Source organism: Gossypium raimondii, chromosome 13, assembly GCF_025698545.1.
Source record: "Gossypium raimondii isolate GPD5lz chromosome 13, ASM2569854v1, whole genome shotgun sequence".
In the NCBI taxonomy this organism is placed as follows: domain Eukaryota; kingdom Viridiplantae; phylum Streptophyta; class Magnoliopsida; order Malvales; family Malvaceae; genus Gossypium; species Gossypium raimondii.
Window position 1 is genome coordinate 7,346,350 of NC_068577.1, and position 72,089 is coordinate 7,418,438.

General features: G+C 33.3%; 1 protein-coding gene and 1 non-coding gene across 2 annotated transcripts; one reads left to right on the top strand and one right to left on the bottom strand.

Annotated features, from left to right (window-relative positions):
- The first annotated feature begins 18,306 nt into the window (after positions 1-18,306).
- LOC128036337 (small nucleolar RNA R71) lies at positions 18,307-18,413 on the top strand. Its single transcript, XR_008193135.1, has one exon. It is a non-coding gene; the product is annotated as a small nucleolar RNA R71 (small nucleolar RNA).
- A 7,034-nt stretch (positions 18,414-25,447) lies between these two features.
- LOC105781234 (NAC domain-containing protein 41) lies at positions 25,448-27,360 on the bottom strand. The gene is made up of 3 exons (XM_012605779.2): positions 26,729-27,360; positions 25,744-26,498; positions 25,448-25,587 (listed from the first exon to the last, which is right to left on the bottom strand). The coding sequence occupies exons 1-3, from the start codon at positions 26,976-26,978 to the stop codon at positions 25,585-25,587; spliced, it is 1,008 nt and encodes a 335-aa protein (XP_012461233.1). The 5' UTR covers positions 26,979-27,360; the 3' UTR covers positions 25,448-25,584.
- Positions 27,361-72,089: the final 44,729 nt, after the last annotated feature.

Consider the following 72,089-nt stretch of genomic DNA (forward strand, 5'->3'; position numbering starts at 1 on the left):
AATAATGAAAACATATTTGATACTTTTTTCTAATTGGAATATGAGAAATAAAATAAATTTTTTATATTAATATGGATCTAAACCAAGATAATAGATTTATATTTAAGAGCTATTTAAAAAAAAAGGTAATATCGAGAATTTCACATTTATCATTTGGGGTGAGTGTTTGGTACATTGGTAGTATATTTTTTTTATTTCACAAATAGTCTGAAAAAATTGACATATGTCGTTTTTTTATATTTATGTATTAATATTTTATTATACACACTTGTCAATCCCCTAACCCTACTTGTAGAGTTGCAAAACTCCATTGGTAATGCACCAAATAATTTCCCTTATCATTTGTGGGTTTTTTACACTTTAGCCTTTAATGCTTTTTTTTTTCTCATCCCACCTACAATGTTGCAAAAAGTTTTCAAATAAGGCCAACGTTAATGGAAGCTTTCAATAAACTAATAGTCAACATTATTGTCCAACATGGTACCACACACCATCTCAGTTGATGAATCTGCTAATGTGCCATGACACGTCAATAATGACATGACATTTTCAGTTAAATTTATAAAAAATAATTCAAAATAATCAAAATTATAAAAAAAATTGAACGTTTATTAAAAATTCAAAAATTTGATTTTTTAAATATTTTAAAAATTATTAAAAATTTAAAATTTTTTACTATAAACCTAGTTAGGCTTTCTTATGTTCTCTTCAACCTTTCATCTCCTTTTGTTAGGGATTGACCCATATAAACAATGAAATATAAAAGGTAGAGAAGAGCGAATACAATTTTTACGTGGAAAACTCCTTTAAAGAGGATAAAAACCACGGGAAAAGTAGGCTTCGCTAAATGAGCAAATAATTTGAAAGAGTACAAGATAGAGATAACCAAAACATAAACCCTAAACCCCCAAAAAAAGCTCTTTGGCTAAAACATGAAAATCCGTTAAAGCTCTCTCTTAATCTTCTTTCTAAAGTTAATGTGATGAAGATATATCGAAGAGTCAATTCTAGGGTTACTCGGGCGCGTTTTATAAGTTGAAATTTGTGACTAAAATATCCCTAGACTAATCAGAGTTCGACATCGAAAATATAACAAAGTTTAGCAAGGAGAAAAAAAGTCAGTTTTTATGGGAAACACACTGCCACATCATAACGTCCCTATTCGTGTTGTCATGACATCATCCTTCATCGCAACGTCGGGAAGCTTTTTATCGTGACATCGCCAAATGACTTTGTTGTTGTGATACTAAAGTCCTTGTGTCGTGATACATGCTGCGATTATGGCTTAAAAGTGTCTGAAAATGCGAGGCACACTCCATAAATCTCCACTTTGAGTCGTATTTTCTCAAGTCTTCTTTGTTGAGCCCTATCAAGGGCCTAAATTGTTTTTTCAGGATACTTAACCAAGTCTAAGCAGTGTTTGAACTTGGAAACTAAACAAATTTTATTCAAAAACTGTCATACCTTTCTTGCTCATATGACCAAGTCGCATATGCCATAACTGAGTTGTCTCCAACTTCATAAAATATGAGGAAATTATTGTTGCACCAGTCACTACTGAACCTACTATCGGTCTCCTGACCTTTTATCAAAATAAGAACTCTATGAGGCAACTTAATGCGCTTGACTTAATGATAATTCTATAATCGTTCGAGTCTAACTTACTCAGGGAGATGAGGTTTTTCTTTAAATTAGGCACATGCTTGAGACTTGGCAGTGTCCTGATAATCCCGTCTTGCATCCTGATCTGAACGGTACCAATATCTATTATCTTATAGGGTTAACTATTCTTCATGAGCACAACTCCACCTTCAGCTGGACTATATATGTAGGATAAGTCATTGTTTGGACACATATGAAAAGAGCATCTTTAATCCAGAATCCACTTGGACGTAAGTTTACAACTTTCAGTCGTAGACACCAGCAACCAATCATCACCATTGTCCTCGGCTACCTCAACCTTATTTTCTTTGTCACTCTAGTAGCCCTCATGTTTTTATTTTTCAGCCTATAACATTCTTCCTTTATGTGACCAAACTTCTTGTAGTAGTTACATGTCTTGTCACGATTCCTCGAATTCGATCTTAACCTAGATTTGTTCTGACCTGAATCTTTAGACTGTTGCCTACCTCTACCAACCAAAATCGAGTCTTGGCTACCAGAGTAGCTACCCAAACCAAACTCATTATCGCGTTTTTCCTTGCTCAACAAGTTACACTTCACATCTTCAAATGAGAGTTTATCTCTACCATAAATCAAGGTCTCCTTGAAAGTTTTATACAAAGGGGGAAAAAGAGAATAATAATAGTGTCACATCCCGAATTTCTAATTGATAAAATTGTAAAATTATAGCAAGAATGAGTAATTGGCTAATGGTTAAGAGGTAAGGAAGTTGACCTTGAGACCCGAGTTTGATTCCCCTCGCTCCCAAATTCTTTTTCTTTTAAGCATGTGTTATCCATCCCTAGCAAGTTGTCAGATTTCAGTCTGACTCAAACACTGAAAAATCTGATTAACTTGAATATTCAAAGATTTTATCTAAATTATTTAAAGGCTATTAATTTTTTTTTTAAAATAAACTAACTTTTGTTTATTTTTTCTTTTCTTTTCTCTCTCTTCTTTCCCCAATTGTCATCCCTTTTTCTAGCTTCCTTCTCTTCTTTGTTTTTTCCCCCTCATTTTCTTCTATTCTCCTATTTTCTTCCACCATTTTCGCCACCCCTAGTGGCCCTCCTCCACTCTTTTTATTTCTTTTGATTAGTATTTCCATCACCCAGGCTGAATCATTAATATTCACCTTTTGATCTTCATTGTTGTCATATTTGTTTCCTCATTTTTCCTCCTCTACCGCCATCATGGTGATCAACCACCACTTTTGCCACCTCTGCCAATTGTTTTCTTATTTTCCTTTCTTTTGTCTCATTTTCTTGCTTCCAAAATCACCATATAAGCCATTGGTGAAACCTCTTTTTGGCATTTGTTAGTAAGCACTCATATTTTTTGTGTTAACAATTATCGCAGATCCATAATGGGTAGAGTAAGTAAAGTTCTTGTGTTATTAGATCAGATTTAATTTTCCTCGATTTCATGTTCTATGATGGTTTAACTCACAGATTTCATTCTTTTTTATTTATTCTAAATCCATATCCGACCTAAATGGATCAGCTATAGTATCAGTAAAGTTGTTCGCGAATCTGTTGAGAGCCGAATAGAGTAAGTGTTAGTTTCAACTTTGGATCTGGATTTCTAGTTAAAGTAACTGCTTTGGACAAACCCTGTAAAGGTGTTAAAGGCTGGTTGTTAATTATGTTACATGTGCGTTTTGTATAGATCTGATTGAGATTTGTCTAAATCTAAGGCGTAAGAGTTGCGGTATAGTTAATGATCGATTTTCGTGTTAATCAGGTGATTTGTACGTGGCCGAAAGGTCATGAGTGGCTTAAAAGTGTTGATTAAGGTAAGTACTAAAAAAGGGTAGTGGTCGAATGCTTAAAGGCCTTAATTAAGATTAAATGATTGTGTGGGTATTGACTGTAATTACTGTTAATGTGTTTTTTGATTTATATGACATGATACTGTTTATGAATGCATGATTAAGCATGCTATTAAGATTGTTAAACCGAAAGCATGAGAAGCATGCCACTATAATTGTTAAGCCGAAAGCATGATAATCATGCCATTGATACTGTTAATATTACTGATTAACATTATATGCTACATGATTTATATTTCATATTGCATTACATGGGTTTGGGTATTGATTGGGTGACAGAGGAGTTCCATGGAGTACCAGCGGTTTATTTGCAACATTGGATGGTCAGTATACTGCAACCCAGAGTATTGTGGAGTACTAATGACTTATTGCATCCTATTGGTAGCTTGTTTGCATTTTACTGGCAGTTTTATCTGTATATCGATACTGGTGGTTTAACCAAATTGAGCTTCAGCTCTTATTGTTTTGGTGTTCAAATGATGGGTTTTGGGAACTTATGGTGTGTTGCGGTTGGACGGGTAGGACTATTGCACTAAATCATTGAGCATGTCATATACTTTAGTTTGATATACGATGATAAAATTGTATGACTTGTTATAATGATTGTATGTCTCTTGACTAATTGAATGCTTATATTGCTTAGACTCACACTGGGCTCTTTAAGCTCACCCCATGGTTTACTCTCTACAGATAACCCTCAGGACTAAGGTTGGACTCGACATTCGAAGGCCTTATCATGGATTTTCTTGCAATAAAGTATTTTGAATTTTACTTAAATTTTTTTGGCAAAAATACCTAAAAAAGTAAAAAAATCAATTAATAGCATCAACCATTACAAGGCCATGGATTTCTTTAGGATAATCCGTACCAAAATTCCAATTACAATTATTTTTAATAGCTAAATGACAAAATTAGCCACCTTGTTGCAGTTGCGGTTAGCCCAAATCACATCAATCGGATTAAACTTACCCATTTGCTTACAGGCCTCATCAATGCAATGGCCCAAAAGAGTAATGTCTTTACCCCGCTGTTTCACCCTATTGACCAAGTTGGCACAGTCAGATGCAAAAATAGCTTTCGAGATGTTGATAGCACACGCCACCTTCAAACTTTCTTTAAAAGCGAACAACTCTGCCCACTCAATAGACAGTACATTATCTTTAAAACCTCCACTCCCCCAAGCACAAAACCATCAGAATCCCTTACAATCACACCAAAACCCACTTTATTTTTTTGATATAGTAGCATCAAAATTAATTTTTGCATAACTGCAAGGAGGCTTCTCCCATTTTTTACAAGCAGCGAAAATAGGCAACATCGGATTGTTGACAAGGTTGTGAATCCGGAAGTCTTGATAGAAGGTTTTGGCTCTCTCATAAAAAATTCCTGCATCATCCTCCTTACCCCGTAAAACAAAGTTATTACGATTATTCTAACTATTTCATAGACTCGTGAAAAAATCGGCAACAAATTACACATCCAAGACAAGTGTAACGTCCTTAATCCAATCAATGCAACAATAATAGTCACCAACGTGTAGCCTGTTTTCAAGACCACAAAATGTCAAAATGGTCCAAGCCGTAAGGCAATCCTTGAGAGCATGGATAATGGTTTCTTCCTTCGTACCACACCAAGGGTAATCCTTTTTAAAGTTTTGGCGGACAGAAGAAATCTTGCCATACTTAGGGAGAATATCTTAACCCATACGCCAACTAAAACATGAATTTTTGCAAGGTTTTCCGCTTCTATATTTTTTTCCAATAGAATCTGTGAGGGCCAAAGCCCACATGCTTGAGAAGAAGTCATGAGTAAGTAGATTTAGAAGTGTAAAAACCATAAGGGTTATGAAACCAAACCCTCCTGTCGTTGGGGCCATTAGCAAAAATTGGCAAATTACAAATCTGGTCCCCCATAGTGCAACCATAAATCTCATTCACCCTTTCCTTATTCTAACCCGTATGATTATGATTCCATAAATCTCTCACATTTCTTGCGTTGTTAGTCAGCATAGTAGGGTACATCAAGTCACCATTTAAGCCTTCAAAACCCCAATTATCTTTTCGGATATCTATGCTAGTACCATCACCTACAAGCCATCTGAAACCATTCTCAAGGGTTTTAGCAGCAGTGGCAATACTGGTCCAGGTATAAGATAGCTTGTCGACAGCTTTAGGGTGGAAAATATCACCACTTGGGAAGTACTTTGAGCTCAACACCTGATAGCACAGTGTATTTTTGAAATGAATGAGCCTCTAAACTTGTTTTCTGAGGAGAGCCAAGTTGAAAAGGCGAAGATCACGAAAACCAAGCCCTTTATGCCCTTCGAAAAGCAAACTTTTTCCCAAGCCAACATTGACCAGCCTCTACTTTTTCATGTACCAGCCCACCATATTCGACTTATCTTGGATTACATGTATTCGTGAATGCCACTAGGTACAAGGAAAATAAAAAATGCGTAAGTAGGGAGAGATTGGAGAATAGACTTTATGAAAATTTCTTTACCACCGTAGGATAAGAGCCCTTTCGACCAACTATTAATCCTATAAGAGAAACGATTAATAATTCTATGAAAAGCCATAGTTTTCTTCTTCCCAACAAGGAGGGGTAAGCCAAGATAATTGTCCAATTTGTTGACCACTCTCACCCTAAGTAAATCATTATATTTTTGTTGTTGAGTAAAAGTAGTATTCAGGTTGAAAAACACCATAGATTTGTCAAGGTTAATATTCTAGCCCGAGGCTTTGGCAAACTCCTTAAGGATATTCAAGACAACCTCGACATCACTCTTTTTGTTCCTAACAAAAAGAAAGGCATCATTGGTGAAAAATAAGTGGTTAATATGATGGTCATTTTGATTAGCTTGAATGCCCTTAATAATGCTAGCACTTTGAGCATGTAACAACATTCTAGATAAAGCTTTCATGCAAAAAAAAAAAAAGATAAATGGAGAGAGGGTCCTCTTATTGAAAACCCCACTGTGAAATAATAATCTCAGAAAGAACCGTGTTACAATTTACCACATATCTAACTGACCGAACGCAACGCATGATCTTTTCAACCCAAGCATTCGCAAAGCCCAACCATTTCATGACATCTTCGAGAAAATTCCACTCGATGCAGTCATAAGCTTTGTTCATACCGAGCTTTATGACAAAACCTTTGTTTAGACCATTCTTTGAGCTCTGAAGATAATGCATCAGCTCATGGGCAATAAAGATGTTGTCATGGAACATACAGCCCGAGATGAAAGCACTTTGGTTTTGACTAATACACAACGGAAGGGTAGCCTTGAGACGGTTTACGAGGACTTTGGAAATAATTTTATAAATCACCCTACACAAGCTAATAGGATGAAAGTTAGTCATGTCCTGAGGATCCTTAGTTTAGGGATAAGGATAATCATTGTATCGTTAAGGTAAACAATGTCTTTGTTTTCATTTAACACTTCATGACAAAGCTTAATAACCTTTTTACCCACCACCTCCCAATTCTCTTTAAAGAAACAACTCGAAAAGCCATCAATCCTAGGAGCTTTACGGTGATCCATTTGATTGAAGGCATCAAGGATCTCATCATCCGTAAAGTCCCTGGCCAACATAATGTTAAAATCCTCGGTGACACTCTTATCCATGAAACTCAAGTTTGGCTCGCTATAAGAGAGAACATTTGACTTAAAGAGACTATAGAAGTACTCCCAAGCAACTTTACAAATATCATTTTTATCATGCTTCCAAATCCCATTTAAGTCCTTCAATCTTTCAATATTGTTCTTCTTCATCCTTCTAGTGGCTCGGACATAAAAAAATGCATATTCCTATTCCTTTCTTTGAGACACCTTATGTGTGACCTTTGAGCCCAATAACACTCCTTCTTGGCATAGAGGTGACCAAGCTTTATCCGCACTATTTTCAGCATGTTAGCATTATTCTCTCTATTGGACCCATCAATGAGATTATCAATCTTCGCTGCCAACTTTCTAATTTGATTTTCATTCTTCTATACCGATTATGTTGCCACGGACCAAGCTCTACCCCCACTTTCTTGAGGTTCTCAAGAGTGTTCATATTATTCGCACTCGAAGCTGTCTTGATGATATTTTTAGCTTCATTCTCCTTTGCCCATCACACATCATATTTAAAAAAGACTCTTGGGTCTCTGAAATTTTCACAAGGCTTACGACCCAACGTATCCAACACAATGGCATTTTTGTCCGATTTTGATTGTCTCACCATATTAGTATCAAGAAATGGGAACTTGACTATAGCATTCACAGAGATAAGAAACCTATCCAATCTCTCTTTGACCATAGTATCCCTCTTCCAATTGTTTACCTAGATAAACCAACCCTTATCTGTTTTGATATCAACAATAGAAAGCTCCTCCATAAGTCACGAAACTCCTCCATAGGTACCCTAGATTTCCTACGGTCCCCTTCTTTTTCAGCATCATTGACAATGGTATTAAAATCCCCACCTACGATCCAATCCTCCCTAACTGATCTCCCAACCCTTTTAAGGATGTCCCAAGACCAATTCCTTAGGTTTGGGTCAGGATGTCCATAAAAGCCAGTGAACCTGATGATGTTGTGATTCTTCAAACGAACCAATGAGTCTATGTGGTGACTAGAGTAGTTTTGTATGGCCACATCGACCCCTTCTTTCCAAAGCAACACTAAGCTCCCACTTTAACTATCCGAGCTCACGACCAAACACCCATCCATCTTGCAAATGTTACGAACGCAAGAAATATTATTAGATTGCATTTTTGTTTTACATAAGAAGATAACATGGATATTAGTAGCAAAAAGAAGTTGCTTAAGTTCCCAAATTGTCGTAGGGTTCCCAAGCCCACGACAGTTCCAACAAAGAAGCTTCATTGCTCTTGGAGGGGCTAGTCACCAGCCACCGCCTTGCAGGGAGAAAGACTATCAGCTAGTTTTCTTTGAACCAATATGGTAGGACTCTGCTCGTTGTTCTTTTTATTTCCTCCTTTTAATCTTTTTCTTTTACATCTCATTTTCCCTCCTACATCACAAACTAGTTTTGTTGGTCGTTTTTCCATCGAGGAGCAAGACTCTGATTCCTCTTCCCCAGCTCTAGTCTTTTCTTTTTCTTTAAGTATTGTAAGATTGTTATCGTCTCCAGTCCTCTCCTTAACGCCATTTATCTCTTCACTGTGATTTCTCTTTTTTTTTTCTAATATTTCAATCCCATTCCTACAGTTTCCTCTAGTTTGGGTTATTCCTCCTGGCTAAACTCTGAGCCAAATTCCATATTGGAAACTAATGTTACCTGTTTCAAGATGCTATACTTTTCTGTTGCATTTTTGTGTCGTATGTTGTAACGCTCGGGTTTGTGCAAGTGTACACAGTCGTTATCAAGTAATAAGTAAGTATCGAGTTATTGTCTCCACAGTGATTGTATTTGTGCTAAGTCACTTAATTTGTAAAATTATATTAACAATTTGAGAAATAAAAAAAATATAGTTGAGAAGTGGTATAAACTAGATGAAATGATCTCTCATGTAAATTATCCTAATACGTAGACTATATGAATGAAATAGATTTTAGCAAAATTTAACACAATTTTCAACAATTATAACATAAATAAACTAGGACAATTACTTTAATTAAACTTAATTTATTATCATCATGCTTAATAATATTTGGAAAAACATTCCATGGCAACTCAATCTTTCATGAGTTTGGAAACCAAATTAGGTCTTTTCAAAATCCTTTACTTAATAAATACACATTTTACTAATCCTTGTTTACTAAGGGTTTCCTAGCATTCGTGTGAGGTAATAGGGACGTGTTAGGTTTGAAACAATTTAATCACACAAATCTAAAAACTATGCAGATAACAGAGCCTGGTTAGGGTTGTTATGCAGCCTGTAATTTAATCGGGTTAGGATCTAAATTGAGCATGCACATTTAAATTATGTGTCCATTAGATGTCATCTGGTTAGGATCGCTCAGCTAATTCAGGTGCATTTCAATCACGTATGAACGAAATACAGACTTGATTTTAACTGAAAACATGATCAATTGAGGCACAAACATTATAAGCATGAATCACATAAATATTATTTAATCAAAATAATCATTCTAGTTTAAATAAAATTTAAGCTATCATCGTTGTAAACAAGAACATAGAACTCATAGCAAACATTTTTAAATTAAATTAAAGAAAAGAAATATTAAACCCAATTCAGAGCGGCCGTCACCCAAGACTCTGATTGACGAGTCTCCTTCGCTTCTTTGTGTTACTCCTTTGCTGATGGTTTTCCAAGGTGGCCGACCAAGGGATCTTTAAGAGGCTAATTTGCTAAAATCCTTATGTAAGGTTGATGATAGGTGTAGGAGCCAAGAGAGTTGAGAGAGAGGATGAGAGATGAGAGATGAGAGGGATGAGGGATGAGGGATGAAGTGAGAAATGACCTCTTATTTATAGGTGAGGCAAGGGAGCTAGTTTGCTAAAATTAGGAGTGTCCATCCTTTGAAACCTCCTCCAAGAGTGGCCGGCCATGAATTGAGGAAATGTAGCTGATTTTTCTTTAATTTTTGGTCAATTTGAATGCCACAACAACTCAGGAGTAAGACTCGGTCTCCAGCAAATCTTCAGGTAAAACTCTGATTTCTTTAACTCTTCAAGGGCCTTATGTAACTAAACTAAAAATTGGTTTGTAATAAGCCATGTGTAGCCAAAAATTGGGTTGACTTGGTCCCCACTTTGGACGGTTTTGCAATTAGAAGAAAACTCTCAGACCTGTTAAAAATATCAGATAGTTTAGAGGACCAAATGAATTAATTTAACCACTTTAATTAATCAATTTACTTAATTAATTAAACCCAATTTTATTAATGAAATATTTAAAATGAATTATTAAAATATAAAATTATATTTTATTATTTAATTTAATCATGTATGGCCCACTTCATAGCTTAAAAATATGCTTAAATTAATATAAAATAAGCTATTTATGCATGAAAACTATATAATAAAATATAAAATCACATTTTAATAATTTCTGTGTCCTAATTTCATATTTTCACATATTTCATTAATTTATTAAACAATTACTTGGTTTTAAACACAATTTTAAGTAAAAAGGTGATAAATTATATAGTAAAAATCCTATATATTTTTCCATTTACACACCCCCAAACTTAAATCATTGTTCGTCCCGAGTAATGTTCATGCACAACACAAGGTCTTGCTAAGGTAAATTTTGCTAAGAGTGTAAGTAGCATCAACCTTCGTCTCATAATCATACATCAACAAATTCATGCTCATAGATCTTCTTTATTAACAAGTAACTCATATACAAACATTTTGAAAATTTTATTCTAAGTTTCAAGATATGCCAACATGAATCATAGTTTGCATGTATGTCACATCCATAGATAATATTCTTCATTCAATACAATTTCTCATCAATCAAGCAAACAATCATAAGGCTTATTTATGATCTTCATATGTTGAACTTAATACTTCCTCTCCACTAATGTAAGTGACATAATCGTCAAATCAATAGGTCTTTTATAAGGTTGTAATGGGGCTTGGTTAAAGGTAGGGATCTTAAGAAACAGGACATTTTGGTTTCAAAAATATTAACCTTTAACTTGTCCTAGATTTCTCAAAATTCAACCTTTTTCTTCAAATGAACCTTTGGAACACCCTCAAACTTATTTTGAACTCAAGCTCATACATTTTTCCTTTTTGAAGACTAGGCGAACTTTTCTTCGCTCTTTCTTTGTCTTTGTGATTGTTTTTTTTAACATAAGCACATACATCTTTATGAAAATTTCCTCAAATGGTGATTCCCAAGACGCTTAAGTTAAAATAGGTGCACAAAATTAGGATAATTTTAAAAAAAATGGTAACCGGCTTATAATGTAGGTTCATTTCAAAAATAGGACTTAAAGCTCAAAATTGTAGGTTCAAGGGTCTAATATCATAAGGTAGGCTTGAAAAGGCTCAAACAGTCCAAAGAAAAATGCTGCCTATATCATTTTAGATTTTTATGTCCCCTAGGATTTCGCCTCAAGAAAGTTACTAAGTCAAATGTAAAGATATAAACCTTCATGGATGTCTGATCTCAAGAGAAACTAAGTTTTCATGGCAAACATTACCTAAGGCTAAGATCATAAAAACATTCCATTCTTCACGATAACATACAATCACTCAGATAAAATCATCATTCATACTTGCATACAAGCTATCTTATTAAAAAGAATTTCTCTAAACATTCATTTATTAAAACATACTTATGAAAGAAATGATTGAAACATACTTGAAAATTTTAAAATTTGAGAAATTTATTTGCCTTACCCCCTTTTAAAAAGAAGTAATGTCCTCATTGCAAGAACATAGTAATGAATGAAAACTGAACACCAGGTAGGGTTGTAAAAAAAGAGAGGTGAGTCATTAAGACTGCTTAAATACCAATTCTTTCCTAATAACCCAATCCTAGACATGTTCATTCCCATTGCCACATCACTTAGTCTTTTTCTTTCTAAAGAAGCATTTATTAATGCTTGCTATGTTTTATTTTGCAAATATTAAATCCTAATTACTAAAGAAATAAATTCCTAAAGACCTAAAAAACAATTAAATAAATAACAAGACAAGAATCCCCCTTTTTATTTTTCTGACTCATTCCTCTTGTCTTCTTTAGTTTCATCTCCGTTTGCATCGTCAGTACCTTCCGTCCATGTCTCAAAGATAGCATCTGGGAACTTAGGAACAAAAGTGTTAGAGATATTCTTAAAAGTATTTCGAATTGAATCATCCCTAATTTTTGCATATTTCCAGTAAGTTTGTTGTTGATTGTGCATGAACTTGCACATATCCATCAAAATTGACAACTCCAATTTCTTTAAAGTACTTGCAGGAGTCGGCAATGGAGTTGTAAATTCTAGTTCAACACTTAGCTTGACTGGTTTTTCTTCTAGCTCAACCCTTGGTTTAGAGTCTTCAGTTCCTTCAGCTGGTTGAGGACTATTTGGTTCCTTATCAGATTCTTCTTCTTCAGTATCTGTAATTGAATCAACTTTAGTTTTAGTTTTATTTGTTGACTCTTTAGTTTTTGGCTCAGTTGGTTTCTCTTGCTCACCTTGGTTCAGCTCATGCACTCTCTACTAACCTTTCAAGATCATGACTTGTGATGCACCCTTGGACATACTGCCCATTCAGATTTGCTTGTATTTTAACACGGGCCCTTAAGCAAAGTGAAGTGATTAATGATTGGAAATAAGCACTTCCTGCCTTCTTTTTAGCACAATCGTGAATTTCCTTGAGGATAATTTTCCCAACATTAATGGACTTTTCTGTCAAAATTACATATAACAAGAGCATTCGTTCCATCGAGATGGTGGAACTATGTGAGATAGGCATAAAAATGTAGCGAACAAAATTACAACCATACATTTGCTACTCGTTTTAAATATTCTCTTCGACAAGAATGACTTCCATACTTTCTTATAATCCATTGGGATCCTGGATTTGTCACAACATCAAGCACTTGTTGAAGAAAATCTCAATTGATATTGTTCATCATAGGGTAGTAATCATCTTCCTCAACATCAGGTAAATTAAAGAAATCATTGATGGACTTAGAAATAAAAGATACCTTTTTCTTTCGAACGATGACTTCAGTAGCATCTTGTGTAGTCAAACTAGCATAGAATTCTCAAACTAGTTCATCATCAGGAAGTGAACGAGCATCACAGAATTGTTCCCACTTGAGAGCATTGATTAGCTTTCTAATCGGCACAGGGACAACCATCACATCATTGCTCTTCAGGTTAAAACCCTTTCTCGGTATCATAGGTTGATGCTTTAAAATTGAATCAAATCGCTCTTTCACTTCTTCATCGATCAAAATCGAGTTTTTGGAGTAGTTTTTGATGATCTAGTTCTTTTGCGAGACTTGGTATTTTCCTGAAAATTCGGCAAAGTTTCTGCTCGCAGAGGCAAAAAAGAAATCGGTAAAAGAGGGTGGATCTTGCTTCGACAAACCTTGCGACAGCGAAGGAGTTGAGGCGGCGATGACAACATGTGGCAGTAATAGTGGTATACGGCGGCGATAATGGCTGCGTGCGACAGTGACGCCGATGCTTCGATAATTCTCTTGTGGCTGCACTAGGTAGTTTCGACCAAAGAAAAGAAAAGGGCTAGAGATTCCTTTCGGGATTTGAGGCTAGCGGCACAAAAAGAGAGATTTTAAGGAATTTTAGGGTTTAAGCAAATTACTTTGAGGGATATGAAAATTTAGTAGAATGGAGATGGGTTTATATAGGGAAAAATTAGGGCAACATGTTGCAAAAATTTAGCTAAATTAAAGTTACTTGGGCGGCAAGTAATGGGTGTGACGACAATGGTTAAAATTTTCCGTCCTTTTTGCTGACTTGGGCCTTAAACTTAGACTGTATCTTAAAAGAAAAATGATTAGCACTTGGGCCAAACTTGACCCCCTTTATTAACAATAAAATTTAAAATTAAACAAAATAAATTAAACTAAAAAAAACATTTTAAAACCTAATTAGAAGATTTCTTCTTAACAAATTACATTAAATTAATTCCCAGGAAAGGTTGGAGGGGTCACAGCGGTTCCGCTTAAGTTCTAATCTCCTTAGATAGAATTAATTAAATGTACTTAATTTAAGAAAATAAATTCTAATTATTTATTTATTTACGAGACGAGTTTATGAAAAATCAAGGGTCTGTTAATTTGAAGAAAGATTCAACTCGCTCAACTTCACCATCCCAGTAGTGTTTGAGACGTTGACCATTAAATTCTAATTGTAATTGTCGTACAATTCAATAGCTCCATAAGGATAAACTCGGTGGATGGTATAAGGTCCTTTCCATCAGGATTTCAGCTTCCCAAGAAATAACTTCAGCCTTGAATTAAACAACAACACCTTTTAACCTTCTTTAAATTCGCACGGTTGTATATGACTATCATGCCATCTCTTTGATCTTTCTTTACACATTTTGGCATTCTCATAGGAAAACAACCTTAGCTCTCATTCCTCCTTGATATATTTCTGGTTCTTTGGCACTTATCACAGTTCTTCACATAAGCGTAAGCATCTTTAAATAGTGTAGGCCAAAAGAAACCTGCTTGCAAAATCTTTGTTGTAGTACGTGAACCACCAAAGTGTACCCTACTTGGAGATGAATGGCAATGATATAAGATCTTAGCAATCTCACTTTCAGCTACACACTTTCGGATTATATTATCTGCACACTATTTAAACAAAAACAAATCCTCCCAAAAATAATACCGACTATTATGAAGGAATTTCTTCCTTTGTTGGTATGTCATTTCTTGAGGAATTATTCCACATGCAAGATAATTGACAAAATCAACAAACCAGGGTATTTCATGAATTTGACTTACCTCAAATAAGTGCTCATCTGGGAAATTCTCGTTGATAGGCACACTAGACTGGGTTACCTTATCTTGGAGTAAAAGTATCTAACGGATTAGCCTCAGTTTCGCATATTTCTTCATGAGCAAGTATTTAATGGCCGCATGGTCAGTAAATATTGTAACTTTTGTACCTATAAGATATGAACGCAATTTGTCAAAAGTAAAAACTATAGCAAATAATTCCTTTTCAATTACCGTATAATTGGGTTGGGCTCCCGTCAAGGTTCTACTTGCATAGTAGATAGGGTGGAATACTTTATTTCTTCTTTGACCCATCACAGCTCCAACAGCATAATCACTTGCATCGCACATCAACTCAAAATGTGAGTTCCAATCAGGTGTAACAATTCTTAGGGTTGTAATTAACCGATTCTTTAGATCTTCAAAAACTTCCAAACATGCTTTGTTGAAATTGAACATTGTATCTTTCTCTAACAACAAACACAGCAGCTTAGAAATTTTCGAGAAATCCTTGATAAACCTTCGGTAAAAACCGGCATGGCCTAAGAAACTTCTGATTCCTTTCATATTAATTGGGGTCGGTAATCTTTCAATTACGTCCACCTTTACTTTGTCAACTTCAATTCCTTTCTTTGAGATCTTGTGACCTAAGACAATTCCTTCATTAACCATAAAATGACATTTTTCCCAATTAAGGACAAGATTCGTCTCTTCGCATCTCTTCAGTACCTCAGCAAAATTACTCAAACAGATATCATAAGTGTTACCAAAAAATAGAAAAATCATCCATGAAAACCTCGACGAAATTTTTGACCATATCAGTAAATATTGCCATCATGCATTGTTGAAAAGTTGCAGGTGCATTGCATAAACCAAAAGGCATTCGCCTAAAAGCAAACGTACCATACGGAAAAGTAAATGTTGTTTTATATTGGTCCTTCGGGGCTACAACTATTTGGTTATATCCCGAATAGCCATCTAAAAAATAATAGAATTCATTACCTGCCAGTTGATCTAACATCTGATCCATAAAAGGCAACAGAAAATGGTCCTTCCGAGTGGCTTTGTTCAACTTTCTGTAATCAATACAGATTCTCCAACCAATAACAGTTCTCGTTGGAATTAACTCGTTATGCTCATTTTCAACAATCGTGATTCCACCTTTTTTCGGCACACACTGCACCGGACTTACCCACGAACTATCTGAAATAGGATAGATGATTCCTGCATCTAACCATTTAATCACTTCCTTTCTCACAACTTCTTTCATAATAGGATTGAGCCTCCTTTACCCATCAATTTGAGCTCTTTCACCTTCTTCTAAAATGATTTTATGCATGCAAAATGAATGGCTTATACCTTGAATATTAGCTATGCTCCAACCAATTGCTTTCTTAAATTTTTTTAAAATTGCAATTAGCTCTTGATCTTTTGTCAGTTCTGCTGAAATAATCACAGGCAAAACAATCACCTAAATACAAGTATTTCAAATGGGAAGGAAGTACCTTTAGTTCGAGTTTAGGTGGTTCTTCGATAGACAACTTGGGTTGCACAAGTTCTCTGACTTCCAACTCTAACGGTTCAAACTGTGTGGACTGAATATAATTTCTCGGATTGACTTTCATCAAAGCCATGTTTTCTTCACCTTCTTCAACCTCCAAAGGGTCAAGATCTAAAATTTTCTCCAATGGATCTTCTTCAAAATTGTTTTCCAAAGAAACCAAGGTTTCTATCTCTTCCATAACTGAACACTCCTCTGTCAGATCGGGAAATTTCATCGCTTTAAGAATGTTAAAGGTTACTTGATCGTCTTGAACTCGCATGGTGAGTTCACATTTCTGTACATCAATTAACATTCTTCCCATGGCTAGGAAAGGTCTCCCAATGATAATTAGTTCTTCCTTATCTGTTTCAAAATCTAAAATAATGAAATCAGTAGGAAAAATAAATTTATCGACTCTTACCAAAACATCTTTGATCTTTCTTTCGGGATATCCTAAAGATCAATCCTCTAACATCTTACTTCACCTATCCCTAACATCTTAAAAATAGAATTAGGCATTAAGTTGATACTCGCTCCTAAGTCACACAAAGCTTTACCACAGTAAGATTCACCAATGTTACAGGGTATAGTAAAGCTTCCTGGGTCTTTCAATTTTGGTGGTAGTTTGTTTTGCAGGAACACATTTCACTCCTTTGTCAAAGCAACAGTCTCATACTCACTCAGGTATTTTTTCTTGGATAGTATATCCTTCATAAACTTCACATAATTTGGCATTTGTTCTAAAGCCTCCACCAACGGAATATTGATGTGTAACTGCTTTAGAACATCCAAAAACTTCTTGAATTGCACCTCCTATTTCTGCTTGTGTTGCTGCAATCTTTACAGATATGGAGGTGATGGAACTTTCGGTTGAACTGGACAACTTTTTTGAGTGGGTAAATCTGCATCCAAAGAAGATGTTAAACTATCTAAATTCATTAAGTCAGGGTTTACCATGTCAGACGTTGTAGATTCTAATTCTTTTGGTGTAGGAACTTCAACATTTGGTTGACTTTTCTCCTTTTCAACATGCTCATCTTCGAAATTAATCAATCGGGGTTCCAAAGTCTTACCATTTCGCAATGCCACTACCTTGATATGTTCTTTACCCAAATTTATTGAATTCTCAGTATTGCTCGGCAAGGTTCCTTGTGGTCTATTATGAAGCTCCGTAGCTAACTGACTCATTTGGTTTTCCAAATTTTTCAGTGTCGTTACTTGGCTTTGGATCAAAGCATCATTCTTTGCCATGTACGCTTTCAACAAGTTCTCCAAATTGTTTAATGCCTCAACTTGAGGTGATTTTGGAGCTTGCTGATTAAACCCTTGAGATTGGTTGGGTCTTTGATGTAATAAGTTATTGTTCAGTCCATTACCTTAGTTGCTCCAAGAAAAGTTAGGATGATTACGCCATGAAGGATTGTAGAAGTTGGACTGGGGTCATTATCCACTCCTATTTTGATATTGGTTCCCCACATAGTACACTGACTCGGGATTTGATGGATAATTCTCAAAAGAATGACCTTCTCCACAGTACACACAAGAAACTACTTCAAACGAACTTGGTGGCTGAGCTACAAAATTATTAGTATTATTAGCAGTTAACTATTTTAACATAGAGGAAATAGACGATACCTGAGCCGACAACGAAGTGAGAGAGTCAACTTCATGAACTGTGGCTACTTGTCTTCTTGAAGCTGTTCAATTTTTTGGCCATTGATAGTTGTTACTCGTGATCCTGTCGATGATCTCATAAGCCTCATTATAAGACTTAGACAAAATTGCACCATTCGCTGAAGCATCTACCATCAATCTTGTATGTGCATTGAGACCATTATAGAATGTCTCCAACTGGATACAATGAGGAATCCCGTGATGAGGACACTTACAAAGTAACTCCTTGAATCTCTCCTAAGCCTAATACAAAGACTCGTCATCCAATTGCTAGAAAGTTGTGATCTCATTCCTCAACTTAGCATTTTTGTTAGGTGGGAAACACTTAACCAAAAATCTCTCTGCTAATTCTTTGCTATGTAGATATGGAACTTGGTGGCAATGAATTGAGCCATGCTCGTGCTCGATCTCGCAACGAGTACGATAAAAACTTCAACCTTAGTGCGTCTTCAGTCACACCGACTATCTTGAATGAATCACTCACCTCTATAAACAATCGAAGGTTGAGATGTGGATCTTCCGTGGGCATACCACTAAATTGGCCCACCGTTTGTAGCATTTGAAATATCACTAGTTTCAATTCAAACTGGGTTGCCTCAATATCTGACCTTCTAATTCCTGGGTTTAACTGGCTAAAAAGTGGCACAACATATTGTCTGATGCATCGATCCCTATCATCGGCAATGAGGATGGGATTTCATACATAATTGGCTTCATTACCTTGGTCTTGATTCTGATTTCCAAGGTCCATCTTGACTTGTCTTTGAGCTATTCGTTCACGTCTTTTTTTTTCTGAAAGTTCGCTCAATTTCAGGGTCTACAGGGAGTAAATCAATAATTTGATCTATGCTCATAAACACCTAAGAAGAAAATCACAAAAATTAAAAAGAATAAGTTAGTAATGTTAGAAATAAATCAAATTGAAAATAAATAATTTCATGAAAAAAAATGACTATGGCAACAGTTGACAATCCTCGGCAACGGCGCCAAAAACTTGTAGCACTCAGGTTTGTGCAAGTGTACACAGTCGTTATCAAGTAATGAGTAAGTATCGAGTTATCGTCTCCATAGGCATTGTATTTGTGCTAAGTCACTTAATTTGTAAAATTATATTAACAATTTGAAAAATAAAAACAAAATATAGTTGAGAAGTGGTATAAACTAGATGCAATGATCCCTAATGTAAATTATCCTAATATGTAGACTATATGATTGAGGCAGATACCCCATGTAGTCTCACTATTTCTGATATGTAAAGCTTAGCTAATTTCTGAAAAGAAAAGTCTGTCCTTACCTGGATGAAGTGAGCAGACTTGGTCAATCAATCCACGATGACCTAGACAAAATCCTTCTTAGTGGGTGTTAGAGGTAAACAACTAACGAAGTACATCGTTACTCGCTCCTATTTCCATAACGGTATCTTAACTGGCTGCAGTAAACCCGAAGGTAATTGATGCTCAACCTTAACCTGCTGACCAGTCAAACAGCGAGCAACGAAGTCGGTAACTTCACGCTTCAACCTTGGCCACCAGTACAATTCCCGAAGATCTCAGTACGTCTTGTTTTCGCCCGGATGTATAGTATAGGGACTACTAAACGCCTCTCTTAGGATCGACTGCCTTAAATCTTCATCATTCGATACACAAATCCGACCGCGAAACAAAGTACCCCATCATTGTTTATCCCAAAATCAGTCATGCCACTATTATCAACTTGACAAAAACGCAACCTGTGAGACTTATCCCCCAATTTTTTACCTCAAATCTATTCAATCCATGTCGGTTTCACCTGAAGTTCTGCCAACAGACTTCCATCGTCGAATAGGCTAAGTCGAGCGAACATCGCTCTCAGATCGGTCATAGCCCTGCGACTCAACGCATCAGCCACCACATTGGCCTTGTCGGAATGGTACTCAATGGTACAATCATAATCCTTAAGCAGGTCAACCCATCTACGCTACCTAAGATTTAACTCCTTCTGAGTGAGAAGATACTTGAGGCTCTTATGATCAGTGTAGATAATACACTTTTCACCGTACAGATAATGCCTCCAGATTTTTAATGCAAATACTACTGTGGCTAACTCCAAATCGTGCGTCGGATAGTTCGCCTCGTGTGTCTTAAGCTGACGAGACGCATATGCAACCACCTTACCATCCTGCATCAATATACATCCCAAACCAACATGTGATGCATCATTATAAACCGTGAACTCCTTTCCAGGTTCAGGTTGTACCAAAACAGGAGCCTCAGTCAGTACAGTCTTAAGCTTCTCAAAGCTCTCTTGCTACACATTAGTCCAGTTAAATGATACATCTTTACGTAATAGCTTAGTCAAGGGTGCTGCGATCAGTGAAAATCTTTCCACAAACCGTCAGTAATAACCTGCCAGTCCCAAAAAATTACGGATTTCAAACACATTCTTAGGCTGTTTCTAGTCCAATACATCATCAATTTTTCGAAGATAGACTCGAATCCCCTCAGCAGACACCACATGACCCAGAAATGTTATTTCACGTAACCAGAACTCGTACTTGCTGAACTTAGCATAGAGCTATTTTTCCCTCGAAATCTGAAGAACAATCCTAAGGTACTCGTCACGCTCATCCTCAGTCCTCGAATAAACCAATATGTCATCGATGAACACCACTACAAACCGATCCAGGTAGGGCTGAAACACTCGGTTCATCAGATCCATGAAAGCTGTCGGTGCATTAGTCAGTCCAAATGGCATCACTAGGAACCCATAGTGACCATAACGAGTCCTAATGTCGTCTTATGCACATCAGCCTCCTTAACCCTCAACTGATGATACCTAGAACGCACGTCAATTTTGGAGAACACAGACTCCTCTCGGAACTGGTCAAACAAATCACCAATCTTCGAAAGTGAATACTTGTTCTTAATAGTCAACTTATTTAATTGTCGGTAGTCGATACACATCCTTATGGATCCATCCTTTTTCTTAACAAACAGTACAGGTGCTCCCCACGGGGACACACTAGGGCGGATGAACCCACGATCCAATAACTCCTGAATTTGAGCATTGAGCTCCATAAGCTCCTTCGCTGCCATTTGATAGGGAGCGATAGAAATTCAATGCCAATCTTTTCAAAAATTAAATTATGTGATATTAGATACTTAGATGAATTTTCTAAAAAAATTCTTCATGAATATCATAAACTAAAAAAATGAAAATATAGAATTTTGGAAAAACCAATATTTTCATAAATTACCATCACCGTGGGATGAGATATGTATAAAAAACATGTTTCTTATTTAGAAAAACATAGTAAAATGGTTGGTGTACCATCGTAAAATATAGACTCTATAGGAAATAGAATAAATTTTGCAAAAGAAAGAATAACTTTACATTGTTTACAAAGTAAAACTTCTAAATAAGTTAAGCATAAATTAAGTACTAAATATTGTACAAAAATTTTAGAAAATGAATGGGATTTTGGATGTAAACCAATACATCCTAACACTTATAAAAGATATAAAAGAAAAATAGAAGATATAAATTAGTTAGATGGAAACCATGAAATAAAAAATATCTGGTTATAATAAGAAGAAAAGATTTGTTAGGAGAAAACCTTCTAAAAATCTAAAAACAAATATGTAAATGTTTTATATGTGATGAAGAAGGTCACATAGCACCAAATTGTCCTAATAAAGGAAAAAGTGTAAAGAAAATGATTAAAACACTTAAGAACAAGACTTAGAAATATGTTCGGTGTTTTAATCATTTTCTAATCTATTCTAAGTCTTGTTCTTAAGTGTTTTAATCATATTTCTAAGTATTGTTCGAAGAAATATTATATGAACTAATATTAGAAAGCAGAATCGATATAGATGAAGAAGAATATATATTTATGTTTAATATAGGAAGTAGTTCTAATAATCAATTAGAAGAAATTTCTAAAATTAAACAACAAGATATAAAATTAGGAAATTTAATTGGAGAAGAAAAGACTTTTCGATGAAATGATAGAAAAATAAACAAAATCATATTTCTAAAGAAAAATATATAAAATATCTAAATTCAAAATATGGAGTCAAAATATATAGAAAAAATATGTGGAAATATAGTAGCAAAGGATACTAGAGGAGGATTAATGAAATCTCATTATTTATTAAAGATAAAATTAAGAGGATTAAAAGAAATATCCTCAAGTTAGATATATACATTTAGGAATAATAATGATAACTATTAGTGCTTTATTTAGAAAAGGTCATGATATACCTATAATAGCAATTTTGCTAGATAAGAGATTTGAAAATCTAATAAAAGCACTTCTGGAGGAATTCAATCAAACTTACATAAGGTGTAATAGGATTTAAAGTTAAATCAAATTACTTTATATCTATTATAGATCCTTTAATAGAAGAGTGTTTATGTTTAAGAATTGGACAAAAAATTGAAATTAATGATTTAGACGAAGATCTAGCAATAAGTTGGACTTTTATTAATGAATATACAAATACAATGAAGTAGAAATAAAAGAGATTAATAATAAAATTATTGAGCTTTTGAACCTAATAAATTTACTACCAAAATACAACCAAAACTACTATATTTAAGAGATCTATCAATACCAAAAGATGGATGATAGAAAAATAAGTAGTACAAGTACTTCTAAAACTGTAAGTACTATAGAATACATGTCGTCTGAAATAAATTATATTTCAAAAATACTGCTATAACAAATATAAATGAGAATTTAATTTTACCCTCAAATAATCCAATAGAGGAAGAAGACTTTCTAAGATTTCATGCTCTAAAATCTTTTAATTTTGATTTTGTTTTTTAGTTTAATAAAAAATGTCTTCGTCTGTTTTACAGTTAAAGAGACTAGTCTGGTCGAAGACTAATCTTGTTCAGACTGAAGTGATATATAGGTAAAAGTAAAACCCTCGGTGATGATTCTAGAATTCGGACCCCGTTGAACTTTTTCCAACCGGTGATTTTTCTAGAGAAACAAACAGAAAAAACTTACACGGCGATGGAGCAGAGGAGTGTCGACGACGATGAGGCAGAGGAGTATCGACATCGATGCAACAGAGGTGACAGTCGACAGCGATGCAGTACATGGTCGGGGAAAGATTTGGGGATTTTGATTTGGGGAATAAATTTAAGGATTTGGGAAAAATTTTTAGGGGAAAACATAAAGGATTTCGGGGATGAGTTGGGGATAAAACTGAGTAGAGCAAAACAGCGCTATTTTGTTTAAAAATAAAATGATATTTTGTGGCATTTTTCTCATAGTGCCGTTAATGCTTGACCTTTTCTGCATTTTTCTCATAGTGCCGCTAATGCTTGACCTTTTGTGGCATTTTTCTCATAAACGTCGCTACTGCTTGACCTTTTGCGGCGTTTTTCCATTAGCGCCACTAAGAACGCCGCTAAAATCTTAAATTCCTATAGTGGTCAATGGAGGCATGAGTTTTCGTGATTTGACTAAATTCAATATAAGGTTATTAGCTTGTCAGTGTTGGTGTATGGAGTTCATGTAGACTTTTGGAGATGGGCCACAGTTGGAGGTTCGGATCGAGGACATCGATTTCAATCTAGAATAACTGTTGGCTTTCTGGGCCAAGTGATTGCAAGGCCCGAAATTATTAATTCATAGTTCTTATGGGTTATTGATTTAATTTCTCCAGAGTCTAATCAATGGAAATGGATTTGGTTCGTACTTTGTTTTCAAGAGATGAGATCGATAGAATCCTGGGTATCCCTTTTACCGTCCATAGCTCGGCCGAACAAATTGGTGTGGAAAAGAGATAGTATAGTGACTTAAATAGTTAGGAGTGGTTACATGTTCCTCCTTATTTAGCAGATACAAGGGGTTTGATGTTACTATCATTCTTGTTACCATTTGGGCTCTTTGGCATGCTTGAAATCAATATTATCATGAGGGTGTGGTCAGACCTCAAAGGACATTGTTACCTTTTTTCGGGTTTACTGTAAGGAGGTACATGAGATGTGTGCTACATTTGCTATAGTTCATGCACCTGCCTACTTTCCGTTCAAAAAGAAATAAGCAATTATCATATCCAAAAATCATAATTCAAATGTATTCCATAAATGGTTGAAAAAACTTTTTTTTCCCTTTTTTTATAAAAATGAGAGAATTTATAATTTAATCCTTATACTTTTAAATCTTTTATTTGGTCTCAAATGTGATTCTCGTAATATCAATACATTTTCCAACTCATCCTTATGCCTATTAATTAGTACTAAGTTACTCATATTTTTATCAAATTGTACTTTTAGTCCTCAAACTTTACAAATTTTTTGTTTGGTCCTTTAATCACACTTTCAAGTCTAAAATTCTTTTCATTTATTTTCATATCCAAAATCACTTTATTTTCATAAGAATTATTTGATTCAAATTTTTTCTCGAAAATTCAATGTATCCACTATCGAAATAGTGTCACGTGTTTAATAAAAATTTTGGAGTTTTACAAATATATTATATACTATTGGTAAAATTAATAAAAATATTGCTAAGATAAAATAAACTTAGTACAACTAATAATTTACATAAAATATTTTTAGATACAATTTTAGTTTTGAAATGGGAGCTCTACATTGAACCAGGTGATTTCTGGGGATAATTTGACGATAGGTCCTTTAGTCTCATTATTCGATTTAATTTGACCTCTAATTCACAGTTTTGATTTATTTCCTATTTTTAATTGAAGTTATTTTTGCTATTAGTTTTAGATTAATTCGATTATATTTTACATGATTAATTTTAATTTTGTTTTTGGGTTGAATATTAAATGATATGATTGTGTGCCCATATTATTAGTTTATTTTCTTTAATATTTACTTCAAGCGGATAAGTAGTTGAATGTTTAATTCTTGATTTTTAATGTTTATCGGAATTTTAACTGATTATGGTATAATATGTTTTATTTTAATATTGGTTGTAATTATTTTATTTCAAAAAAAAAGTTGCATCATTTATCAATGTTTTAAAATTTATTTTAGTAAGTGTCATTATAATTAGTGATTGACGTCATAATTGGGGTTATTTTGATTAAGTTAATATATTATTATGTCATATTTTTAGGTATTTATTTTTAGAAATAACAATTTAGTAATACACAAACCAAAATAATAATATAATATTGATAATTAAAATTTTCAACGGTGGTAATTAAAATCAGGGTTTTTTAAGTTTAGAAAAATCATGTTTGATTATAAAATATTTAAATCAATTTTAGTTTTAAAATATATCTTATTAATATATTAAAGTAAATAAAGGCATGTAAAGAGACCAAATTTACGTGGACAACCCTTCCAATTTGGAAGGGAAGAAAACCACGGGAAAAAAGCCATCACTAATATTCATATGTAGAGTTACATGAAGGCATTTACATCAACTCTGATCGGAGTTCAAATTGTTGTCCAGTTCTTGGAACGTGAAGAAAAGATTGGCGTCCCCAGCCTCATTAGCTTCTTACTAAATATACAAATCAATACCAATGGTCAGTTTTGAGAATCAAATATTTATATATATATATATATACAAATTGAGTCACAATAGCATGCATGAACAAGGGTTAAAATGAATATATAAACGTACAAAATGAAAATAGAGCAAGGGTTAGGCAGGTACCAGATGGTGAGAATTATAATCAGGCACTCCAAGATTGCCACCAACACCTGCCGACGTCCAAGGGTTTGGTTGTTGGTCTAAACATGCAGAGAAGGGTGAGAAGCCTCCTACTTCTGGAGCCATATAATCAAATGTCTGATTCCCCACGGGCATGGTAGCAAAATCATTTGTTGAATCCGACGGCACCTCCATCAACTTACGTTTCTTGTTCTTCTTGATTTCTCCTTCACTTTCTTCGTAACCCGAGCTCACAACAGCGGCATCCTTATTCTTAATCTCACAGATAACCAAATCACTCAAACCAACAGCTTCTTGGTCTTTCAAAGAGAACTCATGCATAATCCATTGACCATTTGATTTCTTGTTTTTCTTGCTGGTGTATGTGAAGTATTTATCATACCCTGTGACTTCGCCGTCGTCCTTGTTCTTCACTTCTTTGGCAAACTGTTGGAGCCAACATCCATCTCCGGCGGTTCTTTCGATTCTTGATTTGCTCTTTTTCTTCAACTTTGTGAGAACCCAGAAAGACTCTGGCCAATCTTGGTCGAAGATATTCCAAGGCTCGCGATTTGCACCATAAATATGGTGCGCCTTCAGCACACCAGAAGGTATGGGATCGCCATTGATGATTGGTTTAAGGTAATCACAAAAGATTTCTTCTTTGGTGGGAAGAAATCGAAACCCTAAAGGAATCTGAAGCTGTGACATGATCGGGGTTTCGTCGACGAAGAGAAAGATGAGACTAATTTGGTGGCCTTCAAAGGAATTTCAAAAAGTGTTGTAGAAAGATGTCAGGTTATAACCTCACATCGCATATATATAGCTTTTGTATCAAATAATTCGTTTATTATTTTAAAATAAAATAATAATAATTCAAATTCATAATATGAAATTCACAATTTTAACCTCATAAGTCATTTTTCTTCTTAATATTCAAAAGAAAACATATCAGAAAATTGTGTTCTGAAATATCAGCTTAACATACCTCCTTTGCCGTATTTAAAGCCAGATATTGGTGGTTGAAAGTCGTTAAAAACATCAGAATACCTCATTTTGATGCTACTTTCAAGGAACCTCTTTAAACAATCATGCTCTGGTATGTCATTAGAAATACTGACGGTCTGGTCCTGGCTTCTAGTGTGCAACCTAATAGGTAGATACCCAACGCGTTTTTGGCGGAGGCTGTGGCAGCGATCCAGGCGACGACTTTTGCAGCAGATTTGGGGTTCATGCATGTTGTTTCTGAAGGCGACTCATTGACGGTTATAAAGAAACTCACATCACCAAATGAAGACAGACGGAAAATTAGTGGTGGTGGTAAGGATTTATTAAAGAAATTAAATCTTTTGTTGAGCAATGTTACTTACATCCATTGAATTGCCAACATTGTGGCTCGTCCCGGATGTTACTTACATCCAGGAGATGGGCCTTTCATCCCGGATGTGGCTACTGTTTACGTTGACGGAGATCGGCGAGGGGTGGTTCGGTCGATTTAACTTCTGTGACCTTGTTCTGTCTTGGTGAGGAAATGGAGCTCTTTTTGCAGTATTAGTTTTGGCTTCTTGTTAGGGTTGAGAGCTCAACTATTTGTTTTGGGTGTTTTGATGTTTGTTTGGTTTCTGGGGACTGATGTAGTTTTGTTGCCCCTGGTTTTCTTGACCAGGCCTTTTCTTCTCTCTTGTTAAAATAAGATAAACCACTCCACCACGCTAAGCATTCCTATATAGTGCTACTCATATGATTTTTGTATTACCCCTTCTTCTTATTACACGTGGACTAATCTTTTATTCATTAATATATCTCCTAATTCACATTCATATATTTTCTTGATTAAGTACCATTTATCAACATTTCAATTCTAATTAAAAATAAAACTTACCAATTTTATTGCTACAAGCCACAACACTTGAAAAATAAGAGGAATGGTTCTTTTCTTTCTTTTTGTTTCGGTTTGCAAAAGATGGAGAAGTTGATGTTTTCATCTTTTCTTTTAACTCATTTCTATTCATTTTGTTCACCAACAACTTAGTCTCTATACAATACTTAGGAAATAATTCACCTAGATTTTATCTGTCATTATCAATCTAAATTACACAATTTCTTTATTTAGCATCTTGATCCATAGAAATCCCTAAATTATACTAATATATCTTTTCGAGCGTGAGAGCAACTAACTCTAAGTTGATTAATTGAAATTTCTTTCTAATTAAAATTCATATTATCGCATTAACTTGTGTTATGGTTCCCCTATTAAATTTGACTCTAATCCGGTAGATTTATGCCATCCTATTTCTATGATTGCATGCAACTCCACTCAATTTACTCTTAAACAGGGTCTATTCCCCCTCTAATTTAAACACACATCAAACATGGATCAATAATCTAGAAATATCAAACCAAGAATTAAGCACACATAATTGTGAACAAAATCTAAATATTTATTGCGTAAAATAAAAATAAATGACAGAATCCATCATAAGGTTCATCTCCCTAAGTATTTAGAAAATTAGTTCATGCTTGCATATAAAAACACCCCAAAAACAGTATTGTCGAAATCATTTTTATTTTAAAAAACGGGGTCGACTTTTAAAACGAAAATAGAGTCGCCACCATTCTTTTTTCGAGGTGTGATCGGGTCACCTTGGGATTAATCATTTTAATAAAACATTTTGATTTATTAAAATAATGATTTTGGTCTACAAAATTCAAGAAAACGGACTCGGGAGTTGGTTACGCACGAGGAAGGATTAGCACCTTCGTAATGCCCAAAACTTGGTACCTAATTGATTAATTAACGTCCTAATGTTGAAAATTTGAAAATATTTTAAAATACAATCCTCTTTAAAAACCTGAATAAATCGAATTTAATGTTAAGACCTCATTGTCCCGAAGTAATAAGATGTCACATCCAGTAAGTTAGGATACGACATTTTAACCCTCGAAACTAAGCTTGTCTCATGCATTAAAGTTTAAAAAGGATATTCGGTTATTTGGATCAAAAAAATCAAAACCCAGTAAGTTAGGGCACGATTTTCTCAAAGCTCCAAAGTACCGAATATTGCCTTATTTTTAAAAGTTCTCTTTTTTAAAATTGGAGAAAATTGACGCGATATTAAAACAATGCGTACAAACTTTGATAAAAAAAGGGCAATATGAAAATACAAATAAACAATTTATAAAACACATAATGGTAATTATTTAAATAGTAGCATCAATAATCAAAGACCAATGAATTTAAAAAAAAAGTATAAAAAATATATAAGGCAAAATAAAACGTAAACAAATTTAAAAAATGAATTTGAAAATGAATAATAAGGAAAAAAGTTTGAAATCAACAATATACAAATCAATAAATAAATTATATATAAAAAAAGTAGGTAATATATGTATAAGTTTGGAATAAATAATATATAAAAAATGAAAATAGGTAATATATAAAGTAAGAATATATAAATGAGTTTAAAATAAATATTGTGTAATAAGGAATTTAGAACAAGTTATACACAAAACATCTTAAAAATAAATGGTATATAAAATAGATAGTATAAAAAATTTTGCAATTGATAATATATGGAAAAAATTAAAGCAAATAATCAAACAATTTAAAATGGATGATTTATAACACGAGTTTTTAAAAATAAACAACATGTGTGACATAATATTAAAAACAAATAAAGTATATAATTAATGGAAGAAAATAAAAGAATGATAAGAATGGTTAAATGAATTAAAAATATGTAAATAAGAAAGTTGATGGATAAATAAACTAATAAAAGTAAAAGAATAATTAATGATTAAACAATTAAATGGATAAAAAAAGGTTAAAAAAACGCTTAAGTCGGCCTAACTCTCACAATATGAAGATTTAACGAAATTCCTCCACCAAAATCCAACTCAAATGAAAGCAACTTAAAAAGAAACGAAGATGAACGATGAACAAAATAAGAACAAGCCATAGAAAATAAGAACGCAAGAGAGAGAGAAATTTGAGTGAATGCTCTTAAGAATTATTATTGCTCCAAACTTAAGTCTTACAATGAAGGGAGAGGCCTCTATTTATTGTTGAGGCTCCCCAAATCCAACGATACAGATCAATTACATCAACGGCTAGGATTAAAGGGTATCTACAAATTAAATCTCTAAGATTACAAAATCATATCTTCTAAGATTGTATATCATATCTAAGATTGCATATCCTTGAAGATTATATTTCCATATGCGTCAAGCTTGTAGATGGACCTTCAACCTTTTCAAGTAATGGGCCATTCCGATAGGGGCCAAATGATATAATTTTGGACTGGACTTGGACTTTGTTTTATTATTTTGGGTTTATTATTTTTTTGTGAGCCCGGGCCAAATTGGCCTACTACAGCTGCCCCTCTTTGCTCATTGTCGTGTAACGAGAATGGAGCAAAGATTATAAAAGGGCCAATTTTGCTCAGTCTTGTCGGGTTCTGACTTCTTTGAGTGCTCGTCTTCTTCAAGTAGCCTTAGTCCATCCCATTGCATCTTCAGGGGCATAGGAATTAGTGCTTCTATCTGCTCCAATGTGATTTCAAGGAGAAGAGTTTTCTAGCTTCGATCTTCTCCTCTGGAACTTAAAGGAAGTAAAAATTGGTAATTTCAACCTACTCCACTGTAACTTCAGGGAGATAAGGCTGGTGGCTTAAATCTGCTTCCCTACTACCTCGGGAAGATAAGACTCACCGTCTTTGATCTGCTGCACTTCTGCTTAGGGAGACAAGATATACAATCTTCAACCTACTCCACTACTGCTCGGGAGATAGGACTGGTGGCTTAAATATGCTTCCTACTATCTCGGGAATATAAGATTCGCCGTCTTCGATCTGCTCCACTACTGCTTAGGGAGACAGGATCTACAATCTTCAACCTACTCCACTACTGCTCAGGGAGATAAGACTAGTGGCTTAAATCTGCTTCCCTACTACCTTGGGAAGATAAGATTCGCCGTCTTTGATCTATTCCACTGCAATCTTCAGGGAAACAAGATTTGCTATCTTCAGTCTATTGCACTGCAACTGTAGGGAGATAAGACTTCACTTAAATCCGCTCTACTGCAACTTCGGGGAGATAGGATTATTGGCTTTAATCTGCTCCATTGCAACTTCAGGGAGATAAGATTTGCCATGATCTACTCTACTGCAACTTTAGAGAGATAAGATCTGTGATTTATAGTTTTAATCTGTTCCACTGCAGCCTCAGGAAAATGAGATTCGCTATCTTCAGTCTGCTCCACTGCAACTTCAGGGAGATAAGACTGGTCTCTTCAATCCGCTCTACTATAACTTCAGGGAGATAGGATTATTGGCTTTAATCTGCTCCACTACAACTTTAGAGGGATAAGATTTGCCATCTTCAGTCTACCCCACTGCAACTTTAGGGGGATAAGACTTGCTTTCTTCAATAAGACTTGTTACTTTAATCCCCTCCACTGCAACTTTAGGGAGATAGGATTATTGGCTTTAATCAACTTCACTGCAACTTTAGTGAGATAAGATTTGCCATCTTTATTCTGCCCTACTGCAACTTCAGGGGGATAAGACTTGCTTTTTTCAGTCTGCTCCACTACAACTTCAGGGAGATAAGATTTGTAACTTTAATCCGCTCCACTTCAACTTTAGGGAGATAGGATTATTGGCTTTAATCAACTCCACTGCAACTTCAGGGAGATAGGATTATTGGCTTTAATCTACTCCACTACAACTTTAGGGAGATAAGATTCGCCATCTTCTTCAATCCATTCCACTGCAACTTCAGTGGTATAGGATTTGTGGTTTCGCCGCTCTATTCTATAAGGAACATGACCTGTAGAATCCATTTTATGAACCTAATTATGCCTAGTGATTAGGATGTCATGATCAGAATGAATCAAATGCTTCTAACTAGATGTGTATGAATTATATTTGCATGAATACAGAATGTCATTTTTCGAGAATAATCCTTCTTTAACACTTAGGTTGTCATTACTCGTTGTTCATTAAGGCTTTATCGCCGACGTATCATGATGCCATCTCGTTCGACTAGTATCGTCAACAAAAGACCCAAAGAAACACTAAATCAGTTTGCCCCCACTATAATCTTCAAGGTTCAATCCAATGGGACATAAAATTTGTACCATCTTCCTCCCACTGTAATCCAAGGGTAGAAAATCTGGCTTTTTCTCAATCCTCTCCTACTGCAATTCAAAGGTACAGGATGTGAAGCTCTTTGGTCTCGTACACCATTCCCAGGGTGTCAGACCAAATGTTTATGCACAATTTTAGAATTTCCTTCTCCAAGAAAAACCTCTTCCTATTACTCAGTGATCATTGCTTGCTTGTTCATTGAAGCTTTATCACCAACACGATATCTTGTCGTTTTGTTCAATCAATACTTTTGACAACAAAATCCAAAGAGATAGTCTTAATTTAGACTTTTTCTTCTCAGATATTTCAACCTTTAAACTTGGTGAATTCTAAACAATAGTCCTGTTTTAGGTTCCTGTATTATTTGGAAACTTCTAGAGTAATATACAAAACTTCCCTTGTGAAAGTATTATTAGTCCATTAATCATTATTCCAATGCAACTTGCTTGCAAAAAAATCATAACAATGGATAAAATAGAATTCATTTGGGAGCATGGCTCGAAATGAATAAATTATTAATGATAGTAAGAATAAAAAAGGAATTGATTGGGAACACGTATCTTGAAAAAGAATGAACTATTCCAAGAACAAAAAATTCAATATAAATAGTATGAAGACTAGGTGCCCCAGATATCGCAACTTGAACTTCTCTGTACAAACTTTCTGAAGATCTTTCTAAGTTTGACATGTGTTTAGGAGATCTACAGTACTCTGTCGATGCCCCAAGATGTCGCCTACCCTTTCCTATTGATTCAGGTATAGCAAGATCACTGTATGCCTTATTTTGATCAATATTTGAGCCGCCCTTTTTGGGTTTTCAACTCAAATCCCTTTTGGTCTCAAGGCGTCTTTGGCAGGTTTTCGCCTAGGCCTCTCTTCTTTTTCTTTCTTCTCTTTTTTTTGATTTTTTTGAATTTTTTTGTCTCAAGGCGCCCTTTGCGGGTTTTCACCTTGGCCTCTCCCCTTTCAAGTAAAATAATTCTTGACTGAATCTGAATTCACCAGATTGGGCAAGTCTTTGGCATCTATCTTGGTCAATATCAATGCTCCTCCAGAACAGGCCTTCTTTACAACATAAGGTCCTTCCCAATTTGGCATCCATTTTTCTTTAAAATCCTTTTGTATAAGAAAGATCTTTTTCAACATCAGATCCTCCTCTTGGAATTCTCTAGGATGAACCTCTTTGTCATAAGCTCGTATCATCAAACCGTGACGGATAGCTTTTAACCATTTTTTCTTTGATTGGGTTCAACATTCCATAAACCAATGGGCCAGGTGTTACCCCGGCAAAGGTCTTGGGTGACGTTTGATGAGCATAAAGGGTAAATGGTAAATTCTTTATGCCAATCTTTACAAGTCTCAGTCATCTTTCCCACGATCCTTGTTTTATTTTTTTATTTTTTGGCTGCCTATGGCGTCTGATCTTTGAACAGACTACAAACTTTTGACATTGTCCTTTTTGACATTCTTTATCGGCGCTTGATCTCTTTTTTTTGAAATTGGAATTTAATGACTTCGACCTTGTAACATTGGCATATGAAGCTATTTCCACCCTCTTAGTGCAGTAATCGAAAACCATAAAGATGAATCGATATTGGCTAAAAACTTTTGACGAGATTGGCTCCATCACATCCATGCCTCACATATGGAAAATTTATGAAGAAATGAAGGAGGCACATAGGGTTTATCTTCCTCAAATTGGTATTTATGGCATAACTGATGTAATCCCCTTCCACGGTGGACCAACAATACTGAAACCTCGTGATTAACTTGGCTATCGTAAAACTATTAGTATGTGTCCTTCTGACACACTTATGGACCTTTTAGCCTTAACAGCATCCACAGGTCTTAGTAAGCCAAACATATCTTGATATGATCGTGCGAAAACATCTTTGAATTCTTGGAATAATTTAATGATGTTTCGCTTTGTTTCGATGGTAAGACAAACTCCAATCTCTTTCTCTTCTCCTAGGCTCACTGTCCACTGACTTTTGTAGGGTAGGATCTGTTTTTTCATCTTGTTCTACCATTCTTAACAAATCAATAGATAGGTTACAATCTCAGTCATATTCAAAGTCCTGAGATTCCCCTAGACACATGTCTTACTCAAAAGGAGATTATGAGTCAGTAGCAACATCACTCATGTCGTTGATATCTGAAGACCTATTGTAGGTACAAAGGCGGATTCCAAAGAATAAATAAATCTAAGGACAATTATTTGTATGAATGAAGAATAAAATAATATTTAAAAGAGAGTCCAAAGAACAAAAGATTCTATAAATGAAAAGAATGAAAGAATGTTTGCTCAAAAAAATGTATTTTATTGAAATAAAGATTTTGGACACAAGCTTATTTCACAAAAAAGATTCTTATTACCTCTAGGCTTTAAAGCAACAAGTGTGTTTTGAATATTACACTAGATTATCTCTAAAAATACAGGGATCTCTTCCACAGTCCCATTGTTCAAAACACTCCCAAGTATGTAAGGGTTTGGAAACTTTATTCCCCGGTTCCCTCTTCGAATACATCATTAATGTTTAGATTCTCTGATATTCCCTCTGGGCTTTTGACTTATTCAAGGAGTCGCAACTTTCTTGCCTCCTCCTTCAATTATCGCATTTACTACCTCGTCAAAGTGATTAGGTTCTAATGAAATGTCAAACTTCGTAATTCCCATTTTAAACATAGTGCAGTTTTTGATTAAGTGACCCGTTATTCCCACGTGGTACTCGCATTGGGCATTCTCATTATACCATTTTGGGAACGGAGGTTGCACGGGTTCTGAGTAGGACGGAGACACCACATGCACATCAAAAAAATTCTGATACAGCTCCTTATATGCCATCCGGATGGGTGTGAACTGGAGCCTTTCTGTATTTGGCCTCGAGTTAGATTCCTACCTTGAAGAGCCTTGATAGCTAGTGGTTACAGTCATTGGCTGACCTACAGTGACTGATTTGGAATGCCTGGTGCTCAGGTTATTCACTTCATTTTCCCTGTTTCTCGGGTTTTATCTTTTGGTGCTTTGTCCTGCGTCTATCTTTCCACTCCTTATCATGTTTTCGATTATCTCGCTGGACATTACCATATCTGAAAAGCTCATGGTACCGCTTCCCAACATGTGGTTGATGAACGGGGGTTTCAGAGTATTGATGAAAAGCATCGTCATTTCTTTCTCCAAAAGTAGTGGTTGGACTTGTGTTGCTACCTCTCTCCATCTTTGGGCATATTGCCTGAAACTCTCACTTTGCTTCTTTTCCATATTCTGTAAAGTAATTTTGTCAGGCGTAATGTTTGTTACATGATTATACTGCTTCATAAAAGCTTGTGCTAAGTCTTTCCATGAATTAATTTTAGCACGGTCAATAGGTTGTACCATTTTGCTGCTGACTCGATCAGACTGTTTTGGAAGCAATGTATTAATAACTGGTCATTATTAACATATCCTATCATCCATCGACAGAACATCGTGATGTGAACTTTAGGACAACTAGTCCCGTTGTACTTTTCAAACTCTAGAGTTTTGAACTTTGGCGGGAGTACTAGATTTGGGACCAGGCTCAATTCCTTAGCGTCAACCCCGCAATGGTAGTCAGCATTTTCCATTGCTTTAAATTTCTCTTCCAGCCATCTGCATCAGTTCTTAAGTTGTTTCGACAGATCTACCCTAACCTTTTCCATTTTTGCCACCTCATCGAAATTAGGGACAACGGGATTAGTTGGATTATTCCCCGAATTAGAAACTGAATGTATCGGGTAGTTTATTGGTACAGAGGTACCGACCTGACATTGTTGAGGCCTGATCGTAACAGTTGGTCCTCGTGGGTACACCTCGGGTTGTGTCTGAGCATTTATCGGGGTGAAACTCAGAGGTTCGTCATTATCATCTCCAGAATTGACCATCGGGCTTTTCCCTTTTTCTAGCCCCCGGGTTAACAACTGGGTCAATTGATCCATCATATTCTTTTGGGACTCTAACATCTGGTCCCTCATATTTTGTTGAATTTTGATCAATTTCTCTTGCATTTTCATTTGAAACCGGTCTTGCATTTCTCTTTGAATATGTTCTAACCTTTCCAATCTTCTGTCTATTACTTTTGTTTTTCTGCTAGTACCGTAACGATGCTTAGTCGATAGACTTTTTTTCGGTTCCCAGGTTTACTGAAATAATTTTACCTAATTAGGGTCATTTTGTGAAAATCCAATGCATATGATGCAATGTAATGCAGATGCATGGAATGAATGCAAAAAGAAAGAGAGGCATTGATTCTGAATTCAATTCCATTAGAAAAACTTTTCTAGAAAACAACTTTCTTTACATAAAACGGATTACATATGCGGCTTTGCCCTCATATTCCAAGCGAAGATATCGATCTTTTTCTTTATATCCGGATGCTAGGATCAAATCTTACGAATTTTCCAAAATCTGTCTCTACTATCTCCTTTTTGTTTTATCCGAGCCACGACCTATTGCTCATCCCGCGGTGCTCTTTAGTTTCTTTGAGACGTGACAGCTCTCGAATAATCTTTGTCAGTTTGAATCCTCAGGCAGCGAAGCATAGTTGTATATTCCTCCATGAACTTCCAGCCTTCTCTCGTTGTGTTTAATCAGACCATATTCGGGCAATCGCATTATATTCCACTTTATCAAGAAATTCGTTTTCCATGACAAGCTTTTCTATTTAGCAATAAAATTTGAATCAACACCTCTTTTCTATGATGAAAATGTAAAGCAATCATAAACAAAACAAAACAAAATACGTCAGTACAGAAGAAATAAACAACAGAATAGAACACCTATTTCGGTGACCATTAGGGTTTGGCACGGATTTACCGAGGGTAGGTTCTTAGGGCTCTCTATATACGGTTCGGTTCTAAGGAAAGGGTACCTGAACTAGCAGATTCCTCAATCCTCACCCATTATATGCTCATATGGAATGATTTCAATTCAGGGGAATACATTTTCCTATGGCTACACGGAGATGAAAATCTCATGAAGACATAGGTACGGATGCATCCTGGAAGCGATCCACTATCCTGCATGGAGGTGAAAACCTCACGAAGGAGTAGCTTCTCACTCTCAATTAAAAGGATGTGACCAACGGTCATGCAATGCAATGTGTGGATATATAAAAATTTAAAATACAAAACATGATGAAAACTATAACTCAAAACAGATGAAATGCAATGAGAGGGTCATATGTTAAAAACCAAAATTTCAATTTTCGACAAAAAAGACAAAAATTAATCAATTTACGGCTTGACTCTCTTATGGTCCCCAGCAGAGTCGCCAAGCTGTCGAAACCAATTTTATTTTGAAAAACGGGGTCGACCTTTAAAACGAAAATGGAGTCACCACCAATCTTTTTTCGAGGTGTGATCGAGTCACCTTGAGATTAATCATTTTAATAAAATATTTTGATTTATTAAAATAATGATTTTGGTCTACAAAATTTGAAAAAACGGGCTCGGGAGTTGGTTACGCACGAGGAAGGATTAGCACCCTCGTAACGCCCAAAAATTGGTATCTAATTGATTAATTAACGTCCTAATGTCGAAAATTTAAAAAGATTTTAAAATACAATCCTCTTTAAAAACCTAAATAAATCGAATTTGATGTTAAGACCTCCTTGTCCCGAAGTAATAAGATGTCACATCCAGTAAGTTAGGATACGACATTTTAACCCTCGAAACTAAGCTTGTTTCATGCATTAAAGTTTAAAAAGGGTATTCGGTTATTTGAATCAAAACAATCGAAACCCAGTAAGTTAGGGCACGATTTTCTCAAAGCTCCAAAGTACCGAATATTGTCTTATTTTTAAAAGTTTTTTTTAATTGGGGAAAATTGACGCAATATTAAAACGATGCGTACAAACTTTGATAAAAAAAAAGGGCAATATGAAAATACAAATAAACAATTTATAAAACACATAAGGGTAATTATTTAAATACTAGCATCAATAATCAAAGACCAATGAATTTAAAACAAATAGTATAAAAAAATATATAAGGCAAAATAAAATGTAAACAAATTTAAAAAAATGAATTTGAAAATGAATAATAAGGGAAAAAGTTTGAAATCAACAATATACAAATCAATAAATAAATTATATATAAAAAAAGTAGGTAATATATGTATAAGTTTGGAATAAATAATATATAAAAATGAAAATAGGTAATATATAAAGTAAGAATATATAAATGAGTTTAAAAATAAATATTGTGTAATAAGGAATTTAGAACAAGTTATACACAAAACATCTTAAAATAAATGGTATATAAAATAGATAGTATAAAAAATTTTGCAATTGATAATATATGGAAAAAATTAAAGCAAATAATCAAACAATTTAAAATGGATGATTTATAACACGAGTTTTAAAAATAAACAACATGTGTGACATAATATTAAAAACAAATAAAGTATATAATTAATGGAAGAAAATAAAAGAATGATAAGCATGGTTAAATAAATGAACAATATGTAAATAAGAAAGTTGATGGATAAATAAACGAATAAAACTAAAAGAATAATTAGTGATTAAACAATTAAATGGATAAATAAAAAAGGTTTAAAAAACGCTTAAGTCAGCCTAACTGTCACAATATGAAGATTCAACGAAATTCCTCCACCAAAATCCAACTCAAATGAAAGTAACTTAAAAAAAACGAAGATGAATGAAGAACAAAATAAGAACAAGCAATAGAAAATAAGAACGCAAGAGAGGGAGAAACTTGAGTGAATGCTCTTAAGAATTATTATTGCTCCAAACTCAAGTCTTACAATGAAGGGAGAGGCCTCTATTTATAGTTGAGTCTCCCCAAATCAAACGGTACAGATCAATTACATCAACGGCTAGGATTAAAGGGTATCTACAAATTAAATTTATAAGATTACAAAATCATATCTTCTAAGATTGCATATCATATCTAAGATTTCATATCCTTGAAGATTATATTTTCATATGCCTCAAGCTTGTAGATGGACCTTCAACCTTTTCAAGTAATGGGTCATTCCGATCTGGCCAAACGATATAATTTTGGACTAGACTTGGACTTTGTTTTATTATTTTGGGTTTATTATTTTTTCTGTGAGCCCAGGCTAAATTGGCCTATTACAAGTATATCCAAAAGAAATAAAGGAAACTCATTATAATCTCTTGAGAAATCAACTAGGAGTCTTCAATCTTGACGGGAATCTGCTTCAAAATTGGCTTCAATGGTGTTTTTTGAGTTGTTTTCTTGAGTATTCTATGATGGCTCCCTCTTATCTTTTTATTTTTGTCATATATACGCCTTAGAATGCTTGAAAAACCTAAAAATCATGTTTTCCCCCAGTTTAGAGTGCTGATTCGTGAAACCAACACGGCCTACCACATGGCTTTATGGCAATCTGTGTGACTCCTGTAACTTGTTCCGATTTTTCAGTTTTCACTTGTTTTTCATTCATTTTGCTCCAAAATGCTCTCCTAAGTATAAAAATATTAGTTTAAAGGATTAGGAGCATAAAATTTACCATTAACATCGAATAATCACCGAAGAACGTATTAATAATGAGATTAAAACCTGTTACCTTTAGCGCTTATCAACTATAGGTCCAATTTGTTTCAGAACTTCATATGGTCTAATGTATCTTAGGCTCAACTTGGCCTTTCAACCAAAATAAAGCACCTTTTCCACGGGGAAACTTTTAGAAACATTTTGTCTCCTACTAAAAACTCAATTTCTTTCTATTTCAAATCTACGTAAGATTTTTGCTTGTATTATGTTGCTTTTAGTCTATCTTTAATTAATCTGACTTTATTTTCAATTTTCTTAATCAACTCTGGCCCAATTATTTTTCTTTCACCTAGATCGATCCAACATTCTAGCCCTACAATACTTCATATGGGGTCATTTGAATACTTGATTGGAAATTGTTATTGTAAGCAAACTCCGACAACGGCAAATAATGTTCCCAGTTGCCTTCAAAATCAATGGTACAAGATATCTTCGAGAATCTGAATAACTCTCTCTGATTGACCGTCCTTTTGAAGATGAAATTTTGTACTGAAATTCAGTTTCATTCCAAGTGACTTGTGCAACTATTTCCAAAATCTTAAAGTGAAACTAGGGTCCCGATCTTATTCTATAATACAATCTCTTTTTACTCATAAACCCTGTAATTCATTTGAAACTCACCTTCATATACTGTTGCTTATATTTTCCTTTAAAGCTTCTATCTACCAAAACAATATATGAACTCACATTTATTCATACAATGACTTTTCATTTCTTTTAACCATGTGTAATGTTCCCTTTTACTTGTATAAAATGATTCAACTAAATAACATCATGGCTTAATTCGTTATTTGGCCTTCAAATTACATTTATTTTTTATTTTGATATTTAAATTATTATTTTCTCAATTTAATATCTAAATTATACTAGATTAGGCTTTTCACCTTTTTAACCGATGTTAAGAAAAAAAACATTTGTTAGATTGAGCCAAAGAAAGAGTGGCATTTGACATGTAAAAACTATGTATAAACCAAAAAGAATTGTAAAAGATAGAAATAAAATATAAAAAATCCATAAATATATATAATGTAAAATTATATATGTCAATTATAAAATGATAAATATATGTGAAATAATTAAATATATAAAAAATTTAGAAAAATAGATAAAATATAAATATATATAAATTATTAAAATGGAAAGAAAGTATAAAAAATTCATATATAAACTATAATATTTATACAAAGTAATGTTAACATTAAATAAATATAATTATATTAAGGGTAAACTACACCAACAAATCACTCAACTTTGATAAAATAACAAAATAGTCACTAAACTTTAGAAAAATAACAAACCAGTCAAGTTAAATTTTTGTTTGTATAAACCATACAAAAATTGTAAAAAAAGGAATAAAATATAAAAAATTCATAAATATATATTATCTAAAAATTATATATGTCAATTATAAAAATGAAAAAAAATTAGAAAAGTAACAAACCGGACACTAACGTTATCAAAAGGTGACAAATCAGTCACCCGCTAACATTTTCTATTACAGGCCTAACGGAACAGGTGACGTGGCCAGTTAATTAGCTAACGTAGTAAGTTAACTTGCCACATTGGACATGAGTTGGACATGATGAGCCAAAAGGTCTTCTTCTTCTTCACCTAACCATCAAAAGTAAAAAAATTATCAAACAAAAGGTATGGCATTTTTAAAGTCGCTAACCCCTGCCACTATCGTTGATGCTACGTCTTCCTCTGCTTTTCCAACCCTTTTTTTTCTTTTCTTCTTCTTATTCCTCATTTTCTCGCAATTCTTCTCATTTCCCCAACACAAAAAGCCTCCCTTTCCTCTCTTCACTGCTCTTAACATGGATTCACCTTCATCTCATCACAGCCCATGTCACGTTTCTTATCAAATTGTAACACCCCTAACTCACTTATGACACCGGATTGGATTACCGAGTATTTCGAAGAATTTAACAACATTTAACCTTACATAAATTCTATATTTCTAAGTAAATATTAATAACAAATCACATTTAATTTAAGCCAAACATACTTTTATGGGCCTTAACTCAAACATTTAACCTTACATAAATTATATATTTCTAACTCTAATCATAATTTGCAAACCTTCTGAGGTCAATTTGAAACAAACCTAAAAAGTTGGGTAAAAGTTAAAAATTTTAGAAAATAGGAGTCACACGACCGTGTAACACAGGCTAGCCCATGTGGCCAAAACATGGTCATGTGTCTATCCCACACGCCCGTGTGGTAAATCCATATGCTCATGTCCCCAAACTGTGTAACTCACTGACTAGGACCACACGACCGTGTCCCAGCCCGTGTGTGTGCTCGAAAAAGAGTCGCACGATTGTGTCGCAAGCCGTGCCTCAGACTATGTAACTCACTGTTTTGGGTGTGAAACCTGCACCTGAAACTTAAAAGACACACGATTCTTTGAATGAGCAGTAGTGTGATGACTGTGTCTCGCATCGTGTGTACCAAATATACCTTAAAAGTCAAGTTTACTAATTATATTTTCTTGTGCCACAAGCATACCATTAGCCAACCTATAAACCTATCCAATACTTACTTAAACAAAACCAAAACATATCAAAATCACACTTACACAACCTATTCTCATCAACCAACCTATATACCCATATTGGTACCACATGTAATTACACAATCAACCCAAACATCAACAAATTCAATATATCAACTATTTCAAATTATATATGCTTAACATGTCATATTTACATGCATAAACACCAAAACATCAAACATACCATACCAATATCAAAATGACCATTTCCAACTAACTAGTTTAACTACATTATATCATCGTACTACAAGACCCTTTTTAATTACATGCCACTTTTAACAAACGTTAAAACAAAACACAAAATGACTACTAAGGGATGGATGATAGTGTGTGAGCTCCCAAGTTGATCCAATTGATGCTATGATTCCAAGAGTCCTACAAAATCAAACTAAACGAGTAAGCTCAAAGAAGCTTAGTAAGTTCGATAAGTCAATTCATTGTCTGCATATTACCAAATTTCCAACGAACGTGAACATTTAATACACTGAATTAAAGCATGTTAGGCACTAAGCCTGAATAACATCGGCACTAAGCTTGAATAACACCAGCACTAAGCCTACTAGGCACTAAGACTGAATAACACCGACACTAAGCATGCTAAGAACTAAGCCTGAATAACACTATATGAATTTTAAGTGCAACTAATAATGATAATTAAATGTAAATATAAATCGTATAGTACGAACTTACCTAAATCACCACAGTTGTTAAAGCTAGCTGAAAGCTAATCCGAGACTTTTGCCTTACCCCGATTCAAGTTTGATAGATTCTTTTCTTGATCTAAATAATAATTTAACTCAATTATTATAATTCCAACATTCTAACAAGTATTTTTATACAATTAAACCCTTCCATCACAAATTTATAAATTTACCCCCTATACTTTAACTTTCTTAAAATTTAGTCCTTAAATTCTTAACTTGAAATTTCACCATTTTTCTAACTAAAACATGCGATTTCACTAGGGTCCTTTACAACCCATATCTTTCATTATTTCACATTAGCCTCAAGGAATTTTACATTTTTAACAATTTAATCTTTAACCCTAAATTCATAAAAGTCACTTAATAAAACATGTTCATTTAACAACTAACTTTAATTATCTATCAATTAAATTCACAAATTCATCAATTTCATTCATTGGATATCCCTCAACCCTTAACAATTTTGCAAATTAACCCTTGGGCTAAGTAGTTTAAGCTAAAATGAGTTCAAAAATATAAAAATCATTAAAAATGGGACCCAAAATCTCACCATGCATGAGCAAAACCACAACCAAAATTTTCCTCCTTCTTAACAATGGTGTTCGACCAAGAAAGAAAAGAAAAATGATGAAGATGACATTTGTTTCATCTTTGTTTTATTAATTTTAACTTAACTTATTTAATTGCTAATCTAACCTTTAGAATCTATTAAAATCACACAAAACTTCTCCATCACAATCCACTATCTTAATATATGTTTTAATTACCATATAAGTCCCTTAAATTAAAATTTCATAGCCATTAAACCCTTTTATAATAGAATTCAACTTTGGCATCATTTCTAATTAGTCTTTTTTACCTAATTAACCATTTAAACTTCAAAGTTTCTTAACAAAAATTTAATACTACCTTAAATTAACCCTATAAATATTAAATAAATAATAAAATAATAACTCACTTGTCAGAGTCATGGTCTCGAAACCACTGTTTCCTATACCACTGAAATTGGGTTGTTACACAAATTCCCAATTTGAGCACTGCCCAGTTTTTTTCTCATCAAATCTTGTTTTTTATTACTATTATCTTTAATAAAATTTTCTTATTTCTATCTCGGATTTGCAGGAAAATTTAAGAGATAAGTTTTGGAGATAATTCACTAATCAGCTAATCTGATAAACATAACATGGAACAACAATAAAGAAACTGGATCCCATGGAAGATATGTATAATAGTGTAAGACTAAAGAGTGAATGGCTAAAAAAGGATTTTGTTTGCTGATTATGGAGGAATTAAAAAATCACTCTACAATACAAGATCAAATGATAAACTATGATTCAATATAGAACTCATCACAACTCTTCTCGTATCTTTTTTTTAACTTGTGCGTGAAGAACAAATCCACCACGCTAAGCATTCCTCTATATTAAGTGTGACTTATATGATTTTTGTATTACCCCTTATTCTTATTATTACGGAAAACATCATGTAGACTAATCTTTTATTCATTAATATCTTATTCTATGATACAATATGTTTGTACTCCTAAACCTAATAATTCATTTTAAACTCACATTCATATATTGTTGCTTATATTTTCATGATCAAGTACCATTTATCAACATTTCAATTCTAATTAAACACAAAACTTACCAATTTTATTGTTACAAGCCACGACACTTGAGAAATGAGAGGAATGTTTCTTTTCTTTCTTTTTGTTCCAGTTTGCGAACAAAGGAGAAAATGGTGTTTTCATCTTTTCTTTCCCACTAAGGGAAACCCGCGCATGTGCTTACGTATGTATATACATAGAGAGCGAGAGGGAAAGGTAATTAACATTCTATTAGCTTAAGTTATTAACTAGCTTACTAGTTTCTTATGTTATAATTCTAGTTAGTAAAAGATGTTAAGCAATAATCATGACTTTAAATGGCTTAATTGCCAACATGCCTTTAGATTAATTGCCATTTAAGGCACTTGTTAAACTAGAAATTAATTTCTATTAACTCTAATTATTCGTCCGTCTGAAGATGAAATGCTGTAATGAAATTCAATTTATTCCAAGTGACTCAGGCAACTATTTCCAAAATCTTGAAGTGAAACGAGGGTTTCGATCTTATTCTATAGTATTGTAACACCCCTAACCCCTCTCCGACGTTAGATTAGGGTCACGAGCATTACTAACCAATTGACACATTTAATTGCATCATAAGCAGTAGTATAAGCTAACTAATATCGTCATAATATACAAGGGCAGATCATGCCAATCTAATACTTTCATAATAGTGTCTTATATAATCGAATAGTGTATCATGCTATGTAATGCTACACTTAGTCTTCCACTATCTACACTCTTATCACTATTATACAATGCTAAACTTGGTCCTCCACTATCTACACTCTTATCAATATTTATCCCCTCTTAAAAGCTAGAAGTTGGATACATAACAAGACTATTCCAAATATTAGCATCATAGTATTGAACCATACTCTGACTACTACTACCTTTGGTATTAGTAGAATGACCTACTTCACCTAGCTTAGGTTATTTCATTCCAAACCAGAGTAAAAGTTACTCTTGTAGCCTCTAATATGAGCGTATAGATCCCTAGAAATAGCCTATGAACAAATAGGGACTAATTTGGAACAATTCTAAAAGTTTTAAGGCAATCTCAAAAAACACCTAGAAATAGGGGACACACGACCATGTGGCTAGACCGTGTGACTTTTGAAGTTGGGACATATGGTTGTGTCCCAGCCTGTGTCTCTGCCCGTGTAACTAACTGACTTGGGCCACACGGCCATGTCGTAGGCCGTGTGCCAGACCATGTGGCTCTTGACATGGGCGTGTGACTATCCTATACGACTGTGTACATGGGCCGTATACCTCTCGAATTAATCTTACACGGCCGTGTTGCTGACCTTGTCAGCCCGTGTGGAAACTGCACATATACTGGTTTTCAATACGTTCAAGGTACATGTCCATGTGAGTGCCCGTGGGTGTCACACGGCCGTGTGACAGACTGTGTCTCAAGTCGTATGCACCTAAATGTGCCTTAAAACTCAAGTTTACCATTTCATTCTTGCTTGGACACTAAAAAACTAAATTACCAGTCATTTAACCGATTCAAAACACAATTAAACATGCTCAAAATATGCTGAAACAATCATCTTAAACGCCTAACTAATGTACCTTCATTGGTACCATATTTCATATTTCCAACATATAACAAGGCATCAACCATTTCATTCACATTCATACCAAATTATCAAGGTTGACTAATGTTCTAACAATTTAGCTAACAAGCTAAATCTAACATATACCAAAACATCAACTAAGCTAACCTACCAAAACATAGCTTCACTCTCAAGCATATGCACATATAAACATCATTACACATGGAATTCAAAACATCATCATATTAACAAAATATCATTCCAAAAGACCCCCTAGGTACATGCCACTACAAAATATAACATCACCGCACTTGAGCTCGAGATTTTTATTAGGTGTTAAGTCGATGATAAGCTGAAAGTACCTAACCTGTGCACGGAAAACAAGAATCATACGCTAAGTATAACTTAGTGGTATTTCTATAATTCGAACAATTTAAACTTGATATGAATAGATAAGATATAAAGATGCAATAAGTAAGGTTATAAAACATATGTATCAAATCAATAATGCCAACTTACTCATTCTTTATTCACATTCAATAGAGTTCACAAATTTTAGTACATGGCAATAATATTTCATATGGCATTTGAGAAACCAATTCATTCAATGGCATATTTCGTCTCTACGTCCAATTCATGATTTCATTTCTCACAATTCAATCCATATTCACAACAATCTACCATTTCATATTACATTTCACATCTCATTTCCATTTCTCAACCATGTCATTTCAATATCAAACACATCGATTTTATCGTTTGTTTTCCCTATTAACACGACTCGGACTAGTTTGGATACACAGATCCAATCAACACACCAGTTTAGCACCTAGTGCCTCATCGGATAAATCCGAAGTAATAACTATTCCCAGCACTATATAAGTTGACACCCAGTGTCTTATCAGTTAAACTGAAGCAAATTGGCACCCAGTGCCTCATCGACTCGAGGTCGAAGAATTCCCTGAACTCTTCCTATCCTATGGAATGCCATCTATATCTGACTTAGCCAGAAACAATCCATAGGGTTTCCTTTCACTTTTCAATGCAACCAATGTTCTGATTTCATATATGTACATTAACACATATACCACATATATTAAATTTGATAGCAACCATAATTTCTTAATGCATATATTTTTCAATTATGTAACATTTTCTTTCATAAACAACCATCGATTCTAATATTCCAATCGAATAAAAAATCTCACTTTAATGCTTACCATGACAATAATATCAATATGCAGCAGTTTTTAGTTTAGTTCGGATAATAGAAATACAAACCATATATTCTGAGCTACTCGACATCAACCTTGTCTTTCCCCTTCTTACTCGAGGATTCCAGGACGACGTTTGCTATGGAATAAAATGATTAAAATAGACTAGTAATACACAACTCAATTTTAATTAAATTTCAAATCATATACCACATTTTGCTTAATCTTCAATTTAGTCCTTAATCCGAGACTAATTTTAATCTCCATATTTAACCTCAAATTTTATACTAATTTCACTCTAAAATAAATTTAGCTCCCTATTTTCAATTCTACCCCTTAATTTCAATTTTTTAATAATTTAGTCCCCATTGCTCAAAATTAACAATTAACTCCACAATTTAGTCCTTTTTCACTTCTAACTTAAAAATCTATCAATTTAATCCTAAAAAAATCTAACTAGTCAACAATGGTAACATCATCAATCTTGAATAATACTAAAAATTGTAACATGGGTCGGCTAGTTCTAAGTACTGGGATTCTAAAAACGTAAAAATTATGAGAAAAGGACTAAATTACACTAACCAATTTTGGTTTTGAACTCCAAACCCCCTAGGCCGTGCGTCTCCCCTTGCTATTTCTTTCTTTCTTCTTTCTTTTAATGTTTGCATGTAAAAATTAAAAGAAAGAAATGGTTTTGATTGTTTATTACCATTATCTAATATTATTATTTTAAATTATAAACTATTTATTAACTATAAATTTATAACATTTAATACATTATAAGCCTCCACTACCGTCCATCACATTTACTAGTGGGGTAATTACTATTTTAGTCCCTTTAATTTATTTCAATCTATAATTCAACTTTTGGCCCTTTCGCGATTTAGTCCATGTACCTTAATAACTCCTAATTCATGAAAATTACCTATTCAAAATTTAATTCGTCTCTAATATAACTCCGTAAATATTTAATAATAATATTTACGGGTCCATTTTGTAGTAACGGAGTCCCAAAAATATACTTTCTGACACTCTTAACTATCGGGTCATTACAAATACAATCTCTTTTCACTTCAAAACCTTGTAATTCATTTTAAAGTCACATTCATGTACCATTGCTTATATTTCCCTTTAAATCCTCTATCTACCAAAACAATATATGAACTCACATTTATTCATACAATGACTTTTCATTTCTTTTAACCATGTGCGATGTTCCCTTTTCTTTGTATAAAATTATTCAACTACATAACATCGTGGCTTAATTCATGATTTGTCCTTCAAAATATATTTATTTTCTCATGTTGGTACTTAAATTTTTTTCAATTTAATACCTAAAGTATATCAAGTTATGCTTTTGGCATCTCTTTTAACCGATGTTAAGAAAAAACATTGGTTAGATTGAGCCAAAGAAAGAGTGCCATTTGATATGTCGTAAAATTTTTGTTTGTATAAACCATAAAAAATTGTAATGAAATAAAATATAAAAAATTCATAAAAATATATATAAAATCTAAAAATTATATATGGAAATTATAAAAATGAAATGAAATGAAATTAGAAAAAAAAAACAAATCAGATCCTAACGTTATCAAAAAATGACAAATCAGTCACCCACTAACATTTTTTATTACAGACCTAACAGAACATGTGACATGACCAGTTAGCTAGCTAATGTAACCAATTAACTTGCTACGTTGAACATGAGTTTGACATGAGGAGCTGAAGGGTCTTCTTCTTCTTCACCTAACCATCAAAAGTATAAAAAAAAATGTCAAACAAAAGCTATAACATTTTTAAGGTAGTTGCCACTGCTGCTGCCTCTGCCTCTGCCTTGCCTACCGCCTTTGTTTTCTTTTCTTCTTTTTCTTCGTCCTCTTCTCGCAATTCTTCTCATTTCCCCAACACAAAAAGCCTCCCTTTCCTCTCTTCACCACTCAACCGCTTAGGCCTTACAAGAAACTTCGCAGCCTCTCCCACTGCTCTTAACATGGATTCACCCTCACCTCATCACAACCCATGTCAGGTTTCTAATCAAATTCCCAATTTTGAACACTACCCAGTTTTTTTTCTCATCAAATATTGCTCTTCTTTATTACTATTATCTTTAATAAATTTTGCTTCTTTCTATCTTGGATTTGCAGGAAAATTTGAAAGATGGTTTTTGAAGAATCATTCACTAATCAGCTAATCTGACTAACATAAAATGGAACAACAATGAAGAAAATGGATCCCATGGAACATATATATAGCATAATGTAAGATTAAAGAGTGAATGGCAAAAAAAAGGGTTTCATTTGTTGATTATGGGGGAATTACAGAATCTCTCTACAATACAAGATCAAAGAGATAACTTTTCAAAACACATCAACCGATTGATCGAACTACCACCACATGTTGCTAAACCCTGCAATGGGTCAAAAAAGACATTCACTGTTTCCATTAATTCTTCTTTTTCTTATCTTCTTCTACTGTCCAACCAACTAGGATTTTTAAATTGGAGTCGTTTCCACCATGGGAAGCCAACATGGCCAGTTAACATGACAGGTCAGCTTTTCGTTACAGACATAACGAAAAATGTTTACTAGTGACTAGTTTGTTATTTTTATAAAAGTTTAGTGACTGAGTTGTAACTTTTCAAAGTTTAGTGATTGTTTTGTTATTTTAACAAAAATTTAGTGATTTTTAGTGTACTTTACCCTTATATTAATATTAAATAAAATAAAAATTAATCTCTCTCTCTCCCTCCCTACCTCAGCACCATCCCCGTCCCATCACTGGAAGGTTTGGTGTTGGCGGCTTCACAATAGAAAGCAGTACGCTGACAGTCATGAATGTTTTCATCATGGTACCACTTTCTATTGTGAAGCCACCAACACCAAACCTCCAAATGGTGGGACGGGATGGTAATGAGGAGGAGGCGGGACAGTGGTGAGAGAGGTCCAGTGAGGGAGAAGGAGATTTTTATTTTATTTAATATCAATATAATTATATTTATTAATGTTAATATTAATATTAATATAAAATTATACTTTTTTAAAATATTTATGTTTTTTTTTGAAATTTTTAGAATTAGGATTAAATTGAAATCATTTGTAAATTTTGAGGGTTAATTTTTAAATCATGACTAAATTGATATAAAATTTAAAAGTTGATGCTATTATACCGATTTTTTAACTATCACGTCACTTGTAGTTTGTGATTTTAACCGAGTAAACAAAATGATCGAACTATGTAATATGGGTACTTAAATTAAAAACTTTTTTATTTTAGATCCCTAAAATGAATTTTTTTATAGTTGACTGACTATCGCATAGTTTACTCTAACTGTTTATCCAATTTATTAATATACCGAAATTAATTTTCATTAAGCGTAATTGTACACATTATATTTCATGCTAGTTTAAGTTGGTTATGCAATAATATGAAAATTTTCATTTCTAAACTTCTCTTAAAGTTTTCTCGAATATTTACGTACCCTAAACCATTGCAATTACTTTGAAAATTTCTACAAGTCACTTAATCTAATTAAGAGTTTTTTCTTTTGGTCATAATTCATGAACTAATGTTATTAGTTTGTTTGCTAATATTATATTATTATTATGTTTAGCAATTGTTGAAAGTATTTTAATAGTAAATGTTATACTATTATTGTTGTTATGATCATTAAATATATTATAGGTTTTGTATAAAGAAATTGTATTATACTTTTTTTGTCTTTGTAATAAATTAATGTTAATTTTGTTAATTCTATTAATAAATTAATGTTATACTTTTTTGTCATTGTAATAAATTAATGTTAATTTTATTAATAATTCTATTAATTATTATTTAATTCATATGAGTTTATTATAGTTTTATATTGAGTTTTGATTAGATAAATTTTAACTTATTGAACAAATAGTTTAGTATAGTGGTTTGTTCTGTAAGTCAAGTGGTTTTTCAAAATGAGGTACCGAGACTCTGTTTTTGCAAATCGAGACAATAAAAATATTTACGGAGTTACTGTTTAGGTATGTGAAGGTTTGGTTTGGTGATCTTATTGTTTAATTTGTTAATTAAAGAAAAATGGATTAAATCGTAAAATACATAAAATTTAATTGCTATTGGATTTTAAGGATTAAATGGTTTTACCAACCTAAGTGGAAGGATCTATAAGGTAATTAGATCATTTTCAATTAATGTGGACGGCAAGTGTGTTTTCAACCTTATTTTAGTTGTTAGCTAAAAGTGAAAAACAAAATAAGTAAAGAAACATTAAAAAAAGAATGAGCATTATCTTCCATGTTTCTTTATTCCACCGAAATAACCTACAAAACCTCCATTTGTGAAGCTTAGTATTCGGCCAAGCTCAGGTTATTGCATGTAAGTGAATTTTATACTCGTATCTTGTAATTTTTATGTTTTTGAGATCGTTGTAATTAGATCTAGTTAATCCGTATCTCTATTTTTGAAACTGTTAAAGATTTTAAAATTTACTATTGATGAATTCTAGGTATTTTTGAACTTATGCGATGAAATTGTAATCTTGATTGGTGTTTAGGATTATTTTATAAAATGATTTTAGTTAGTTTTTGGTTAAAGAATTAATTTGATAAAATATTAAACTTACATTAAATTCATGTAACGTCCCAAAATTTTGACCTCTATTTTGTTAATTTTGTCATCAATCAAATATCTACTTCAATGGTTGGGGAGCTTTAGTTTTGTGGTGGAGGTGCAGTGTTTGAATATTTGTGTGGGTGAAATTAATCTTTTTCTTGGTTCTAGTATAGGCCAGTTTTATTCAAATTGAAACATTTGAATGGGTGATGAGAGTGGGGTATTGGGATATGTTTGAATATCTTACAATAATAATAGAAAAATAAAAAGACCATTAACTTATTTGGATTTATTTTATTTTTATTTTCATTTTATTTTTTATTTTATATTAACGAACACGACAAAGAACAATCAGGAAAATAATCGAGTAAACAACCAACAAGCGAAACAATACCAAGGAAAGAATTCACCTAGATTTCATCTGTTATTATCAATTTAAATTACGCAATTTCTTCGCTTAGTATCTTGATCCGTAGAAATCCCTAAATTATGTTAATATCTCTTCAAGAATAATAGCAACTGACTCTAGGTTGATTAATTTCAATGTTACTAGGTAAACTACCTTGTTTGCTCTCCTAAACTAGTTTAGCAAGCTGTCCAATCTGATTTCCAAGCCTTTGAATCAATGCTAGCTGATTTTTCAAAGTTGTTTCAGTGTTTTGAAATCGAGTTTCGGACACCGAAATAAATTTAGCTAACATCTCCTCAAGGTTCGGTTTCTTTTATTGCTGATAAGATTGCTAAAAACCTGAAGGGAGTTGTAACATTTGATTACCTTAACCACCCCCAAGAAAAATTTGGATGATTCCTCCATCCTAGATTATAGTTATTGCTATAGGGCCTATTTTGATGTCTAGAATTGTTACCCACAAAGTAAACATTTTGTATTGATCATCCTCGCTCCAGTTGCATCACATTGCATTACCGGATTCATTATGTTATTGCAACTCAAACCATCAATCTTGTAACAGCCCAAATTTGGGGCTAGTCGGAATAGTGGTTTCGGGACCAAAAATTCGACGAGAAAAAATTTTATTTTCATTATATTTTTATGGTCTACGATTTCACAAAATGATTTCGTGAAAATTTCGCTTGAAATTTTTGACGTTCAGGCACTCAATTTAGTCAAAAGAACTAAATTGTAAAAAGTGGAAAAGTTGAGTTCTATATGTTAGAGGTGTCCAATTGTTATGAAATTTTAAATGGAGGTCTTTATATGGTAATTAGACCATTGGTTAAGTTGGTGGACAAAAATGGGTATGGTTAGGCATGTTTCCAAAGTTTTTCATTAAGGGCATTTTGGTCATTTAGTTATTAAAATGAATTGAAAACAAAATTAAAAGCCAATTTTTGTCCATCTTCAACCCCTACGCCAAAAATTGCATGGAGAAACCATGGCTAGGGTTTTTCAAGCTTCCAAGCTCGATTTTAAGTCCGTTCTATCCCTATTTTTAATGATTTTTACGTTTTTGAAATCCTCGTAACAAGATTTACCTATTTTTACCATTGTTTTGAGCTAGGGTTTGTGTTTAGAAATTTGCTCATGAATGATATGCATGTATTTTGATGTTTTATGGAAGAATATAAATGTTTGGAGTGTGATAAACGATTTGTACTAAGTAATTTTCGATGAAAATGCCTAAAAGGATTAAGTAAAAGTTATAAAATATGTCACAAGTGTGTGAATAAGTGAGTATTGTGAACTGCTATAGTTATGAAAATGGTTTAGCTAGGCCTAAAATGCAAGGAAATTGTATAAAAATTATTTTACAAACCTAGGGGAAAAATCATAATTCTGTGAAATTTTGAGGGCAAAAACGTAATTTTGCCAAAGTATGATTTTTGGACTGGAATGAATAGTGTGAATTTTATATAATTTAAATTTATTCTTATAAATCAAGAAAGATTAGAAATTGAAATTGATCGATAAAAAGAAAAGTGAGAAAAAGTGAAAAATTTCCGAATGAACCTTTGAAATAAAAAGGGATACGAATAAAGTGACAGAAATGATCACATGTGCGGCACAGATTGTGTGTAGGCCACTATGTAAAAGTGAAAGTGATGGTCACGTGTGTAGTACTATGTGCAGGCTACTACGTGTACCGGAATGATAGGTCGCATGTGTAGTACTATGTGCAGGCTACTATGCGTACCGGATAGTTTCGATCACATGTGTAGTACTATGTGCAAGCTACTACGTGTATCGAAAGGTAATGGTCACATGTGTAGTACTATGTGTAGGCTACTATGTGAACCGAACATCATTGATTAGTAAGGTGGTTGCTATGTGCTGATTCCACCGGACTTCATTGATTAATAAGGTGGTTGCTATGTGCTGAATCTACCGAGTATCTGTTATTATTCCGAAGTGTTCATCGGGAAATTGACTAAGTGTAATTGAATAATGAATATAGGTGTGGAATTGAATTGAATATCGACTTAGAAATGGAAAAGTGAATTTTGAATTGAATTGTGATTGAAAGTGAAAAGGTGAAATTATGAAAGAGTACATTTAGCAATAAAACAGTTTAGACAACAACAATTGTGTGACTTTGAAAAATCACCAAAAAAGGTGGAAATTGAATTAGACGTTGAATAATATATGAAATTGAAGCTGAATGAGTATATTTTCACATAAAAGAGTTATATATTTTGAGATATTTGAAGTTTAGTTAGACAGAGTCAGAATGAGTTCGAAATCCCCTGTTCTGACATTGAAAAATTGTCAAAAATTGTAAAAAAATAATTATGGGATAAAGTTTATATTTTTAAAATTCTCAGTGAATCTACTTTCAAGAGAAACAAACAGAAACAATATCCGAAGTCTGTACAATGAGATAATTAATTTTTAGTGAAGAGAGGTCAGAACTTTCGAGCTGTGGAACAGGGGAAAATTTAAAGAATAAACTATACTATTTGGCTAAACTAAAAATTCTGAAAATTTTATGGTAAGAAGATATATGAATCTAGTTTTTGGGAAAATTAACGGTCCTTAATTTGGAGCTCTGTAGCTCCGAGTAAAAATAATTTAGTGACTCTGAATCGGAGAGACGGTTTTAAGTATACATGTAAGTGAATAATGAAACTATAGAAAATGTTATTTCTAAGAGTGTTATGTACATTAAGGATGTGGAATGGAGAAGAAGAGGAGGAAAATTAGAAGAACATATGAATGATTTGTGTATAATTGGCCATATGCTCGATTATAATCGATAAACGATTAAAAAGAAATGATGTTTATAATTGTTCATTATTAGTTATGGTTAAAGTTCATGTGAGAAAATAAATTTTCATAGTATGTGTATGTGGTATACTTGGTATATGATTTGGTATGTAGCAATGTCAGAAATGGTTTATGAATTAACTCATGCTGATAAGTTTGACACATAAATAAATGTGGTGATTATCCATGCTTATAATGCTTATACTATATGTTTATTTGGCTAGCATGTTTGGTGTGTATGCTTAGGCTTTGGCCAAGTTGTGGCTGGATTAAGCCACATTAAATTTATAAAATTATGCATTAAGATGGTAAATGCCTAGATGGAAATATGCTTGTGATCATAAAAGGGTGGTAAGGTTTAAATTTTGTAATATTTATTAAAATGGTTTATCATGTGGTTAGTCTACAAAAAGAACTAACTTGCGACTATGGTTGAGTGTAATGTTTATATCTTGTGTGATATGCATAGGAAACGGGAGTGGAAAGGAAATGAAATACTAAGTTCATGCTTGAAGAGTAAAATGACGCAAAAAGGGGTCGTTAAGTTAAACGATAAATATGTATTAGTATTGAACTTAATGAAATTGAACTGTACGTGAATTAAATGGAAATTGCAAATGATATGATTTGAATTAAATGAATTAATGTGGTATTGAAATGTATATTGGATTGAGAAATTGAACTGAATCGTGAACATGAGAATTGTAAATTAAATGAAATGGAAATGAAGTATTGAATTGCATGAGTATGTATTGGGTCTCAGAAGCCCTATTTCTTACAAATATAGTATTTTGAAGTTATAACGTGAAGATTTATAAAAGCATGTTAAAAATTTGAAGTGTTTAAATTTGAATGAAATTTTATAACTTGGTTTAACATGTTTATAAGTGTACGTGTTCTAGTAATGCCTTGTACCCTATTCCGGTGTCGAATACAGGTAAGGGGTGTTACAAATATTTTTACTTAGTGCTTCCACCTGACTTGCCAACAAAACAACTGCATCTATATTAAAAATATCAGCTCCTTTAATCAATTTCGTTCTCATGACTTGCCACTAATAGTTATTCAATGTCATCTCCTCAAGAAACTCTTGAATTGCCTCAAGTGTTTTATTATTCAATGTTCTGTCAGTTGTTGCATCAATTAGTTGCCTAGTCGAATGATTTAAACCTTTGTAAAAGGTTTGAACTTGTAACCACAAAGGTAACCCATGATGAGGGCACCGTCTCAAAAGATCCTTATATCTATCCCATTCATCATGTAACAACCCAATTTTCAATGGTGTCAGGAATAATGGTTCGAGGCCACCAAATCCGGCAAGTAAGTTGTAAATATTATTATTTAATATTTACGAGTCAAATATGGTTTTAGAAAGGTTTTTCAATTTAGTAATTTGTGTTTTATAATGATTTATTCGGTTAAGTGGTTTAAGAAAATAAGGTATCGGGACCTCATTTTTATAAAACGAGCCATACATATTTTTATAAATGTTTATGGAGTGTCAATAAGGTAGTATTAAAGTTTCGTTGAAAAATTTTATATTTTTGGTAGTCAATTAATTAAAAGAACTAAATTGAAAAAGGTGCAAAACTTGCTAATTATAATAATTACATGATTAAATGACATGATTAATAAATAAAGGACTTAAATAGTAATTTTCTGTAAATGAAAATGATGAGGCGGCATAAGAGAAGAAAATAATAAAATAAAGTCATTTAATGGCAAAATGGTAAATAAAATGAAATTAAAACACCCAAATTGAATTTTAAAAGAATTTCTAGACATTTCTTCTTCATATTTCGGTTTAAACAGACAGGGGGTGAGCTACTTGGGCTATTTTTGCATATTTACTTCATGTGAGTCCAATTTTTACCCGTTTCTTGTAATTTTTATGGTTTTTAGATTATTACAATTAAGTCCAACTAAATCTTACCTTTGTTTTTGATTTTTTAAAGATTTTGGATGTTGCCATTGATGAATATATATATGATTCTTGATGTTAAATGATGAATTTGAGATTTTAGTTGTTAATTAAAAGTATTTTATTAAGTGTTTTGATTAATTTCCTAATTAGGGACTAAATTGTTGAAATGGTAAAAATATAAGAGTTTGTTGTGAATTTATGGCATAAATGGGCTTTATTGAATGCCATGAATATTTTTCTAGCTTTAATTTGTATAAAAATGGTTAATTTGCATGTTTTGAGTTTAGGGACTAAATTGAATAAAAGTAAAACTTTAGGGAAATTTTCTAAAATTTCAAAATGACCAAATTACATGAAATGAATTGTTGTATTACCTAAATTAATACATTGAATGAAATTATTAATTTAGATCAAGATCGGTGGAAAATAGAGAAAATAGAAAATTACCAAACTGCCCCTAAATCTTGGTATTTTTGCAATTTAGTTCGTGTAACTAATTATGTATTTAAATGTATTAAATTTTATATTTTTGTGTGTGAAATGTATAATTTCCATGTAAAATTATTGAACAAATATCCAAATATATCTTAAAAGTATTAAATCTCGTTTAAACAAATGGAATTCGATAGATATTGGGTTCCCAATTGGTTATGGTCTTGCATGTGTTAGGGACACACCACAGCTCGAAAGAGCGTCCCGATATTAGCTCTCATGGGCATCCCATTATATGGTTCTTGTGAGCTTCCCGTTAATAATTATTCGAAGCATCCTGATTGGTTATGATTCTGCATGTGTTGTAGACACACCACAACTCTTATGAGCGTCCCGATAAATGGCTCTTTGTGAGCTTCCTAATTAAAGGCTCTTTGTGAGCTTCCCATTAATGGCTCTCTGGAGCTTTCCGATACAACTCGCTTGAACTTCCTAATATATGGCTATCCGGAGCTTCCCGATTAATGGCTCTTCGGAGCTACCCATTATTGGCTCGCATGAGCTTCCTAATTAAGGCTCTTATGAGCTTCCTATTATATATCCCGAATAAGCTTCCCGTTACATGGCTCATATGAGCTTCATGTTATATGGTTCGAAAGAGCTTCCCGTTAAGTGCTCGTATGAGCATTCCCGAATCTGAATTGACAGATTACAGTTTTGTACACTATATGTGTACTACCCACGTATCCATCGACATCTTAAATGGTTCAACGAGCAAAGTTCTGATATGAGATAAGATGAGTTCAAAATGAACTATTACTGGTATATGCCAGAAATACATGGAAATGATATTTATTTGATATATTGAAACATGACATGGAAAATACATGTATATGAAACTTGTCTGATAATTGTGTATATTCATGATTATGAACTGTTACCAGAATAAATATACACGAAATTCATGAAAATGATGGTACATGAAATATTGATATAATGAAATGAATGATACATGTTTAGGAAGAAACGGCAAGAGAATGATATGTATCATGACATGTAAATATGTGACTATCTTTGATATGTTGATACAAGGAAATTATGTATGTTGAGACGAGTAATAAACTCAAGTGTGACATCTCGAGAAAATAAGTTTATCAATGTTGAATTTCTATGTAATATGTGCAAGTACGCTAACCATGTTGTTGCTTGATGCTTAGGCAAGTGCCAAGCTATTGGTTGAATGGTAATATGTTTATTTATATGATGCATTGAATTGGTAAGTATTTAAGTGAAAATATGCAATTCCTTATGAAACGACTTATCATGTGATCAATTCGAAAAAAGCTTTGGTTAAATGCACTAGCTTGTGACCATGGTTGAATGATATGTTTATGACTTGTGTGTCATGCATAAGGAATAAGTGTGGAAAGTAAAGAAATGCAAATGAAAATAAAGAAATTTGGAAGAGTTAAAGTTATATAAAATCCTACTAAGTTTGGGATAATATGTATAAGTGATGATGTGGATTTATTCACCTTCTGAGTTGATGAATATAACTTCATGAGTATTGTGGTATCAATATTGGATTATTCTTGATATGTACAGATTTCATATTTGAAATGAATTAATATGATTAAAGATTACACGAGATTACTAAGCATTCATTGCTTACGTATTTGTTTTTATTTACCTTACAGATTATCGGAAGCTCGAACGGGTTGGAAGCTTGTCAGAGTTATATCACACTATCCATTGGTTCTATTGGTAATTTTGGATGATTTGATTCTGGTTATAATGGCATGTATAAGTTAATTTGGCCAATGTTGGCTTATTAATGTTTTGTTATATGTAGCCATAGGGATGGCTTGTGATGAACATGTTTTGATGTGCATATGAGATGCTATATCATGTTAGATATAAGTGTTTGGTATAGTTGAATGATGATAATCTTATAGGTATGTCAATACTTAGTACAAGTATGCATATATGTGAATTTGGTCAATTTGATAAGTTTGAATACTAGAGTATTTGTGGTGATCATATATGTATAAAATTTGTTTTTAGCTTGATTTGAATGCTATGATATAGGTTGATGACAAATGGGGTGAGAAATGTGGCTTGGAAATGGCCTAATTTCGTCCACATAGGCAGAGGCATGGGTGTGTGTCTCAGCCGTGTGTGATACACGGCCAGGTGACACGGCCGTATGTCCCCTGTATCTATTAATTGAGCAAAATAGAATGTTCACACGGCCTAGCACATGGGTGTGTGGCTTGGCTGTGGACCCCTGAACCTATTTATTACAAGTCGGTATGCTCACACGGCCTAGCCACAAGCGTGTGGCTTGGCCATGTGACCCAAGTCAAAGAGCACCCTAATATGGACATGGGTTGTGACACGGCCGTGTGTCCCTATTTTAAATGCCCACACGGCCTGAGACACAGGCATGTCTCTTGACCGTGTGAGACTCACGGCCTGACCACATGGGCGTGTGTCCTGTAATGGTCTAAATTCAGGGTTATTGAAATAGTGGTTTCGTAACCACAAATCTGATTTAAAGATAAATTTATTTTAATATTTTTTCATGAATATTGATATGGTAGGAAAATCGTATGAAAATATCAATAGAAAAAAAATACCAATTTAGTGGTTAGTTAAAAAAAGAAATTATTGAAGAAAATTGGGTAAAAATAAGGTATCGAGACCTCAATCTCGTAAAACTGAGTTGAAAATATTTTTATAAATATTTATGAAGTGTTAGTAATATGTTATTAAAATTTCGTTAGAAAATTTTTACGTTTGGGTAGTTAATTAAGTGAAAAGGACTAAATTGAAAAGGGTGTAAAAGTTACTAGAAGGATTAAATAGCTCAATTGTTAAATGAGGAGGGACATAAATTGCAAATAAGCCTAAAAGGAGATATTTTGGGTGGCATAAGCTGAGAAAAATCAGGAGAATTGGTGAAATAAGGGCAAAATGGGAAAATAACCAAATTTACTAAAATAAAAATGGGACCAAATTAGAATATCTAGAATTGTCTTCATATTTTCTTCATTATCATCAGCCAAAAACGTCCTAAGGGTTTATTCAAGCTGGTATTTCATAATTTTTGCACCAAGTGACTTAATCCTTGCCTTTTTCTTGTAATTTTTGTGTTTCTAAGACTTTTACAACTACATCCTATTACTAAATTCATTAGTTTTTGATTTCATGGATGAAATTGAAAGTCACCATGGTTGAGAGCTGTAAGTTTATGATGAAATAGCGTGAAATTGAAACTTTAATTTGTTTATGAGATGATTTTATTAGGTAATTTCAATAGAAATTGATTTATAGGACCTAATTGTGAAAACATTTGGAATTAAAGTCTAGTGCTAAAATTCTGATTTCCAAAGGTTATAAAGTAGTTTAAAGTGATAGAATAAAGTGTTAATTGAGAAAAATCAGCTCAATTGAGAAGTTAATTGAGTAGGGATGAAATAATCATTTATTGAAAGCTTAGGGGAAAAATTGTAATCAACATCTTGCACTAAAACAGTTTTTGGACAGCAGCAGTAGGCTAAATTTGAAAAATCACTATAAATTGTGGAAATCGAATTAGAGGATGAAAAAATATGGAATTAAAGCTTATTAAGTCTAGTTTCTCATAGAAGAAACGGTATAATCATTGGAATTGTAAATCATGAGACAAATTTCGTAAGACAAGGTTAAAATGAATTCGAGTTCCCCTATTCTGACTTTGGAAAATCATCAAAAATTGGATAAAAATAATTATGGGCTTAAATTTATATGTTTAAAATTCTTAATGAGTCTATTTTCCAGAGAAACAAACAAGAACATCATTTGAATCCCGTACTAGGAGAAAATATTTTTTTAGTGAAGAAGGGTCGAAAATGTCAAACAGCAGAACAAGGATGACTTTAAAGAATTAACTGTACTTATTTGCTAAACCATAAATTCTAAAAATTTTATGGTAAGAAGATATGTGAGTCTAGTTTTGGAAAAATCAAGCGGATCTTAATTTGGAGTTCCGTAGCTTAAGTTATAAATAATTTAGTGACTATGAGTCAAAGAGACAGCCCTGAATGAACTATAAATAATAATAGAATTATAGAGAATGTTACATATGAATATGAAATGTATTAAATTAATAATTAAATTTATTTATTCAAATCCAAAAAATTCAAATAGAAAGCTAGATCGAGGAAAGGAAAAAGTTCGGGATTAGTAGATTTTTGTATACGAACAAGTATCGAGGTAAGTTCGTGTAACTTGAATTATATTCTTAAATGCTTGAAATATATTTTTATTGATGTGAATTTGGATGTTTATTGTATGATAATTGATGAAGTATTGATATTCTTGATGAAAAAGAAAAATAAATCCCGGTTGAATGAAAGGAAAATTCGATAGATTTCTGAAAAGGAATTGACGGTAAAAAGGATCTAGCCCTGATGGGTGATCCTATCCTAATATAGCCCTCCCGAAGAATATGAGGAAAATGGATTTAGCCCGGATGGGTAATCTGAATTAGGGTCTGAATTTAGCCTGGACTGGTAATTCAAATCCAAGCTCATTAGAGTAATTGTCATTACAGGGGATTTAGCCTGGACTGGTAATCCCGACAATACTCTATGATTTTATATTATAGGGGATTTAGCATGGACTGGTAATCCCGCTGTAAGGATGAGGTTCGCAGGAGTGTGCTCTCTGAAATGGAAATGTGCGCTCATGAATATGAATTGACGGGCCCAAATTTGTATACTAAAATGTACCCCTGAAAATCCATCGTAATTCTGAGAAATTCAACGGGATAATTATGGAAAAATAACAAGGGAATGGAAATCATGGTATTCATGAGCTCATCGATCATGGTATATTGATGCATGGAAATTATTGGACTAACTTGAATGTTGAGTTTGTGCATGTTAGGGGAATAATGCATTGAATGGATGTATGGATGTTTATTGCATTGTATTGAAAATATTAGGTAAGTATAATTCTTGTTACATGAGCTTACTAAGCACAAAGTGCTTACCCTATTTCCTTTTCCCCTGTTTTGTAGTGTTAAGAGCTCAGAGGCCGGATTCGATCGGAGGCGTATCACACTATCAACCTCAAGATTTCGATATATAAAGAAACTTTATTTTGGAAATCAATGGCATGTATAAGCTAATAAAGTAAATGTTAATCTGAAATGAATGTAAGGTTAGCCATTGGTATGGCTAACAAATCTTGGTTTTGGTATTTGATGAGGTTATCTTATGGATATGTTTGAATCTATCTTGAAAATATGTTGAAATGGATTGGTTGGTTTGGATTGGTCTCGGTTAAAATTTGCAGGGAAGCTTAGATATTTATAAAGGGGTTATATTGAGTTCATAAAAAAAAACTTTGGGATTTTGCGAAAAATTTCTTATGGTTTCAATTTTATCCTGGTTTGGTCCCGATGTATATTTTGGGCTTTGGAGGCCCATCTATGGGACATCATGACATGTTTTGGTAAATGAATAGTATTTAACTCGTAATAACAGGAAATTAATTCGGTAAAATCCAATAATGCCTCATACCCTATTCCGGCGACGAAGACGGGTAGGGGGTATTTCATGTCCACTGCACCTTGGAAAAATTTTGATGTTTTCCAAAAAATTCTCTGAGTACCCGGTTTAGTCGTGACCTATTTTTAATGTGTATTTTGGGCCTCGAGGGCTCATATAAGGGACTTTATGATTGACTTCTGATATGAATACTTTATGATGTGAAATAACTGTTTACTTTATTTGTAAATTTTGGTAATGCTTCATAACCCTGTTTTGACGCCAGATACAGGTTAGGGGTGTTACACATCATATAATGCCTCCAACTTAATTTGAGAAAAAGAAGAGATGTTGTTCCTTAACTTAACTGTTTTAACTGGTGGGAAGTACTTCAATAGGAACTTCTCAATCATCTGATCCTAAGTCGTGATAGAACCCCAAAGAGAATGGAAACAACCGTAAGCGTATGGCATCATCAGTAATGTCATTAATCTTAAATGTGTCTCGAATCTCTAGAAAGTTAGCCAAATAAGTATTTGGATCTTCATCTTGTAACCCATCAAACTTGACATATTGTTGTATCATCTGAATTGTGTTCAAATTCAACTCAAAATTGTTTGTAGCAATAGTCGGTCTGATGATACTCAATTCAGCCCCAACCAGAGTAGGCTTAGCATAATCAAACATAGTACGAAGAGCAAGAGGTGCAGGAGGCTACTGATTATTTTGATTATCACCCATCTCCACAATAATATCATTTTCCTCTTGATCATCTATTAAAATTGGTTGACATTGCTTTGCTTTTCTAACCTCTCTACGATTTCTGTGAGCAATCTTTTCAATTTCATTGTCAAAAATTAACAATTCCAACAGGTTGCCTCTAGTCATAAACCAAAAGAACCTTTAAGAACCAAACAAATGAAAAATTAAAATGTAACAATTAAATTAAAAACAAAAAATATTAAAATAAAAATGATTACATTAATAGAAATAAAATTTTCCTAATATTTTCGTCCCCGGCAACAGCGCCAAAAACTTGATGTCCACGAAACCAACTAAATATCTAACTAAGGCAACTGCACCTATCAATAAATAGTATAGCTATGGTGAACAAAGATATCATTCCCACGAAGATTAAAAGTACTAGCATGAGGTTAAAATATGTTACTTTTAGTACTTATTAAGATCGGATGCTTGTTTGGGTTGTGGATCGATTGAGCATCGAGTTAAGGACTATCCTTGCTAGGTTAATCAGATGCAAACTCCAGTCAAGAATAGGGTACAAAATCAGAGGGTTGGGCCAATACCTCAAAGAGGCTGTGGTCCGAATATGAATGGTAATAATAGGCAAGGTCAATGAGTACCGATTCAGGGTGTGAACAGAACAGAGGCTAGGCAACTTGCTCTAGTTTAAGTTGATAAACACCGAAATGATATAGATGCGGCCGATGTCATAGCAGGTACCTTCACTATCAATTCCCTACCTTACTTTGCTTTAATTGAAATTGTATCTACACACTTCTATGTTGTATGTAATGTTTTTGAAAAATTGGGAATTGGGGTAGAAAATACTGCTAGTACTGTTACTATAGTCAGTCCTTTAGGACAATCGATGGTAGTGGATAAGGTTTATAAGAGGTGTCGACTGGAAGTCTAAGGATTGGTATTTCCAGTAGATTTGATGGAGATGTCTTTCGATGAGTTTGACTTGATATTGAGTATGGAGTGGTTGGTTGAGCATCAAGTTAAATTGGACTATGCTACTAAGAGGGTAACATTGAAGACTTTTGATGGTAAAGAGATCGCCATGGTTGTGGAGCATCGAGATTATCTATCTAATGTGATCTCCGCTATGGTAACAGAGAAATTGGTCCAAAAAGGGTATGGGACATTTCTAGCCTATGTCCGAGATGCAAGCGTTACTGGTCTGGCTGTGGAGAATATCCGAACTGTTAAGGATTTTCAGGACATTTTCCCTGAGGAACTGCCCTGGATACCTCCAGATTGTGAGGTTGAGTTCAGAATCTAGTTGTTGCCTGGTGTTTCGAGAATGTATACAATGAAATTATGAGAAAATTAAAAAGTGAGTGCATTAAATGAAGTTTTAAGGAATCAATTACATATTTGGAGAATAAAAAGTTAGCAAGCATAAGCATAAACATGAGATGGTGGGAAAAAGAGTAAATTGGAAAAGTTGGAAACAAGTAAAGACTAAATTGTAATTTGAACAAATGGAGAAATTATGATTTAATTATGATCATTTGGTGTTAAGATGAAAAAATATGTATTAGCATTAAGGAAGTCACAATTGGACCAAATTGAATATAGTGAAGAGTATAAGTACTAAATTGTAATTTCTCTTTTCCAGAAAAAGCATAAATGAAAATATTTGCATAATCAATTAGTAATTATGGAAATAAGTATGAAATATGGAAAATTCATTCTGTCAAGTGACGTGTTTGAAAATAAAGAAAGGTAATACGTGATAAAGGGCTTAGGTGCAATTTTTCTAGAAAATGGGTATTTTGATTATTTCACATGGATTTCTATTTGGGATAAAATAATGATGAGAAATTGATTTTTTCAGACTACTTGTGGCCATTAGATGAGAATAAAACCAAGGATTAATTGTGGACCATACATTTAGTTTTAGGACTTTGACTTTGAATTTGACTAGTTTTAGGACTTTGACTTTGACTTTGACTAGTGTTTATAAAATAGGGAAAAAACCCATATCCTTTTTCGACTAAGTGTTGTCCACCTTTGGGTAAGGAGAGAAAAATTGTGTCTCTTCATTTTCTTGGTTTCTTCTTCAATCTAACTCAAAGTCCCAACCCTAAACCTTGATTTCTTACTAAAATCTTGTAGAAAATCAAATTCCAAGTTGTATTTCTCATCACCTTCATCGTCAAGGTCAAGGGTTTCATGGGTTAGAGAAAGAAATATTCAACCAAGGTAGGTTTGTGTATTTTCATCATCTCCAATGATAAGGATACACATGGAATAGGATCACAAGTTTTTCCAAGTCACGGATTTGGCCTAGGGCTCTAGATGAATGAGGAAACTTAGATTTTGATTAAAACCTAAAACTGGTACAATCCAAGTTAGATCAAATCAAATAAAAGCACAACAAGTAAAACAAATTGAATAAGTAAAAAAAAAAACAACTAAACGAAATTGAAATATTAGGGTTCTTAAGAGTCCAAGTCAGTTTGAAAGAAAAGACTTGTCCATGATGAATTTGGAATAATTCAAGGCTACCAATTAAGACAAAACAACCGATTAGAAAAGATTTAATAAAATAACTACTAAAATCGAATGAAATCAAAAGAAAAGATCAAAAGAAGATTTGGTCAGCCAAGAAAAATGGAGACCCCAACATTTAAGGTGATTTGGGTCATTCTGGATTAAGAAGAAGTTGTCGAATTGATATCTAAACAACATAAACAAAAAATATTAGTAATTGAACAAAATTAAATAAAAAAGAAACCTAATTTGAAAGAAATGGAGGGTCAACTGGAAAAGAGTCCAAGAATGATCAAAATAGGGTTTCTTGAGTGAGAAGAAGTTGTTCTTGAACTTCAAAGAAGCCGTCAGCCAACTCTGAAAACAAGATAACCAAATAGTTTTTTAAATTGAAGAATTAAGCAAAATAAAAACTATTTTGTAACAAAAAGATTCAAAATGGTAAGAAAAGAAAAGAACTCTTTTTTTGAGTGATTCTTGATGTACTAAGGTGGGAGAACGTCTTTTCTTGAAGAAATATGACCTGGAATTAAATAAATTAAAGATTAGAAACAATTAAACAAGAACAAAACAGAGAAAAAAAAACAAAGAAAAGAATGAATGAAGATGGAAGAAGATAAAGAAAGAATGTAAAAGTCATAAAGAGCCTTGGAAATAAGATGAATCCACAACCCACTTCAAACGGCTCTAATTTACCCTCCAAGAAAGAATCTTCGGCAAGAAAAAGCTTAAAGATAATTCCGACAATCTGAAAATATTGTTAAAACTCTTCTAAAAGAAAACTCAAGAGAAATTATTTAAAAGAAAACTTAAGAGAAATTCTTTAAAATAAAACTCAAAGAGAATTTTATTAACTCAAAGTGAATAATGAATGAATGGTTAGGGGGCACACCCTATTTATAGCCTGCCAACCCCTATCTAATCCCTTAAATTTAAGGAATGTGAAAGTATTCCAACTAAGCATGACAACTCATTAACTAACAAACTAACATGAAAAGATGTCTAAATGTGAAAATATTATAGGAAATTTGTCCAAGGGTTTAAACGGGCTCCTTGGGCCGAATTTTTACAAGATGGTCTACTTATTAAATAAAATTGGAAAAAAAGTTAAAATATTTACAAATTGGGTCACTTTGACAATTTGGCTTAATATTAAATTCAGTCCTTCTCGAAACCTTATTTTAGGCTTGTAAACATCCCAATGGGTCAGTTTTTAAGAACTTGGACTTGTGATCCGTTCACTCCCGAAATGGCTCAGTTAATCTTGTACATGTAATCCATTGTGCATTGGTTTCAATATTTGATTTCTTGGACAAGGGATTCCAAAATTAGCAATCTTAATTTTCTTCATTCTTGAAATCTCCCAAAACTGCATAATTGGACCAAGATTTGGTTCCTTAATTTTCTTGAAAATAAGAAAGTGAATCTTGATTTTTTTTTCCTTTGTATGTGCATCTAGGGCCTTCGTAACGAAGTCTTGTCTGATCCTTGTAACGGCTCGATTTTTAATAGTATAAAAAATGCGATTTTAGAAACATATTTTCATAAACGGATTTTGTAAACTATTTAATATAAATATTTATAGAGATAATATAAAAACATATTAAAGTTTGGTTCAGAAGTTTTTCTAAATTAATAGCTAAATAAGGCTCAGTGTAACACCCTAAACCCAGCCTAGACGTTCTGGCCGAATCTGGGGATATTACGAAGTAGGGTCATGAAATTCGCTTATCATGTTAAAAACCTCGAGAATATTTTTACCAATGAGTTCACATTTTAGAAAAACATATTGTTATAATCTTTAATGACATCGTCAATTGCTTGTTCGTTTAAGTAGAAATGAAAATTTGCAGCGAAAGTTATATTTGAAAACCGAGCTTGTATTTTCAAAAACATTTGTTTGCATAAAACTGTGGTTTCATAAAACGTCGCAAAATATAAATCAAAAACTCATCCAAAACCAAAAATTAGAAACAAAACAGTCTAGAGAGTCCCAAAATTACAAAACTCTCAAAGAAAATCTAGAAAATTAATTAAATTATTAACTAAAAACAGTTCCATATTAGTGTCACTGCTGAGCCTCCGTCGCACCGACTCGTCTATGCCCGTGGATTACCTGAACAGATCAAACAAACGGATGTGAGTTTTCAAAACTCAGTGTTCTACTCAACGGAAATATAAATGCATAAAAATACAAATTTCTCACATAACAGAACAGATACAAACATAGTCCTTAACAGAATCGGATTATATCAGAGTCATGCAGATATGCAAAGTCCTACCCCCATCCTCTACACACCAACTCCGACCATCCCAACACGCCATGTGGGGTATAAAAACATACACCCATCCCTACACACCACATAGTGTCTATACAACACATATCATATAACAGCCCGATTTTAGCTAAATCAGAATAGTGGTTTCGAAACCATAAATATGAAGTCATAAAATTATTTTAATATTATTTTTGGTGTTCACAGTATGTGAATTAATATGTGTGAAAGTTTCGTGTGAAAATTTTATCGTTTGTGTGCTCAATTTGATAAAAGGACTTAATTGCGTAAAATGTAAAAGTGGCTAGCTATTTGTTAAAGTACTACATTGCTATGGCTTTTATTATGTGGAGTCCTTATGTTGTAATTGACCATTAAATATTTGAGTGGACAAATATGGACAACCATTATATAGTTTCTAATTAAATACTTAAGGTTAAAATAGTAAAAAGTATAATAACATGAAATAAAATAAAACAAAAACTAAAATGGCCATGCATTCATCTTTCTTGGCCGAAACATAAGAAGAAAATAAAGCTTTGAAAGCTTTGAATATTCGGCACCTTTGGAAGATTGAATCGGGTATGTGTTTTGCTCGGTTTTTGATAATTTTTACGTTTTTGAGATCGTTGCTTTGAATACTAGCTAGCTCATGCTTGAATTTTTGAATTGGTTGTGTATTTTGTGATTTTCCATTGATGAGAAATTTTTGTTTTTGTTGTTTGATGATGGAAAATAAAAATAAGTTGCTAGATTATTATGTTTAATTAAGTGATTTTTTAGTAAAAATGTGTATTAAGGTTTAAATTGTGAATTTTGTAAATTGAGGGTCAAAATATAAAATAAATGAAAAAAAGGGCTGCTATGAGCCTCAGTAAAATTTGGCTATATTTGAGTTTGGTGAAATTTTGAATATTTTTGTGTTTTGTGAAAAAAGGACTAAATTGTAAAAAAATGTAAAATGTTAGGGGCTAAAGTGAAAATTTCCCTTTATGTGTTTTTGGATGAATTTGAGTAAATATGTGATTAAATAAATTAAATTTATATTAAACTAGATCAAGAAAAGAGGAAATCGGATTTGGATCGGGCGAAATCAAAAGTTGTCGAATAGTCGTTCCGATCTGTTCGTCTCCGTACGAGGTAAGTTCATAAGTGAATAAATGATGTTAAATTGAATGTATTTATTATGTACATAGCCAAATTGAATTGTATGTATGTATGTATAACTACATTGCCGAATTGAATTTAGCATGGAATGATTGATTACAAGCATGAATCGATCGAATTACGACGTCCGAAAGCCCCGTACAAACCTTAGGAATAGTTAGGATACTTATGTCATGACATAGGACTCTGATATGTGATTTCTTGTAAGACCACGTCTGGGACGTTGGCATCGATTTGAGATTTCGTGTAAGACCACGTCTGGAACGTTGGTGTCGATTTGAGGTTTACGTGTAAGAGCATGTCTGGGACATTGGCATCATATATGATTTCGTGTAAGACCCTGCCTGGGACAGTGGCATCAATAGTTGATTACATGTAAGACCACGTCTAGGACGTTGGCATCGTACGAGCTTTTCGAGCTATCTGAGTATCCTTATTGATTTCGAATGGTTCAACGGGCAATGTTGAGATAAGATCGAATGTGAAATCGAGTTAAAGGTTTAGGTATGTGCAAAGTTAAATGTTCATGAAAATAAGGTAAGTATAGTACTTGTGATGATGATATAAAGTATGCATGATAAAAGAGTGATTTATATGTATATGAGATTTTTCATATTCGGCATAGTTGAAATTATAATGCTAATGCTCATTTAATAATTTTATTTTCTTATGACTTACTAAGATATTTAAGCTTGCTATGTGTGTGCTCATTAGTTGTTTTATAGATTTTGGAAGCTAGTTAAGAGCTCGAGGATCGTTAAGGAACTTGTCACACTATCAATCACTTTTTCGGTATTTTATAAGTTTGAATTTTGAACCTATGGCATGTATAGGCTAGATAATATGTTTGATCTTGAAGTATGTATATATTTAGCCATACGAAAATGGTTTGATTATAATGTTAATGGTTGTGTAAATTTGGTCATGTGTTTCGGCAATGGGGTAAATGATGGATGCTTGTTGAGTTATAGTATGTAATGTATTAGTTAAGTAATATGCATGTCATATATGTGTGGTGTGCTTGGTATATGCTTACAGTTTAAAGTAATGATATGTATGGCTTATGATTGTTCATTATGGTCAGCTTGACATATATGTATGGTTTGCATTTGTTGTTTTTTATGATTCGGCTCAAATGAAGTAAACATGGTTGATGGATATATATTTCGGTTGTGGCTTAATATTGACTTATTTGGAAGGTATGATTTGTAATATGAATTAGTTCAAGTTATTAAGCTTATTACTGAGTATATATGTTTGTGATGTTTGTGATGTTTGTTATATGATTCGGTAAGGGGTAATGATAAGCATAATGTATATTCGGCCATGATGCTAATTTATTTTAGAAGTGTGTTTATGGCATATGTTATGAGATGGAATGGTATGATTATTGTGTTTATATTTGATTATTGAAATTATGACCATTTGGATAGTTAAAAATGTTAAGTTAATGGTTATAATCGGCTAGTCATAAGTGAAATAAGTGTGCATGTCAACGATATGATCATGTGTAGTTGGATATTTAGATTCGGCTTATGATGGCTAATAATGATCATGATTTTTAATGGCAAAGTTAGCTTAATATTGAATGGTAAAATTTTTGTGCTACATTTAAATCTAAATTTGAGAGACGAAATAGGTGAGAAGGGAATTGGTTATGTGAATGCAATTTATGCATGATAATTAGCACGCGAATGGGGTGCACTATGGTTTGTATTTTGTGCTCTTATAATGGTTCATAGTGATAGGCTAAAATGCGCATTATTTATGTTACATTAAAGATATGTTCGACTATATGGTAATGATACTAAGGTTGCATATGTGTTTGGAAAATAATTGGTGTAATAGTTTGTTTGGTTTTTAACATGCGCACTTGCAGAGTTAAGGAAATATATATGTTTGATATTATTCAAAATAAATAGATATATTGGCATGTATTCGATATATGTTTGAATGTCTTAACGTATGCACATAAAATTTGTCATGTACTAAGCTATGTTATAATTCAATTATTTGAATGCTATAAAGGAGATGTACATATGATTGGTATAATTGAGTTTATATTACCTTAAACATGAATAGTAATTAATCACCCTCCTAAGCTATATATTGTTCGATAATGCCTAGTAACCCTAATCCGGCGACGGATACGAGTTAGGGGTGTTACATATCAGAATAGTTTGCAGCCAAGCTTCTAGTATATCAGTAAAATGTTTCCTTACAGAATACTTCCTCCACATATACAATTCTCACCTCACATACAGATACAGTTAACAAATAAACAGATATATCAGAATTAATATGTTCATGCTCAAATACAACTATTACATATGTTTATACAAAACAATTAGATCATACATATTGTATTTCATAGTACTCAAACCAGTCTATCAGAATAACATATTTCATGCATTAAGGTTTGTTTTCCCTTACCGACCCTACAGAATGCCCATAGTCGATCAGTACGAGGTGTGCGACCCTAGGGAAAATTTTAGCATTTAGGGCCCACATGCCCATGTGGCCACACGCCCAAATTGGCCTTGTCCGTATGGCCCACACGGCCTAGCACACGGCCACACACACT

Excerpts from the sequence above, each read along its gene's own strand:
- LOC105781234 (XM_012605779.2), bottom strand. The coding sequence starts at position 26,978 with ATGCATGAACCCCAAATCTGCTGCAAAAGTCGTCGCCTGGATCGCTGC. Across the intron at positions 26,499-26,728 it reads CTTTAAATACGGCAAAGGAG|GCCACCAAATTAGTCTCATC; the intron begins GTATGTTAAGCT and ends ATTCCTTTGAAG.